General features: G+C 37.7%; 4 protein-coding genes across 4 annotated transcripts; all 4 read right to left on the minus strand.

Annotated features, from left to right (window-relative positions):
- Positions 1-2766: 2766 nt before the first annotated feature.
- LOC106547807 (vomeronasal type-2 receptor 26-like) lies at positions 2767-28816 on the minus strand. Its single transcript, XM_087714805.1, has 6 exons — positions 28626-28816; positions 27512-27689; positions 18520-19386; positions 7960-8187; positions 6329-6455; positions 2767-3674 (listed from the first exon to the last, which is right to left on the minus strand). Exons 1-6 carry the CDS (start codon positions 28814-28816, stop codon positions 2767-2769), a joined length of 2499 nt encoding a protein of 832 aa, XP_087570931.1.
- Positions 28817-32969: 4153 nt separating this feature from the next.
- Positions 32970-45026, minus strand: LOC148046519 (vomeronasal type-2 receptor 26-like). The gene is made up of 5 exons (XM_087714806.1): positions 44842-45026; positions 41240-41978; positions 38174-38401; positions 35181-35307; positions 32970-33865 (listed from the first exon to the last, which is right to left on the minus strand). Exons 1-5 carry the CDS (start codon positions 45024-45026, stop codon positions 32970-32972), a joined length of 2175 nt encoding a protein of 724 aa, XP_087570932.1.
- A 2743-nt stretch (positions 45027-47769) lies between these two features.
- On the minus strand, positions 47770-57004 carry LOC148046520 (vomeronasal type-2 receptor 26-like). Its single transcript, XM_087714807.1, has 6 exons — positions 56982-57004; positions 55779-56064; positions 53764-54615; positions 49415-49642; positions 48752-48878; positions 47770-48668 (listed from the first exon to the last, which is right to left on the minus strand). Exons 1-6 carry the CDS (start codon positions 57002-57004, stop codon positions 47770-47772), a joined length of 2415 nt encoding a protein of 804 aa, XP_087570933.1.
- A 4356-nt stretch (positions 57005-61360) lies between these two features.
- LOC148046521 (vomeronasal type-2 receptor 26-like) lies at positions 61361-71600 on the minus strand. The gene is made up of 6 exons (XM_087714808.1): positions 71428-71600; positions 70544-70829; positions 65388-66239; positions 62658-62885; positions 62343-62469; positions 61361-62259 (listed from the first exon to the last, which is right to left on the minus strand). Exons 1-6 carry the CDS (start codon positions 71598-71600, stop codon positions 61361-61363), a joined length of 2565 nt encoding a protein of 854 aa, XP_087570934.1.
- Between the last annotated feature and the right edge of the window lie 489 nt (positions 71601-72089).

A 72089-nucleotide genomic window follows, 5' to 3' on the forward strand; every position in this document is an offset into this window, starting at 1 on the left:
ATTCATGTTAGGAATCTCTGAAACTGCCCTAAACAACAGCATTAAGAGCAATATAGAGAGTTTCATTAATTTGCATGATAGAATTCCTTCTTTGCAGTCTTTCATTTGTTGTGTTTTTTCTTGTAATAGATTCTTGGCTGAATAGCACAGCCTAACTTGAATGACTACTCAATTGGTTTACAGCACCTTGTAATGCATTAAAGGACAACACATAGATATATACCGCCTACACCTGCTTCTTTACATTATAGAGCAAATAATGCTTATGCCTCTGCCTTTACTTTTTCTGGTGGTTAATGAAATTCCCTTGGGACTTGGGGATGAAGGCATAGCAATTGGAGTTAATTTGATAATTGCCAGAAAAATAACTACCTATTCAACATCACAAGTTCTATGAGATATCACAGGAATGTATTCATCATCTTTCATCAAAAGTCATCTCCATCCATGCTCCATGGAGGAGGAAAAGACCCAAAGGTCCTTAGAAATAAATAAATAAAAATGCAAGGTATTCCTTAGTGTTGGGAATTTTCATTTTCTTTTCAATGGGATTGGAGTGAAACATGAATTGAGAAATCACCTGGAATTAAGGAGACCATTCCTAACAGTGAGGACAATCAACCAGTGCAACAGCTTGCCTCCAGAAATTGTGGGCACTTCATCACTGGGGCTTTTTAAGAAGAGACTAGACCCATGATGGCGAACCTATGACATACATACCACATGTGGCATACAGAACCATTTGTTAGGGCACGTGAGACATTGCCCTGTCATCTCCAGTGCATGCCTTCTTTTGAAGCTGTTTTTCACCCTCTGGAGGCTGCCTATGGAGCATGAAAAATCAGTGCTATGTGCAAACCAGAAGTTTAAGAACAGACTGCCGGTTTGCTGGTAGGACCGTTTTTCGCCCCCTGGAGCCTTCAGGAGCCTTCAGGAGGCTCCGGAGGGCGAAAACCGGCCCTATGAGCAAACTGGAAGTCCATTCCTAAACCTCCGGTTTGCCCGTAGAGCTGGTTTTTCACGTTCCGGATGCTTCAGGGAAGTTCCTGAAGCCTCCGGAGAACATCCAGGGAGGCGAAGGAGGCTGTTTTCGCCCTCCTCAAGCTCCTAGAAAGCGTCTAGAGGCTGGGAAGAGCAAAAAAGGTGCACCAAAAGTGGGGGGAGTGCTGGTCGCATGTGCATCTGCACAGGAACACGGGCATATGTTCTTGGGTCATGCGCAATGTGCTTGGGTGTGGCACGCCCACACATGACCCCCCTGCACTCCTCCCGCTTTTGGCACAAAAGGTTAACCCTCACTGGACTAGACAGTCACTTGTCTGAGATGGTCTAGGTTTCAAGGTTCCAAGTAACACCCCCAACAAAAGAAGACCCCAAGGCTTGAAGTTTCCTCAAACTTCCATTTTCTTAGATATGCCATGTTGGCACATGTGGGAAAACCCGAATCTGAAAGTTTCCAGGTTTTCCCCACTCAAGTGAAAGTTCAAGTCCCTGCCCAGCACCCTCATGTCCATCATATGATCCAATCAGGCACTGTCTAAAACTGGAGATGCCTCCCAGTCACACCATCGTAGCTGCAGGGGAAGGTGTTTTTGACTCTCTGATAAAGGAATGTTTAATTATATATCACCCGTACTGCATATAATCCCCCCTCCCATTTTCCCACAACAGAAAATGTGGCAGTCCTGAAGGCCCAATTTAAAAGATGGCTTCCAGGTCTGACAAAAGTTTTTTTTTTCCTGTTTGACCGGGGGGCTGGACTAGAAGACCTTCAAGCTTTATTCCAGGTCTATTCTATTCTAATTCTAAATATTTGCCATAATATTATAAACTAATCAGTTAGAGATGAATACCTCAAATCATTTTTCCATTAAAATAAAACTGTTTTGAAAATGTATTTCATTATTTGTTTATGTTAATATCATCTTTGGAAATAAGAATGGGGGGAATCGTCTTCTAAGATTACCTCAAATTTCTTCACTATACGTGTAGAGCTGAAGAATTTGATTTATTTTGACGACTCATAAATCCTACTGTAAAATCAGACTCACCCCTGACTTTTCCTTCCTTGAATTTCTCTAATGAACATTATTTTGTATCCTGACCCCGTCCTCTGTCCAGTAACGAAAGCCGAGACAAGCTTAACTAGAATGTACTTTAATTGCAAAACCAAAATCCCGGTGGCTGAAAGCCAAGCAAACAAACAGATAAGGACCTTGGCAGCAACTCAGACAAACCTTGGTAGCAACTCAGACAAACCTATTTGCATCCTTTTAGAGAGTCATTGAGGCCACCTGGAGGTTTACCTGTGTCATCAGGATCACCTGAATGGTGCAAATTGTGTGGAGCCTTCTTGGAATTATTGAAAGGATTCTTTTTTTTCCTGCTGAGAGTGGACTGTTCAATTTCAACATAGATGGCCTCTTTAACTTCTCTGATTTGAAGAAAAAGCTTCTTGGATGAGGTCAGATGTCTTTAAAGAAAAACCAGAAAGTCCAGTTACCTCTTGAAAAAAAAAGGATCTTTGGGACAACCATGGCGTGAATAACTGAGAATCTCTATAGATAGGTTGTATATTAAGTTTTTATTTTTTGTAAGCCTTCCAGATTCATGGAGAGTGAGTGGCGGCCATACAAAATTTCTAAATAAATAAATTAGCTTTTACTTTTTTACTTTAAAAAAAAATCCACTTTAACAATGACAAGTTATTTGCAAATTGTATCCCTTCATTACACACTGTTTGTTCATCACAAAATCAGAAACTTTTCATTGCCTCATTGTTATTCTTCTTAGCTGTTCCTTACTGTTCAGTTCTGGTTTTCTTATCATAATATAACATTTGGGGAAGAAAATACAAGCCAATAGTCCACCACTGGAGGACAAAATAGAAAAAATCTCCACGGCCACCGTATATTTCCCCTTTGCGCTCAAGTATGTGGGAACAAAGGTGAGCCAAACACTACTAAACACCAGCATGCTGAAAGTGATGAATTTGGCTTCATTAAAGGTGTCAGGTAACTTCCTGACCAGGAAAGCCACTATGAAGCTGAAAGTTGCCAAGAAACCCATAAAACCAAGGACACAGTAGAACATGATGGTTGAGCCTTCATTACACATCAGTACAATTTCTTTTGGCATAGAATGCATGTCGACATCTAGGAATGGGGGTGAGATTGATAGCCATACTGTACAAATAATCGTTTGAATAAAAGCACAAAAAAGAACAATAGAAACAGCCAGTCGCTTCCCCATCCATTTTTTAATTCTGGACCCTGGCTTGGTAGCCATGAAAGCAAGAATTACAATGATAGTCTTTGCCAAAATGCTAGAAACTGCCACGGAGAAGATGATGCCAAAAGTAACTTGCCGAAGAAGGCATGTCCACTGACGAGGTTGGCCAATGAATAGCAAAGCACAGAGAAAGGAGAGCAGGAGGGAGACGAGAAGAATGTACGTGAGGGTCTCATTATTGGCTTTCACAATAGGGGTGTCATTGTGTTTAATGAAGAGCCAGAGCATCAAAAGGGTAATGAGAGAAAAGGAAATAATAAAACTGGTGAAGACGATCCCCAAAGTTTCTTCATAGGACAAAAATGTTACATATTTTGGAATACATAAATTTTGCTCCTCATTGGGATAATGATCTTGTGGACACTGAAAACAATTGTCCATGTCTGGAAGAAAAAAAACCACCCAGATTTAGAATATTGTATTAAGGCAATCAAATTCATATTTTTACAGAACCTTGAAGAATATCATTTACCTTGAAAATGGAGCCAAATAAAGAAACTTATCCTCCTTCTACTTTTCTGAGTAAGTTATTTGTATATTTATTTCTTTGTCTCTTTGTTTCATATCATTTACAAACTTCCACAGTCAGACCAAATGAATGTCCATTTTAAATAAGTAAAAGAAGGTCAAATGGCTTTACTTAGATTGGGAAATTATCCAGTGCATAATCTAGAAATTTTCGTCCCCTTTCCTTTTCCATTTTAGTAACTTATCTCTAAAATCTTCATCTCATGATCCATAGTGCTTGTTCTGATCTAGACTTCCCAAAACATGAAGCCAACTCCTCATCAAGATAAAATCTTTTCATTTACTTTAAAGTGAATTCTTCTTCAGCAAAGTCCCAGCCAACAGTGTTTCAAGAGATTTCACATCTACAGACCTTTATCAGGCTTGGAGAGAAGCCAGGCTGATTTCTTCCAAACACCACTCTGTAGCAGACAATACTTGGCAAGAAGTCAGGAACAGATCTTCATCCTAATGAATTGAACTAATTATCTCCTGCAAACTCCCCCCCCCTTGTTCCTCTCTATTCCCTATGGGAGGGGCCACTAACCCTCCATCTATGGCTTTACTCCCAAGTCGGCCCTTGTTCCTTAGCCATTCCCTTTTTGTAGCAGCTCTATGCATGTGCAGGGAACATGCATGTTTTCTGCACATGCTGTTCTTCTGCCCCACTGATGTTTGACTCTGAAGGCAACTGTTAACTGGTATACAGCTCTGGCCCCCTCTCTGCCTCAAATGCAGAGCACCTGTCAGAGCCTTCCCCAGACTCCAAGACTGGCCCATGTTCCTCCCCAACCTCCTCACTGTTTGAATATGCTGTCAGATCCACTGGCTGCAGGCAGGTCACAACAATGCTTTTCAAAAATCACCTGGTCTTTCTTGGTGAGAGGACCAGTTGTCTTTTGAAAAGCATCTTTGGGACAACAATAACTTGGATGATGGAAAATCTCCATACATTTCTTCTCCTGAGATATTTGAATATAAATTCAGATCAGTGGTGGGTTTCAAAATTTATTAGAAACTACTCTGTAGCTGTGGCCTGTTCTGTGGGAGTGGTTCAGCAGTCATGTGACTGGGTGGATGTGGCTTGGCAGTTTTGTGACTGGGTAGGCATGGTCAACTTGGAAGATTTTGGGCTCAATTGTGATCATAAGTTCTCTTTCTCTTTCTTTCTTTCTTTCTTTCTTTCTTTCTTTCTTTCTTTCTTTCTTTCTTTCCTTCCTTCCTTCCTTCCTTCCTTCCTTCCTTCCTTTTCAATTCACAGAGCTCCCAATTCAGGCTCTTATCGCTCTGGGGTTAATCGAATATGTTTAGTTGTCCTGCTATCTCTTGGCCTTGGTTCCTGACTTTTTAGCAGAGCATCAGAGAGGGCTGATTTGAAATGGCTTTTTTTCCTTTTGCCGAAGACAGATTTCTCTGCCACTCAGCAAGTGACCTGGTGGGTGTCCGAAGGTGTTGGGCATTCCACAGAAGGCATGCATGTCATGCACACACACACACACACAGAGACACACACACACACACACAGACTGTGCTTGCAGCAATGCAAGGTGCATGTTTAAGGGGGACTGGATCAGCTGGGAGGATGGCAAAAAAGAAGCCTCTATTTCTCCACTGCCAAGGCTCACAGATAAAGGAAGCTCACTGGCTGCAGCCCTACATGCCCTGCTTAGCTGGGTGGCTGGCCAGGAAAGCAGTAAGGAGGTGAGCACCGGCCATCATCCCTGCCACCTTTGTCTGTGAGCCACGGCAGCGGAGAAACAGTGGCTTCTTTTTTGCCAGCCTCCCAGCAGATCCAGTCCTCCTTACATATGCAGTGTGTGTGTGAGACAGCCACCTAATTTCCAATGGGGGGATCTATGCAGAGGGAGGAAAAATGCATGGATTCCCCCCCCCCATTGGAAACAAGGCAGCTGTCAAAGAGAAGGGAGCAGTGCGTACCACGTGGGCTTGGCCAAAAGCCGAATCCTTGCCTCCCGTTCCTTCTTCAGTTGTTGGACAAGCCCACATGGCGTGTGCTGCTCTCTTCTCTTTGACAGCCATCTCTTTCCAATGGGGGGAATCAATGCAGAAGGAGGAAAAATGCATGGATCCCCCCCATTGGAAACCAGACAACTGTCAAAGAGAAGGGAGCAGTGCGCACCACATGGGCTTCTCCTAATCTTCCATTCTGACAAAGGAAGTGGGTGGGTGGAGCAAGCCTGGTGCAGACAGGTGGGACAAGCGAGCAGTGACTAGGCAGGTGGGAGGGAGAAGTGAGTGGGAGGGGCAGGCCAGGGGAGAGAGCATTCCAGTACGGTGCCTCCAGAGGATCAGGTACAGGAAGGCATGCTAAATTTCACCAACCAGTATGCCTATACAGGTGCATACCAGCTGAAACCTAACCCTGATTCAGATTCTTTTACATCTCTAAAAATTGTGCAAGTTTCAAAGATTAGCTAAGTATATATCCACAATCTTAGTCTACAAAGTTCAAATTGATTTTTGCCTGGAGCACAGACTGGAAGTCATTGCTGTCCATGATATTGCTTACCCTTGTGGTTCGAAATCTTCCCTTCGGGGCAAGGTGTACAATGATAACAGCAAAATGACTTTCCTTCTTGCTTGACCTTGCTATAGCCTGAATGGCAACTGGGATTGCAAAGAGAAGGGGGCTGTGTCTATTCAGAAAACACACAAAAACATTTTTCATCTGTGATAAATGTGTATGTCAAGAGTATCTTTACTTCTCATTGTTTGTAGTTTCTTAGAAGGAAATTATTTAGGATTTCTAATTTCACATATCAAATTTAAAGTCTTTGAGAATAAAATTGCATGTTTTGTTATAAGTAATATAATATAAACAATATTTTGTGTAAATATAGGTCCTATTGATACACAAAATTAAAATCCTTCAAGTGTTTCTGGAGAGTTTAATGAGTCAATGTGAAATCACACAGGTAGGATTTTACCAATTATATAACTAATTTTTTCCAAATCAGAAAAATTCTAATCCCCTAGAAGGAATGAATTTGTATTATATAAATTGTCTATGACTGTAATCAGAATCACTTTTGCTAGAACATCTATCTTTTTCCAAGTCAGAGTAAATATAGAATGTGTGAGCACTATATTTATTTGTTTGTTAAATTTAGTTTGTCAAACATGTATGAGATAATAGATATAAGTATACACATGGCAAATTAATACAAATAAATGGGGATAATAGGACAGGGACTGTAGGGATGCTCGTGTGCTTATGCACATCCCCTTACAGACCTTTTAGGAAAGGCGTGAGGTTCACGCTAGACAGTTAAAGGTTAAAGTTATGGGGGTTTGAGGATGTAACAACAGAGTCAGGTAGAACATTTCAGGCATTGACCACTCTGTTGCTGAAGTCATATTTTCTGCAATTGAGTTTGGAGCGGTTTACCTTGAGTTTGTATCTGTTGTTTGCCTGTGTTATTGCGGTTGAAGCTGAAGTAGTCATTGACAGGTAGGACACTGTAGCAGACAATTTTGTGTACTACGCTTAGGTTACACATTAGTCGGTGTAGTTCTAGGGTGTCCAAGCCCAAAATTTCAAATCTAGTGCCATAAATTATTCTATTGTGAGCAAAGGAGTGGAGTACTCTTCTTGTAAAATACTTTTGGACTTGCTCAATTGTATTAATGTCCGATATTCAGTGTGGATTCCAGACAGGCTATTCATATTAATATACCATATTTTTGGAGTATAAGACACACTTTTTTCCCTCAGTAAAGAGGCTGAAAATCTGGGTGCATCTTATACACTGAATGCAGCATTTTCTGCCTCCCAAAACCCCACCTCTTTACAAAAATGGCTGTGCATAGCCTTTAGGAGGCTTTCAGAGTGTTCCTGGGTGCTGGGGAGGGCAGAAATGAGCAAAAAACAGACTGTTTTTTGCTCAATTTTGCCTCACCAGCCCCCAGGAGCACTCTTTAAGCCTCCTAAAGGCTATGCATGCCCTTTTTTAACCAAAACTTTTTGGGAGGTCTGCAGAGTGTAAAAACCTTTTTTTTTTATTTGCCTCTTCAAAATCTTGGTGCATCTTATACTCCGATGCGTCTTATACTCCAAAAATATGGTACTTTCCTCCCAAATTAAAAACAGGTAGAAGGCACATTGCCATGCATATGAGGAAGAGGGCACTATGAGCCTACCTGATTAAACCTGTGTGTCCACATTATGGTTTTCTCTGAAATAGTAAACATTTCTTCATCAGAAGACAGGGGTCGTAGCTCTCCAACTTTGACTCTAAAGAAGGATTGGTTGGGGAATATAACCCAATTGATAATATCAAATCCAGTTTCCAGTTTCCCATTTGGAGTGAAGTAAAGTGTTTCCCCAACACTATTATTAAAGAAGACATGTCTCACAAAATAGTTGAGCTGAAGAAGGGAAAAAAGAACGGAAGGGAAGGGAAAGAAAGGGAAGAGAAGAGAGCACGTCATCAGTATATAATAAAGGGCTTTAATCTTTCCCCATTTGAATTTGATCTCCCTAAAGAAGATCTATTCCATGTTAAACAGAGGAAGAAAGAGGAAATGATCATGAAACATGAATTAAAAACATTTTTGCAGAAATACCAGACCTGACCCCTGGAATAGACATTATAAAATTTGGACACTCTAGGGTGATTCTCCATGACTTATATCCATTTCTTTATAATGGGCAGTAGGAATATCCTGAAAAAGTAGAAGGAAAAGCCAAAAACAAGACATCTTATATTTTAAAAAGGTACTTGGTTGATACCTAGGACCCTGGCAGCAAACCAGCAGAGATCCGGACCCTTCCCACCCTCGTGGCCCTCCAAAAAGCCACTAAGACCTGGCTGTTCCGACAGGCCTGGGGTTGCTGATTTCCAAATCAGGTGCAACCCCCAGTTAACCGAATGTATGTTGTGTTTTTTAAATTGTTTGTATTGTTTGTATTCTCCCCCTGTGTGTTATTTACTTCATTTTGTATTTGTAAGCTGCCCGGAGTCCTCCGGGATTGGGCGGCATATAAACCCATTAAAATTGCAAAATTGTGAAAATTGCGAACCATTAGCACCAGTCACTGCTATTTGTAAAGCATTTTTGAATGTTCAGTTGGCTGAGTTTCATGTTTAATGAATAAAGTGAACAACAATAATAATAATAATAATAATAATAATAATAATAATAATAATAATAATAATAATAATAATAATAATAATAATCAGATGGTCAAGATCTTGTGGGATTTCCGTATACAAACTCCGCCGTTGCCGGTCCCAAGCCCGGATGAGAAAGGAGGAAGGTTGGGATCAGGTTGGCATCTGGTCCCGTAAAAAAACCCCTGCCAACCCATACAATATGGTGAAAAAAACGAATAAGAATTCCATACCGCATCGGTCGTCGCGCGGGTTAACAAGGGCCGCGGCGGATGTTGGGGTCCCTGGACATCCGTCGACAAGTGGGCTACAAGTGGACCAGCCAACAAAACGACAAAAATATAGTGCAGATGAAAACCGTGCCATAATGGCCTGTTACTACAACTCAGAGCCAGAAAAAAGAGGATATTTAAAGCGAATGTATGAATTATGGAAACAACAATATCCAGATTCAAATGTTACTGAACAACGACTAGCAGATCAAAGGCGATTTATTATACGGAATAAAGTGTTTAGTGAAGTTGAACATGAGGAAATTCAGGCAAATTGCAAAACCCAAAAAACAATATCACAAGCGGAAATAACTGATATTCAAGACACAACTAAAGACACTATAGTAGAACTCCCAGAAGAAGCTCTCGGGGAGGAAATAACATCACCACCACTAGAACCAGTTATCATTGAACCAACTGATGAACTAACTCAAAAACAAAAAGAATTGAAGGATAAGATCATGGAACATTTTCTGCTTAATGAGGAAAGGCAACATTTACCATCACTAAAAACTGTGCCTAAGAAAATTTTGGCCCCTATCATGAAAATGGTTAATGCAGTGTTTTCAACAATTGAACCGGGATCCATCTTGGAAACAAACCAGTTAATGTACAGTGCAGCTGTAATAGTCACTAACGAACTAGGCATTAAAATTAAAGTACCTAGTCACACAACAGAAAAAGCATCAAAGCCAAAGTGGAAAATCCGTCTAGAACAAAAAATCAAAAAATTAAGGGCAGATGCTAGTAACTTAAAGAACATGCATGAGCAACGGCTTAAAAACAACAAAATCATAGATCGGCTAATCAGAAGATATAGATTGGATACAAGAAACATCAATGAAGCTGTAGAGATTGTAAAACAGCAGATAACAGCAACAGCTAGAAAAATTGAAAGATATGAGGCACGAATCATCCAATATAAACAAAATCAGGAATTTCGATCAGACCAACGGCGTTTTTATCAAAGTCTTAATGTGAATGGTGACACCAAAAGTGAAAAACCAGAAAAGCAGGCCACAGTTGAATTCTGGAAAGAATTGTGGGAAAATGCAAAGGACTACAACAAGGAAGCAAAGTGGATACATGACTTTGAGAAAAGCATTGGCAACAAACAAATGCAAGTATTAGAAATAACAACTGAGATGATCAAAAATCGAGTTAAAAAGGTAAAGAATTGGACATCACCTGGAAAGGACCAATTACATGGTTTCTGGCTCAAATATCTGACCAGTTTACATGCAATATTGGCCAGGCAACTGAATGAAATTTTACAAAAGGGCCAAATTGATGAATGGTTGACAACTGGAAAAACATACTTGATTCAGAAAGATCCAACTAAAGGAACAACACCTGAAAACTATAGACCAATAACATGCTTACCAACAACCTTCAAATTACTCACAGGCATTATTGCAGATAACATGATGGATTATTTGGAAACAAACAACATCTTGCCAGTAGAGCAAAAAGGCAACAAAAGAAGGAGCAGGGGCACAAAAGATCAGCTTCTAATTGATAAAATGATATTAGAAAATTGTAAGAACAGAAAAACGAACTTGAATATGGTCTGGATTGATTACAAAAAGGCATTTGACTCACTGCCACATAGTTGGATCATAAAATGCTTAGAAACAACTGGCATTAGCAAAAATATTACATCCTTTACTGAAAAGGCAATGAAACAATGGAGAACTGAGTTGGCAGTAGGGAATGAGAGCTACGGAATGGTTAATATCAAGCGAGGAATTTTCCAGGGTGATTCACTTTCACCTCTTCTCTTCATCATCGCAATGATCCCACTATCAGTAATCTTAAAAAAAATGAAATTAGGCTACCAAACAGCCAAAAAAGCTGAAAAAAATTCGCATTTACTATATATGGATGATTTGAAACTCTATGGAAAGTCAGAAATAGAAATCCAATCATTGACAAATACAGTCCGAGTATTCAGCACCGATATTTCAATGCAGTTTGGCATGGAAAAATGCGCCACTGTATCCATAAAAAGGGGCAAAATCACTGCATCTGAGGGAATTGAAATGCCCAATGGCCAACTAATTAAATGCAAAGAAAATGAAGCCTACAAATACTTAGGCATTCTGCAGTTGGATAACATCAAGCATGGAGAAGTAAAAACTATTGTCAGGCGAGAGTACACCAACAGAGTTAGGAAAATTTTGAAATCTAAATTGAATGGTGGAAATACAATCAAGGCCATAAATACCTGGGCAATACCAGTTATAAGATACACAGCTGGCATAGTTAACTGGACACAAGCTGATTTGGACCTTTTGGACCGAAAAACCAGGAAACTAATGACAATGCACTACAGTTTACATCCACGTGGTGATACTGATAGACTATATCTGCCCCGAAAATCAGGTGGCAGAGGATTATTACAAGTGAAGCAAACAGTTGAAGAAGAAAAACATGCACTGGCTGATTATTTAAAAGACACTCAAGAACATCTATTAATCGAAGTAAAGAACAAAAATCTACTGAAGGCCCAACAGACAAAACAAGAATACAGAAAAGATGTGATAAAATCAAGAATGGAGAGTTGGCAGAACAAAGCACTGCATGGTCAATTTCTGGAAAAAATAAAAGATAAAGTGGACAGTGAACAAACTTGGTTATGGTTAAAAACAGGTACATTAAAGAAAGAAACAGAGTCACTAATCCTGGCTGCGCAAGAACAAGCTATCCGCACAAATGCTATTAAGGCCAAAATCGAAAAATCCTCTGATGATGCCAAATGCAGACTTTGCAAAGAAGCTGATGAAACTGTTGATCACATACTCAGCTGCTGTAAAAAAATCACGCAGACTGATTATAAATTGCGGCACAATTCAGTAGCACAAATGATCCATTGGAATTTGTGCAAAAATTATAATATTAAAACAGCAACAAACTGGTGGGAACATCAGCCTGAAAAAGTCACCGAAAATCAGATGGTCAAGATCTTGTGGGATTTCCGTATACAAACCGACAAAATACTGGCGCATAATACACCAGACATCACACTGGTTGAGAAAAATAAGGTCACAATCATAGACATCGCAATACCAGGTGATAGCAGGGTCGCCGAGAAGGAGCATGAAAAAATCGCAAGATACCAGGACTTAAAAATCGAAATTCAACGACTATGGCACAAACCAGCAGTGGTAATTCCAGTGGTAATTGGCACACTGGGTGCTATTCCAAAAGCACTGGAATTACATTTAAAACAGTTAAAAATTGACAAAATCACCATCAGTCAAATGCAAAAAGCCGCACTGCTTGGATCTGCACGCATATTACGAAAATACGTTACGACGTCCTAGGCCCCTGGGTGGGGCCCGACTAGTAACCAATGCCAAATCCGGCGAAACAACTGGCCGCTGTGATACAATTGTATAATAATAATAATAATAATAATAATCAGATGGTCAAGATCTTGTGGGATTTCCGTATACAAACTGACAAAATACTGGCGCATAATACACCAGACATCACACTGGTTGAGAAAAATTAGGTCACAATCATAGACATCGCAATACCAGGTGATAGCAGGGTCGCCGAGAAGGAACATGAAAAAATCGCAAGATACCAGGACTTAAAAATCGAAATTCAACGACTATGGCACAAACCAGCAGCGATAATTCCAGTGGTAATTGGCACACTGGGTGCTATTCCAAAAGCACTGAAATTATATTTAAAACAGTTAAAAAATGACAAAATCACCATCAGTCAAATGCAAAAAGCCGCACTGCTTGGATCTGCACGCATATTACGAAAATATGTTACGACGTCCTTGGCCCCTGGGTGGGGCCCGACTAGAGGGTTGTGACCAGAGGTTCTACTGTATTCATGCCTTTACATTCATGCCTTTACATACTGCCTTTACATATCACATGTACATGTTACATACTGCCTTTACATATCACCTCAAAATGTTGCACAGCCTTCATAAGTTTCTAATACAGATAAAATTAAATACAACATCAAAACCATAAAAAAGTAAAATTAACCTGGCTGGAAAATCCTATGCCTGTCTTGCTATTATTACTGACACACTTGCTGCAATATTTGATGACTAAAAGAAAAAAAAAAACATTGTTAAAGTGTGTATTATGTTCACTCCCATGTCTTGTCTGCTGTGTTGATTTTGAATTCATTAAAAGAGCTTATTTTACATCAAATCCCTCTCATATTATTCTCCTATGTTCAATAAACCCTAAGAGACAGCATACTATACATGAAATTCCTGTAACTGTATATTTAGTAAATTGTGGAGTTGGGTTTATCCAATTAACTCAGTTTTTGGACTTGAGTAATCACATACAATAAAGGAAATAAAACTATTTAGAATGAAGTGTAGTTGGCTATTTCTGATTAAGGGTGTCATGCAGAAACAATTATAGTTTTGGTCAGGAAAATACCCTAAAAAAACCCTTTTGTTCTTTCAGGTTTTTTTTTAATGATTTTTCCATGGCACATCACATATTGTTTTGAATAAAAAAACAGTAGCTGCACATTTTTAAAAACCTACATTATTTTAAAATGCATTAAAAAATAAAAGAAAAAAACCCAGCACACTTACCAGAAAGTTTCTTTTTCCACCATTTTGAGCAGTCCTCCAATCTCTGTGCCCCTCCCCTCCGGAAAATCCAGGAAGTAACACTGGCGACCCCTCTAGCCATTTCCTGCAGCTCTATGGTACTAGGATCATTTTTTTTCTTATAAAATGAGGTAAACGCGATCGGCGTGGCGGGAGGGGAGATATCCGTTTTGTTGCTTTAACGTTTTAATATCTTCAGTGAAAGTACTGAGACAGAGAGAGAGGTTAGACAGGGTGTCTTTTGTCTTGCCCCGGTTAGGATTTCTTAAGCAAATCCATTGGGCTTTCAACATGAAGCCAGAAAAAAAATCGGGACTTTTTTAAAAGGCAGAGGGACGTGGGAAAAATTGTTAAAAATCGGGACTGTCCCGCTGAAATCGGGTCATCTGGTCACCCTATATATGGATGATTTGAAACTCTATGGAAAGTCAGAAATAGAAATCCAATCATTGACAAACACAGTCCAAGTATTCAGCACCGATATTTCAATGCAGTTTGGCATGGAAAAATGTGCCACTGTATCCATAAAAAGGGGCAAAATCACTGCATGTGAGGGAATTGAAATGCCCAATGGCCAATTAATTAAATGCAAAGAAAATGAAGCCTACAAATACTTAGGCATTCTGCAGTTGGATAACATCAAGCATGGAGAAGTAAAAACTATTGTCAGACGAGAGTACACCAACAGAGTTAGGAAAATTTTGAAATCTAAATTGAATGGTGGAAATACAATCAAGGCCATAAATACCTGGGCAATACCAGTTATAAGATACACAGCTGGTGTAGTTAACTGGACACAAGCTGATTTGGACCTTTTGGACCGAAAAACCAGGAAACTAATGACAATGCACTACAGTTTACATCCACGTGGTGATACTGATAGACTATACCTGCCACGAAAATCAGGTGGCAGAGGATTATTACAAGTGAAGCAAACAGTTGAAGAAGAAAAACATGCACTGTCTGATTATTTAAAAGAAAGTCAAGAACATCTATTAATCAAAGTAAAGAACAAAAATCTACTGAAGGCCCAACAGACGAAACAAGAATACAGAAAAGATGTGATAAAATCAAGAATGGAGAGTTGGCAGAACAAAGCACTGCATGGCCAATTTCTGGAAAAAATGAAAGATAAAGTGGACAGTGAACAAACTTGGTTATGGTTAACAACAGGTACATTAAAGAAAGAAACAGAGTCGCTAATCCTGGCTGCGCAAGAACAAGCTATCCGCACAAATGCCATTAAGGCCAAAATCAAAAAATACTCTGATGATGCCAAATGCAGACTTTGCAAAGAAGCTGATGAAACTGTTGATCACATACTCAGCTGTTGTAAAAAAATTGTGCAGACTGATTATAAATTGCGGCACAATTCAGTAGCACAAATGATCCATTGGAATTTGTGCAAAAATTATAATATTAAAACAGCAACAAACTGGTGGGAACATCAGCCTGAAAAAGTCACCGAAAATCAGATGGTCAAGATCTTGTGGGATTTCCGTATACAAACCGACAAAATACTGGCGCATAATACACCAGACATCACACTGGTTGAGAAAAATAAGATCACAATCATAGACATTGCAATACCAGGTGATAGCAGGGTCGCCGAGAAGGAACATGAAAAAATCGCAAGATACCAGGACTTAAAAATCGAAATTCAACGACTATGGCACAAACCAGCAGTGATAATTCCAGTGGTAATTGGCACAATGGGTGCTATTCCAAAAACACTGGAATTACATTTAAAACAGTTAAAAATTGACAAAATCACCATCAGTCAAAAGCAAAAAGCCGCACTGCTTGGATCTGCACGCATATTACGAAAATACGTTACGACGTCCTAGGCCCCTGGGTGGGGCCCGACTAGTAACCAATGCCAAATCCAGCGAAACAACTGGCCACTGTGATACAATTGTATAACAACAACAACAACAACAACAACAACAACAACAACAACAACAACAACAAGCTCCTTACTGGTATCATTGCAAACTAAATTTATGGATACTTGGAAAGAAATAACTTGCTTCGTGTAGAACAGAAAGGATGCTGCAAAAATTCAAGAAGAACAAAAGGACCAGCTGCTGATTAACCCTAATCCTAAAGAATTCAAAGAAAAGAAGAACCAACCTGTTCATGGCTTGGATAGACTATAAGAAATCATTTGAGTGAGTTCCTCATAGCTGGTTCAAGAAATGCCTGAAAATCTTTGGCATCAGCAGCAACATACAAAAATTCATGGAAACTTCAATGAACCTCTGGAAAATGAAACTTATAGCTAATGAAGAAATAGTGGGTGAAATTAAACAAGGCATTTTCCAGGGTGATTCCCTTTCACCCCTACTTTTTATACTCTCAATGCTACCACTGACATTCGAAAAATTTGCAAGATATTAAAGTCCAAACTGAGTGGAGGAAACATCATAAAAGCCATAAGTACCTGGGCTATACCTGTGATTCGATACTCTGCAGGAATAATTGACTGGACCAGATGGAGTTGGACAATTTGGACAGAAAAACAAGGAAGCTTATGACAACGAACCATGCTTTGCACCCTAAAGGTGATGTTGACCGATTATATCTACCAAGAGCAGAGGGTGGCCAAGGACTACAAGTAAAACAGACTGTGGAAGAAGAAAAACACAGCTTGAATGATTATATCCAGAAAAGTGAGGAACCAATGATTAAGGAAGTAAATAAAGGAGGCCTTTTAAAGACAACTAAGTCAAAAGCTGAATATAAGGAAGAAGTAATTGAGAAGCGAGCTGAAAATTGGAAAAGCAAAGCTATGCATAGCCAATACTTGAAATATATTGTAGGCAAAGCTGACCAAAAGCTAACTTGGAACTTGTTAAGATCAGGAGCATTGAAAAAAGAAACAGAAGGCTTTATTTTGGCAGCTCAAGAACAAGCCTTAGCCACAAACTGCATGAAGGCAAAAATTCAACATGTTACCACCAACAGCAAATGTCACCTCTGTAATGAGAAAGATGAGACAGTGGACCACTTGATCAGTGGATGCAGCAAAATTTCATAAACTGACTAGCTACAATACCATGACCACATTGCTAAGATCATTCACTGGAAATTGTGCCAAAAGTTTGGATTTGAGTACAGCAAAAACCACTCAGAACATCAGGTTCAGAAAGTTTTAGAGAATGAGAAAGTCAAGATCTTGTGGGACTTCAGAATCCAAACTGACAGGCATTTGGCCCACAACACACCTGACGTAACAATAGTTGAAAAGAAAAAAAGTATGGTTCATTGACATTGTAATACCTGGAGATGCACGGATTGAAGATAAACAGCAAGAAAAAAATCACAAAGTACCTGGAGTTGCAAATTGAAGTTGAGCGACTGTGGAAAAAGAAATTGTATGTTGTCCTGATTGTAATTGGAGCCCTTAGATCAATACACAAAGGGCTACTCACTATTTTGAAATTTTAAATTTATCAGACTTGAACATTCTAATTCTACAAAAAAACACCCTACTTGGAACAGTTTATATCCTTCGACGTTACCTTAACAGTTCCTAGGTCCTTGGTTAGGACTCGAGCTGTTGAGCTACCAACCAGCCCCAAAGGCTGTGAATCTCACCAAAGATTAACCATGTAACAACAACAGCAGCAGCAACAACAACAACAACAACAACAACAACAACAACAATGTCATGACTCTGGCTCTCTCAAAGATAAATACAGTGAGCATGGGAAGAAATGCATGGAGGCAAATAGACATGTCTCAGGATATTCCAATCTGGGTCAGTCACCAGGACCAGAGGATTAGTCTTCCGAGTTTTCAGACTCATGCTAGAGCCCATCTTCAGGGAACTTCTCTCTAGAAGAGAGTATGTTTTGTGCTGTTCTATGTGTGGCATTTATATGGTTCCTGTTGTATGTGGCTTTTAGATGCTGATTGAGATGTTGATGGCTGGTTATTAAGTCATTGGTTGCTATTTGCCTATGCTGCCAAGCCCTTGACTCCTAAATACTTGATAAGCTGGTGGTAAATCAGCATTCCTGTTGACTGATGAGGTTTCCAAGGCTTCAATCACTTTCCTGGCTGGTTTTGTGCCTGCTCGTCCAACATTCTTAGTAATTGCAAAATTGAATGTATGTCCTTTTTCATTACAGTGTGAGGCTTCCAATGAGTTGGATCTCCTCATCTGACTGATCACTTGTGTTTTTGCAATCTTGTGGTTAAGTTCCTCCTTGTCTGCCCTACATAGTCACAGGGGCAAGCTATGCAGTGGAAGACACATACTCAGACTTGCAAGCTTCTGTTGTTAGAACATTTAAATAAAATTATTAGATTTATAACTCTAAACCAGGATTAGGGTTAGGATTCTACCAGTTTGGTCGGGTTTGGGTGAACTGGTAGTGCTGAAGATCAGAACTGATTTACCCTGACTTTCAGGTGGGCGTATGCCCCCCGGGCTATATTCACCTATATTTCCATGTTTTTTAGCCCAGCTAATAGGTGCTGCAGAGTGGATTGCTGCACCTCAGCTGTTTTCCTGTGGTGAAGTAAGCACGTGCTCAGAGAACCTGTTGTTAAACTGGTAGGATCCCACCCCTGCCCTAACCCTAATCTGATCCCTCCCAAAAGGGTGAAAGAAAGATTTATCACCACATAATGACATGCCAAAAAGAAAAGAGTACCGCTCCTCAAGAGGATTTCCTTCATATCAACATGCACCAACTATTACCTTCCAGACAAGTTGATTGAGAAGGATCTGTCTTCCTTTATGGACCTTTGCTTGCCTCTTGACCCCCAAGGAAAGCATAGTGTATAAAGCATGTGCCACAACATAGACTGAATTATAGATGCTGTAGCTATGGGCAGTCATGCTGGTCTCAAAAACAGATGAAAGAAGTGTCTCCAGCTTCTCCACACCTGTGCAGGTCACTTTTGCTTGGCTGTCCAATGTGGATCCAGGAAACAAACATTCAAATGCCTCTTCCCAGAAGGGCCGAATAAATCCATTTCTGTCCTCCTTTTCCAAGTTAGGTTTTCTCATGTGAAGAAACTCCTGGAATCCTAATATCTGCCTTGAATGGATTGCAAAGCTCAGAGCACCATGGAGGAAGTCTATATTCTCATGCTTTTGAAAGGGAAGAGACGTGAACTCAACCTGAGCTGACATAACCCAAACTTTACATACCACTATTTCTGCGATATTCTCATATTTTGATATGGTGGGAAACACTCTTAGAAATACCATGGTCTTAATATCGCCATAAATAACAGAAACATTAGCAGTGCTTTCCGTTACAACACGGTATGTTTGAAATCCTTCTGTCACCATCTTATCGATGTTATCAACAAAAGTAATTATTGGGAATCTTTCAATGAAATCAAAGCAGATTCCTTTCTGAGAAAACATGGGAACGACATTCTGGACAAACCTCTCTCCGTTGTCATCATTGTCATATAATACCCCAATCCACCTCCACTGGAAATGTAAGAGTAACTGAAGAATTCCTCTATATTGTCTGTTCACATTTGGGAACATCTGGTGGTACAAAGCAGTCTGAGTTTTCCGACTTAACTCAGCAGCAGAACCATAGGTGAACTAAAATAGGAAGGAAGGAGGGAGAGAGGGAAGGAGGGAAGGAAGGAAAGAAGGAAGGAAGGAAGGAAGGAAGGAAGGAAGGAAGGAAGGAAGGAAGGAAGGAAGGAAGGAAGGAAAGAAAGAGGGCATGGGACAGAGATCTGAACATTTATTAAATATTTCAATTTCAATTGGATTCAGTAAATATGGATGTATCAGGGCTACTAGCTATACCATTTGGTAATGAAGATCGTTATTCAATTTGGAATCACTGTAAATTATTGAAATATCCTAGATCAGGGGTCAGCAACCACAATGTGGTTCATTCATCCCTGTCACTGGTCAGCTTCACAATTGATAAGGTTTTTGGTTAGGACAGGTAGAGGAAAAAGGATGTTACTCTAGGAGGAGACTCTATGGTGGGGGAACCGGACTTTGGATTGGCTCCAGAATTGAAAGGGGAGATTCCTTTTGAGATCTTTGTGGCTCTTTGAGTATTTAAGGTTGCCAACCCCTGTCCTAGATAATCAGTTTGGTGTTGTGGTAAAGGAACCATGCTATAAATCAGAAGGCCAAGAGTTGTAGTCTTGCCTTAGGCACAAAGTATCTGATTGACCATGGGCCAGTTGTTTTTTCTCAACCCTAGAAAAAGCATAATGATAACTACTTTGAAAAGCCTTGCCAAGGAAGCTGTATGGAGTTGTCCAGAAAATTGCCACCAGTCGAGAATCAATTGGAATCAATCAATCAATAATCAGTGTATAGGTGAGAGGGAGGAGCCAATTTTATGATGAGATGGTTGTGTGGTCTCAATGCTCTGAGACCACATCCAACACCTTTGCCACTGGGTGGTCCAAACGGACCTAAACCATCCCGAAGAGACAGTGAACAGGAAGAATACGTCTTGCTGATCTCGGGGATATAGCAAAATCCTTGAAAGAAGCAAGATAAGTTCTTCAAGCCGGTAACAAAAAATCCAGCCAAGGCTGACAAAGTCAGGGCAGCTCCAAAACAGAAGGATATGGAAAGAAAAGTGTTTCCAGCTGGTGAGGAATTTTTATTGTTTTAAAAAAGAGACTGCCTATAAAAACTCAAAAACCAATTTAAATTAAAGAATAGAAGACTCAAGCGGCTGAATTAATTTTGGAATGGTTTTGGATAGTGGTTATCTTACTTTTTAAATGTTATGTACATGGATCGAATCTATGCAAACCTTTTGAAATGGATGGATTAAGTTTTCTTCTTCTACCTTCTCTTTGTGACTCTCTGTAATTTACAAACTAAAGTTTTCCCCTTTTATTGCTGTGGGTATTTTTCTAATTCATTTAAAGTTTGGACCTCTTTTTCTAATTTGAAATACAAAAAAGATACAAAAAGAAACTCTTTAACAGTGTCTCCGCTCCGCTGGGAGGTTTTGTTGATTGGAGTTTTGTGTATTCAAAATGGAACATTTTTTCTTTCTTTCAGGGATTGCTTTGACTAGGCACCACAAGATTTTACTGTTTGGCTACAAGCTGATAAGAGCACATAGATGTCCCTTTGAAGTATATTTTCAACCAGAGAAAAGTGAAAATAACGTTCTTTGTTAATCTATGCTTTAATTTTATTAATTGTTCAAGCTAGAGCAGCTGTGTTTGTCAGAATTACACAATCTCAAGAAAAAATACAGGTCTTAACTTTACAAAATATATTTTCAGAATAACAGAAAATATAGTAGAGAAAAAATTGGAATACCTAGAGCACATAACAAGAAAATATGGTGAAAAAATTGAAAATGTTCATCAAATGCAAAATGGGGTGATTGAAACTCAGAACACCGAAGTGGAAAATGAATATAAAAAGACTAAACCTGCTGATATCTATGGTAATTGGTTTGTTCCTGAAAATGGAAAGAATGGAATACAGAAAGAGGAATGAAATGGAGAGGAAATCTATTTCAAAGGTAAAGATATAGAAGATAAAATTAAAGAACCTATGGACTTAAAGAAAGAAATTCCACTAGCAAAAGTTTCGATAACACTGCTGACAATCAAAGACAAACTGAATAAGGAAACAGAAAGAGGGCATCAAGATTATATGAGAGATCTTATAAGCAAGGAGTTGCTAAGAGAAGTCCATACAAAGCTGATCAAGAAAATGACTAGAGGATTGGTACCACAAATGGCAGAAGATATGAGATTGTTTTGTTATTGGAAAGATACAGGTTGATAGATGGAAGAATATAACTTAAAACAGTGAAATTTAGTGATAATAGCTATAGTTAAAGAAATAATCAATAATGATAATGTATACAAAGTGTAGTGTTATGATAAGTAATAATTGGATATGAATATTGAATGGTACCCATAAAAGGAAGATTAGAAATCCTTTTGGATTATATACAAAGGTTAATAAAAAAGAACTAAGTTAGATACAATTAAGTTTTGATTATTAGGGGGAAAATGTTATGATACAGGATATAGTCAAATAAAGGAGGGATAATGATGACAACATATATATATATATATATATATATATATATATATATATATATATATATATGTGTGTGTGTGTGTGTGTGTGTGTGTGTGTGTGTGTGTGTGTGTGTGTGTGTGTGTGTTTGTGTGTGTGTGTGTGTGTTGTGTGTGTGTGTGTGTGTGTGTGTGTGTGTGTTTTGTATTTGTGCACAAATACAACACAAATGTAACAAAAAGGCAACAGTAAAAATATTGTGTTTCTGTCTGGATGGTCTCTTGTGATGAGCCGATGGGCATATTTGGGCATACCTGAGGTTGTAACTATATATATAGTGTTCTTGATTAAAATTTTTGCTGCCTGGAGCTGAGGTGAAGCTGCCAAAGCTCCCGCCCATGGCAGCAGCGGTGCTTCCTCCCCCTCCACTCGGAGCACCTGAGCTGGGCAACACGTTACCCCTGCCCTGCCCCCTCCTCCTCCGCTGTGCTTTTGAGGAGCAATCGGGCCTTTTTTCCTGCTCCCGCCCCTCCGCCGCCTTCCTACTGGCTCCCATGGCCTCAAGGCTCCTCAAAAGCACAGCAGGAGCTTTGGCGGCTTCACCTCAGCCACAGCACCGGGCAGCAAATCCGGCAGTGCTGTTAGAGGAGGAGGAGGCAGTAGCAGTTAGTCCGGTGGTGGCGGGGGCTTACCATCAGTCCAGTTGCCCCGTGCTCATCACAACAAATCACTGCGGCTGCGCGGGAGTTAAAAAGTGCTGCGCGGTGTTTTCTTGCCTTGGGAACAGTGGTCCCGCGGGGGAGTCTCCGGCCGCTGTGCTCGCCTCGCCCGCCGGCCCCCGAAGTGTGCGAGGGATGCTTTGGGGAAAGGCTCTGCTTCCAGACCCCGCCGAGGGCCACAGACACAGGTGGCTGTTTTCGGAGAGGCGGAGGCTTTCCCATGGCTTGTCTGGGTGGAAGTGGGGCTGGAAAGGCGAGCCGCTCCCCCACCAATCTGCCCGCTCACTCGCTATACCCCGCCCATGTAAGTGGTGGCGGATGGGTGGGGGAACAAATGAGCGGCTCACTCACTCCACGCCCATCCGCTCGCTCACTTGCTACAGTACCCAGCCCATGCGAGCGGCAGCGGATGGGCGGGGGAACGAATGAGTGGCTCACTCGCTCCCTGCCCATCTGCCTGCTCACTTGATACACCCAGTCCATGCAAGCGGCAGCGGATGGGCGGATGGGCAGGGGAACGAATGAGCGGCTCACTCACTCCCCGCCCATCCGCTCGCTCACTCGCTACAATACCCCGCCCATGCGAGCGGCAGCGAATGGGCGGGGGAGCGAGCGAGAAGGCGCCAAAATTATATATATGTAGGTCTCTAGTTGTTCGGGTTTTCTCCTGCGTAGAATTGGAGATGTCTTGGCGACGTTTCGACGAAGTCTCATTCGTCATCTTCAGACTGCTTCAGACTACTTCAGGTTTGGTGTTTCCAGGAGTACTCACTGGAAACACAAAAACCTTTTGTAACCAACTGATACACTTTCTACAGTATGTAAAGAAGGAAGATTTTATGTGTTGTGCTTGTTTTGAAAATAAAAATAAATTCTATTTAAAAAAATAATCAGTGTATGGGTTACAAAAATGTCAAACTGAAGATATTTAATTCAAAATACTTTGTTATGGATGGCAATAGTTCAAATAAAAAAAACATAAAAAATGAAATGACAAATAAAGGCATGTCAATCATGCCTGTCTGTATCACATAGCTCTCCCCAAAATAATTAAATTACATGCATTTTTCCTACAGAGAAATGCTAGAGATCAAGATAGTGTTATTTCTTTTTTTTAAGTTTTTTTAATTTTGATTTAAAACAAATACAACATCCTTCTTTACATGCTATAGAAAGTGTATCAGTTGGTTACAAATAGACTTTTACGCATCTCTTCCACAGTCAAGAAACATAGTTCATGTTAGCTCGAGCATTTTAACTCAAATATTCATACATGTCACCATCATCATATATCCATTTCCATTTGACTATAATTATTATTTTTTTAAAAAAGAGATAATGATAATAATAATTTTTGTTTCTTAAACAATACATGCCCACACCAGTGGGGAAAGAAAAAAATCGAAGAAGAAAAAAAAAACAAGAAACAAAAAAGACAAAAAAACAAAACAAAAGAAAAACAAAAGAAAAGCCAAAAAAAGAAAAAAAGGTGTGTGTATGTGTATATATATGTGTGTATATATATGTGTGTGTGTGTATGTATATATATATATATATATATATATATATATATATATATATATATATATATATATATATATATATATATATATATATATATATATATATATATATATATATATATATATATATAGTATATCAGCTGGTTACAACATGTTTTGGTGCATCTCTTCCATTAATTCATATTATAATTAATTCATATCATAATTCATATTAATTCAAATATCTTAACCCATATGTTTACCATTGTGACATCATTATACCTCCACTTTTAGTTGACTACAGTTATTTAAACATCCTTCATCCTTAACTATGCCAAAGATTTAGTCCATAACCACATGCTAGCATTTCATTTACTTGTTTGTAAAATCCTCTATTAACATCAAATCCTCATATCCTGTTTTAGCTGAACATCCATAATATTTAATACCAAAAAATCCATCTTTCATGCAATGTAGTTTATTATCATTCTCCCTTTTTTATGTAATTATATCTTATATCGTAACATTTTCCCCATATTAGTTGACATTTAACTGTATATATTTTATTTTATTTTTTAATAGTAACAATTATTGTGATTAATAACCTTTGTATATGGTCTAAAAATATTTCCAACCTTCCCTTCTCATATCCAATTATTATTTATCATATCAACTCCACATTATATACATTACTATCAATATCAATTATTATTCAGCTATATCTATTACAAATAAGAGTAATTAGATTTAGCTAGTTTCAAATTGTATTCTTCCATCTATCAGCCTATGTCTCTCCAATAACAAAACCTTCTCAGTCCTAATGGCATTCGTAGAACAGATTTACCAAATGTTTTTATAAGCAAGTCCAAACAGGGATATCTTCGCACCTTTTTACTCAAGATGCCTCTGATGAAATAATAACGTTGTCCCAGGCTTGTTAAACTTTTCAATTTGTTTTTAATTCTCAAGAGTGGAGTTAAAAATTCTGCCAATGATGTTTCATAAGGTGTAGATTGTTTAATGCTTGTCATTCCTTCTGCGCTCTGTCTTTTAAAATAAATCTTCTGTAAGACTGCATCTCTTTGTCCCTCCGAAATAACCCAGACGCCCTGCATGTCAGCAAGTTGAGAGGCTTCATTTCTCACCTTCTTCGTTTGTATTTCAGGAGCATTCAAACATTCAACATTCTCACTTTTTTCTTCAAATTTTAATATCAAATGGTCCAATTTCCCCCCAAATCTTTCATATGAATCAAACAGTTTTTGAAATGCAGAAAAAAACATCTGAAATGAACTTTTCGGAGTATGTATCAATGCCATGTTGTGACACAGTCTAAAATATTTGCAAGTAAAAACACGCTGGGAGCTGTGCGATCTTATCTGATCTTAGACCAACACAGTCAAGCAATAAAAGTGTCAGATCATAAAAGGCCAATTTATAGTAAGTTAATTTACAGCCCACTTAAAGAGAGTCAGAGAAAGTATTAAAGCAGATCTTTGAAACATCTAAGAAATAGGTTAACCACCGGCCATAAATCCATTAGAAAAAAACCAATTCGCCGCTAGATTCTTCTGTTCTTTGGTTTCAATTAGCTTAGATTTTAGTGCGGACCGTCTCTCTTTGAGTAATAAAATCAGCTTACCAGATGAAATCCCTTCTACCATTCTTAGGGGCTGCTTGCAGTTTCGGTTAGCATACAGCTAATCCAAAAAGGGTTGGCAAAAGGGGTTGAGTTCCGAGCCACCCCGAGACCTGCGAACGTCTCTGAGGTCACTGGATCTCCCCAAACCTTCACTGTCTCTACAGGACAGCTAGGATCGAAAACGACCCGTCCATTCCCTCCGGAATAGGGGAATTTCAGGAATGGCCTGAAACTCCATCTTCTCACTGCTAAGCCCCGCCTTCTTCCAAGATAGAGTTATTTCTGATTTTGTCATGTCAGTCAATATTAGGGACAAATCATACTTTGGTTAGACTGTAGGCTAAAACAGAAAAGCTGCAAGGTGTTTCTACTGAGGGACTCTTAGGTACCACATTTCATTCTGAATTCAATTCTATTTTGTTAATCAAGTTTGTTTGTTTGTTTGTTTGTTTAGTTAGTTAGTTAGTTAGTTTGTCAAACAGGTATGAGATAACAGGTATAAGTATAAATATGGACATGAACACAGGAAATGGGTACAAATAAATGGGGTAATAGGACAGGGATGGTAGACACTCTGGTAAGCTTATGCACACCCACTACAGACCTCTTAGGAAAGGCGTGAGGTACACACTAGACAGTTTAAGGTTAAAGTTATGGGTGTTTGAGGGCATAATAACAGAGTCAGGTGGAACATTCCAGGCATTGACCACTCTGTTGCTGAAGTCATGTTTTCTGCAATCAAGTTTTGAGTGGATTACCTTGAGTTTGTATCTAATATTTGCCCATGTATTATTGTGGTTGAAGCTAAAGTAGTCATTGACAGGTAGGACATTGTAGCAGACAATTTTGTTTACTATGCTTAGGTCATACCTTAGTTGGTGTAGTTCTAGATTGTCCAAGGCCAAAATTTCAAGCCTGGTGGCATAAGGTACATTATTATGAGCAGAGGAGTGGAGTACTCTTCTCGTGAAATACCTCTGGACTCGCTCGATTGCATTAATGTCCATTATACAGTTTGAATTCTAGGCAGGTGAGCTATATTTGAGAATTAGTCTGGCAAAAGTTTTGTATGCCCTAGTTTGCCATACAATGTTACCAGAGAAGAAGCTTTGCAAAATTAGGTTTACAACTCTTAATGCCTTTTTGGCAATGCTCTTACAGTGAGCTCTGGGGCTTAGTTGAGTACTCCTAGGTCTTTGACTGAGTGAGGGTCATCTACAAGGTCATAACTGCCCAGCTTGTATTTGGTTTTCTGATTTTTCTTGCCAATGTGTGAGACAAGGCATGGTGTTCATCTCTGTTTCTTAGCTGAGGGAGCCACTGTTGTCTGAAGGCATTTTCTGTGGTCATGTGGCTATATGCCAAGGGTGACTGGAATGCTGTAACCTTCCAATTGAGGTGGTGCCTATTAATCTACTTGCATTTGCATGCTATCAAACCACTAGGTGAGCAGGAGCTGGGGCAGGGATGGGAACTCAACCTGTTTCATGGCACTTGGGTCCTGAACCTAGGCTGTGAGCTTTCCAGCTGACAAGTTGAACATATTTAATGGCTAAGCCATCATGTTCCTAATCAAGTATATTCACTGACCCAAAACCCAAATAATTATTTATGATAGCACAGACAAATCCTACACTATGAATCACAAACTTCTTCAGAACTATTTTTTAATATGAAAATATTTTAATAAACCCTTCCTCATTGCTGAAAGATCAAGCTGTCATTATTTTAATTAGAGTGCTTATTCAGGCAACATCCTCATGCCAAAAAAGGATGGGTTTATGAATGATGGCATATGAAAATAAAATTGAAAAGAGAAGAAAATATCTTACTTGTGGAACCTTGTAAATTGACAGAATAGCTGCCATGTGGATAAAGATTTCTGAATTAGGTCCTCCAATGACTGATACTGGATTGTTTGCTGTATCACACTTGTAGTTAGGAATGAACTTGCCCTGTGTTGAGAAGAGTTCCATTGAGGCATGATAGGTCCAGCTTGCGATAAAATGACTGTTATAGATATGGAAGCCCAGAGTGAAATTGGGCAAAATATGAGGATTTTCATTTATCTCCTTTACAGCAAATGCCAAAGACAAAATGTGTTGGTAGAGCTGCGTCACCACTCTGAAATGAAATTTAAAGACTGATTTGCGGAGAATTTGATCAAAAGATGGCATATAGTACAAAGCAATAAGATTTCTGGCTAATAAATTCCATGTAGCAATAGCAACAGCACTTATATACTGCTTCATAGTGTTTTTACAGCCCTCTCTAAGCATTTTACAGAGTCAGCATATTCTCCCCAATAATCTGGGTCCTCATTTTACCCACCTCGGAAAGTTGGAAGGCTGGATCAACCTTGTGCCAGTGAGATTTTAACTGCCGAACTGCAGCTAGGAGTCAGCTGAAGTACCCTGCAGTACTGCACTCTAACCACTGTGCCACCTAGTATGTAGTCATTTTATCTAATTTTAGTAACCCTAAACAAATACTGATTCATATAACTTTTATTTATTTATTTATTTATTTATTTATTTATTTATTTATTTATTTATTTATTTATTTATTTATTTATTTATCAAATGTATTTGTGACTGATCTCATGGTTCAAAGTGACCCTGTCAATGTTCACCAACTGCATGCATATTAAACATTTTAAACCATACCATAGAATGAGCAGAGAAATTCACCATCCAAACCACAAATACCAAATTATAAATACCAATATGTATATGGTGAAACTGCACACAATTTTACATCCCAATGTTTGGTTGCATCTCATAAATCAAACATTCTTAAAACAATTGCAATATTTATGATTGCAAGTAACTTGCATAGTCAATCTGTGCCATAAAGAGGGAAAGTGGTTAGAAGAAAAGATTAGCAAAAGAAGGTTCAGGCAGAACAGAGCAAAACATTCACAAATACATTTTACACCTCTCTTACTCGGTTTCATAGAAAAGGTCAATAGAAGGTCGTTCCTCAAAGGTTATTGTGTTTGAAAATATGTAGATCTGAGATAAAATTCCACCAAGGATAATATCTCCTAACTGATAGTATTTATGGAGAATTGGAAGAGGATCACTGATGATGCAATTCATGTGAGGAATTTTGCACAGCACATCAGGCAAAGACATCATAACCATGATAGAAAACTTGCATGAGATCATTCCTTTTTTGTATCACTTTCTCTGACTTCACATGATCTCTTATTGAATTCTTTGCTAAATAGCATAGCATCACCTGAAATGTTATTCTGCTGGTTTAGGTGGCTTTTATAGTCAAATAAGCATTTTTAATTTTTTTAAAATGTTTCTTCAAATCCAGATCAGAATGGTACACCTTTGACTTTGATTACAATTTTGTTTGACATATCTCACTTGTCCAGGGACTCGTAAAGCAAGCAGAAATAATTGTGATTAATTTGATAATTACCTGAAAGGCAATTCATTTGTTTATAATTACAAGTTCTCTGAAATTTTACAGAAATGTTTATTGTATCTCTGTCTTCAAGCATATCTCAGAATTGCACACAGTTCAGTGTCGATTTGCAGTTTTGATGCTTATGGCAGCTCTCTTGAGATACAGAGAGAACTATGTTTGATGTTAATTTGATAATGACAAGGAACATCATGTTTGTCTTATGATTAACATAGGAGGCTTTGCAAAGAGGTATCAAAGGAAGCAAAATGTCATTTGTGTGTGTGTGCATGGACCAACAAAGAACAAGAATAAGAAATTTATTCCCATAGAAAGTAATCAAAACAATGTATGCTAAGTGAGAAGATTGCTTTCATGTTACATATTTTAAAGGGTACTAAAGTTGTATTTGTGTCATTTTAGAGGGTAGACAGGACCAGAATATTCCAAACTCTGAAATACAGTATGACAAAGATGATAGAGTAAGCACAAACAAATGATGTGGCAACTGGAGAGACAAGATAAAGCAATAGCTGTCTTCTATTTCATTCTTAGAAGTGAAGAATGCTAGCAAAGCAGCCTTAAAAAGATGCTCCCATTCAGCTTTTCTGAAAGTAAACCAGAGGTGGTATTCAGCAGGTTCTGACCAGTTCTGGAGAAGCAGTAGTGGAAATTTTGAGTAGTTCGGAGAACCGGTAAATGCCACCTGTGACTGGCCCTGCCCCATCTATTCTCTGCCTCCCGAGTCCCAGCTGATTGGGAGGAAATGGGGATTCAAGCCAAGCCACACCCACGGAACCGGTAGCAAAAATGTTTGAATCCCACCACTGAAGTAAACATGACCTCAATGATCTTTCAAAGAAATATTGGACAAAAATACATACATGGTTGAAGAAAATGTTAGAGCAACACATAGTATATAAGCCAGAAATATTTTTGCCAGGCATAATACCTGAAAAGTATGATAAAGGGAATCTATATTTAATATTACATGCATTGACATCAGCAACAATTGTTTATGCCCAGTATTGGAAAAATGAGGAAACGTCCGCAGAAGATGATGTAATTTAAAAAAAAAATAGATTGGGCAGAAATGGATAGATTGACATTAAAAGGAAAAAAAAGAAGACACGATATTTTTGAACATGGGACTTCTTATATAAATGGTTGCACAGTAGAGGTAGAAATTAGGAGTGGGAAAAGTATCATTGTATAAAAATAAATTGCCCCAGAAAATATGCCGTTCCCCAAGCACTTATGTATGTAAGGTGAAAAAATATAAACTGTTAAAAAAAAAGATCTCCATGATTCTCAGTTCTATCTAGCTGAATTGAAATCCAAAGAAAATAAAGAGGACTGTCAGCGTTCCAAATACCATGGAGAATTAAATCAGAGTCAAAGGCAAAACTATGCTTACAGTTCCAATTTAATAAAACAGGCATGTTGGCATAGTGCTGTGGGATTCCAACTCTGGAAGTTACATCAGAATCCCACCCAGGTAAAAGTTCATGATCTTGTCCCCACAGCCACAGTCCATCACATGGCCCAATCTCCTTCTTCCACGCTGGCGTCCATGCCCAGCTTCTTCTGGTCAGGTGTACTGGTACGGAGAACAAAGGATGACCTTGCTTCTAGTAAAGAATGAAAAACAATACATTCCACAATTCTACTCCTTCTATTCCCCCCTCCCATTGACTATACTTAAAGAAACAGCATAATGAAATAAGAGAAAGTATGGCAGGCCAAAATTCTAAAAGGAATATAAATGCAGGCCTTACAAGGACTGTGGCTAAATCTGTCAATGGGGATGAAGAGTTTCTCTTGGGTTACCATCAACCTAAAATTTCCTCAGGATATAAAAAAGAATCTTTCTCAATAGGACTATGAAGTTTCAGTTTCTTCCTTTGGTTTATTGCAACATTTTAATTTTCAGTATCTTCTTTTCATTAGTAGATGCTTCTTGTTTCCTTCATGTCCAAACACAATGATAAAATAGACTTGAGCAAAAAAGCCAAACACTGCAGAACAAAAGCATGTTGAGGATAGCGAATTTGGCTACATTGAAACTATCAGGTAATTTCCTGGCTAGAAAAGCTGACAAGAAGTCAACAATGGCCCAGAAACCCATGAATCCCAAAACACAATGAAACATGGTCACAAATCCTTCATTGCATTCCATTACAATTTCCTGAGACACTGAATGGTTATAAAAATGTGGGAATGATGTCAATATGAGGAACAAATGATGGCTTGAAAAGAGAGCAGTAAAATACAACGAACTTCATTTCTTGCATTCATTTCCTCATTTTATATCCAGACTTGTAGGGAGACTGTAGCCAATAATGTAGAGCAATAACAAAATTTGGGCAGTATATCACTACAGAGAAGTTAATGTATTATGTGAAGTTAATGTTTTATGAGAAGAAAGAAAATGTCTATCTACAAATGAAGCAGAGGCATACTGAAGCATTATGAAAATAACAAATTTCTAGGGATTTCAATCATTTTGAAGCATCTACAGTTTTGAAATGGATTAAGGACCAGCAGTATAATAGTATAATGATTTCATTTGAAAGATGCAGATTGACAATAAATTAGAATTATGTCCATTGCATATACAGTAGATAATGATTATTACTGATATGCCATGATGGTAGTTATAGCCATAACCTGGTATATCTAGAAGATAGAATGTGAAAAATGGGATGTAGGATTCCTTTCAAAATTATTCCTTGAAGCCTTCCCTTAAGGAGGAAATGCTGAGGACTTTTGAGAACATTTTTATATCTTGGATATTTCAATATCTCAAATGATAATTTACAAGGAAAGCAAGCATGTGTGCCTATGTGTAAACTTAAAAGGTTGTTTACAATATAGACATATGATTTCCAAATAATTAATTACTGAATTCTCAGAGTATACACAGAATTAAGTACTGAATTAGCCATTCTGGAGATTGAAACTACAAGAAAGGACAGATAAAATAGTGTTCTCTTTTCTACTTGTCCTCACTTCACTGCAATTTTTTGAGTTTTGCTCAATATCCAAAGAGCTGGACTAATGGAAACAGACTTTTAAACATCCTGACTTGCAATTGTAAACAGCTTTAATATAGGAAAAAGTCATATTACAAAGTTGATTTTCCCATTGTGGTGTACAAAAATCCAATGCTTCATATAAGCACAAGCTTTACAATTGGAATATAAATGAATTCCTCTGATACTTCTGAATTAGTGAAGACATAGACAATATCTTGATGCCTTCCAAAGATGCAATATCTATAGTGGCATGAGAATTATATCAGACTTTGAAAATGCCTTATTATCGTCATTATTTAGAATATTGAAAATAAATGTAAATATGTTTATAGCAGTCACATTGCAACTAATTCTCAATTTTCAACCATAATTGGGACTGAAACATCTATTCCTAAGTGAGGCAATTGTTAAGTGAGTCAGTCCCAATTTTACTCTCATTTTTGCCATGGCCTTAAATGAATCACCCCAGTTGTTAAATGAAGCATAAAGTTGTTAAATCAAGCCAAATTCCCCCATAGACTATGCTTGTCAGAAACCACTTAGAAAGATCTGTAATGCTATAACAATTGTAAATTTGAGGATCACTTGCAAGTCACTTTTTCCAGCACTGTCATAACATTGAATGGTCGCTAAACAAATGGTTCTAAGTCAAGGACTACCTGTATTCTACACCATAATAAATACAGTAGAGCTGATCACATTGCAATAAAAGTACTTTGATTGGTCTTAATGTGGTACAATGTGCTATGACGACAAGTAAAGTTGTTTGATCTCATCCCATTCCAACAGAATTTGCATTAGTTACTGGTAATATTTTCTCAAAACTTCAACTTTATCTCTTCATGAGCAAATGCTTGCTGTTTAGATCAGGTCTGAACAAGATGATAAAACACTTGGGGACAAAGATACAACCAAGTAAGCCAGCACTGGAAGATAGGATGGCAAAGATCTCCACAGCCAACATATATTTTCCTTTGGTACTCAAGTAGCTTGGAACAAAGGACAACCAAACACTGCAGAAGACAAACATGCTGAAGGTGATGAATTTGGCTTCATTGAAGCTGTCTGGTAATTTCCTGGCTAGAAAAGCTGCAGAGAAGCTAACAATGGCCAAAAAGCCCATAAAACCCAAAACACAGTAAAACATAGTCACCGATCCTTCATTGCATTCTAATACAATTTCCTGAGACACTGAATGTTTATCATAATCTGGGTATGGTGGGAATGTCATCAGCCATGAAGCACAAATGATGGCTTGAACAAGAGTGCAGGAAAGTACAATGGAGCTCACCATTTTCTTCCCCACCCAATTTCTCATTTTGGACCCAGGCTTGGTAGCCATGAATGCTAAGACAACCACAATGGTTTTGGCCAACAAACAAGAAACTGCCACTGAGAAGATAATGCCAAAAGCTGGTTGTCGAAGAAGACATACAAATTTATTTGGTCTCCCAATAAATAACAAGACACAAAGGAAAGAAAGTAGAAGGGAAATGAGGATAATGTAGGTGAGGTTCCTGTTGTTGGCTTTGACAATAGGAGTATCCCTGTATTGTATGAAGATCCTGAGCACATAAGATGTGATGAAAGCAAACAAAAGTGCACAAACAGCCAGACTAATCCCCAGTGAGTCTTCATATGATAAGAATGTTATGACTTTTGGAATGCAGGAATTTTTGTTGTGATTCGGGTATTGATCTTCTGGACATGGAGAACAGTCAGCTGTATCTAAAAATAACCATCAAAAATCAATTTACAATCTGTTACACTAAATATTATGTGTCCTGTATTGACGGAACATGGCCATTTGTAATGCATTGACCTTGAACTTGAGAACATTTATCTGTGCCCTAAGCTAACCACCCCAAATCTATTTAAAGCCTGCTGGGACCCATTCACAGAACACGACAGGCTGAGATGTGAAAATGAAAATCAGACCAAAGGAACAGATAAATGCCCCAAACAAAATCTGCTGGAAATAAAATGGGAAATAATCTCTTAGTCTCCCAATAAGCATGGTATCAATGGGAGAAATAAAAAAAAAATAGTCATGCTAATTTATCATTTTCTCCAAATTGTATGCAAACAGACACAGAATTTCATGTAAGTACAATTGGTACAGGATTTACATTACTAAAAAAAATATGATTTAAAAAACATTTTGGCCAGGGATGATTGAAAAAGACTATAATACTAGAAAGTTCTGATCCAAACACTTTACAGAGATGGTCAAATACAAGTTTATTCACTTAATATTATAGGGACCTTTGATTTGACATTCAATTTGCTGAAGTGCTTAAACATGGATTGTCTAGAAGTGGGGAAAATGTGAATTTCAGTCCTCCCTTTTGAGATGAAAAATAGTTTGGGGACATTGGGCCATTCACTGCCTCTCCACCCCAGAAAGAAGACACAGTCAAACCACTTCACAGATATTGCCAAATATCTATGCACCTATCCATGTAGTTAGCAGAAGTACAGATTAGTTAAAACAGCATTTTTCTTAGGAATTTACGCCATGCTGGTGAGGGAAGAACCCAGCCACTGAGATCTCAATAGGAAACTCAAAGCTCAAAGCTCTGGTGGTGCAGTGGTTAATATGCAGTATTGTAAATTAACTCTGCTCACTGCCAGGAGTTCAAGTCCTTTGATCCTGACTGGCTCAAGGTTGACTCAGCCTTCCACCCTTCTGAGGTTGATAAAATGGGGAACTAGATTGTGGGGGCAATATGCTGACACTGTAAATCACATAGAGAGGGCTATCAAGCACTATGAACCATATATAAATCTGAGTGCTATTACTATTGCTCCTATTGCTATCTATTTTATGCCCCATTCTCTCTTTGCATGTACTTCATAGTGAATTTCTGCATCTCCCCTGTGCTTATATCTGAAGTGTATCTTTATCAATCCATGCACTTTTTTACTACGAGTAATTTCACAACTTTGATTGCATACCTGTCTGGACAACTGCTAAGAAGCTGATTCACTTTAATTACTTTGTTTTATTTTAAAAGAACCCTCTTTACATGATATATCTTACCTTTTTCAGCAGAAATTTTCCCTTCTGGACATAGAAGGCAATCATAACAACAAAATGGCTTCCCTTCCTTCTTGGTCTTCCTATAGCCTCTCTGGCAATGATCATTACACAAAGAAATAGGGTGTGTCTATTCCCACAAAAATAAGAATAATATATTAGCATTCATATGGCTAGAAGGATAGACAGATTTGAGATTTACTTCATGCAGGAAAATCAACATTTTAAAACGGATAAATGACAAATGTTTACAAGACTTATTGGTTTAATAATCAAAGAGTTGACAAATGGCTGTTAGAACTTACAATAACAAGTTAACAATTGATGGAACATATCATGCGATCCCTACATAAAAATGTTATCACACAAAATGACAAGATTCCTTTGAAGGATTCCTAGGATTGGGCATGGCAATATTCAAAATTCAGTGTCTCATTATAGTGTAAAGTATAAAGCAGTGATGGCAAACTTTTTCAGCATCAAGTGCCCAAACCGGAACATTTGTGCTTGTGTGCTCATGTGCACATGTACATGCACACCGGAGCACTGGAAACCCAAATAGCAGCATGCCTGTTTTGGGCCAAAGGTTTTGGCTGTTCTCAGACTGTTTTTTGCCCCCCAAATGGCCTGAAAATGGCCCCTAAAATGGCCTGTGTTTTGGCTGTTTTGGGGGGCATTTTCAGGCTGTTTTTTTTGCCCCACAATGGGCCAAAACAGCCTGAAAATGGCCCAGAAATGGTCCAAAAATGTCCATTTTCCAGCATACCGGCACCCACGAAGACAAAGCATTTGCATGCCAGAAACCAGAAGAGCAGCTGGCGACAGTGTGTGTGCCCACAGAGAGCGCTCTTCATGCCACTCCTGGCATGTGTGCCATAGGTTTGCCATCATGGGTATATAGTATAAAGATCCAACAGAGAGGGCATGCTACAGGTTCCATCTGTAGCAAAAGGAGTACGGAATGTCAACCTCCCACTAAACTCCTACATATTTATTGTCAGGGTTCCAAGTTACAATCATAAAGTCCAAATTTATTAGGCACATCATATTGGCACATCTGATGAAGACCCCACTCTGAAGGTCCCTGGGTTTTCCTCACCCAAATTAATTTCCTCCAGTCCATATGACCATCACATGTTCCAACCAGGTCACAGTCTCCACTCCAGTTAGGTTCAGCCCATGGTGGGAACGTCCTTGGTTCTCAGGAGAATTTTTTTAAAAAAAATTGGCTACAAGTCCCCAGCTATCTCTACTCTCCCTTGTGTTGTCACAGCTCCAACCAGCCTTGCTGTGGCAGCCCTGAAGATGCTCCAAAATGGCTTCAGGGTTGATATTTATCTACTTGCATTTGCATGCTTTCAAACTGCTAGGTGGGCAGGAGCTGGGGCAGAAACAAATGCTCATTCATTACACAGTGCTTGGGTCTTGAACCCAGGCAGTCTCCAAGTGACAAGCTCAGCATCTTTAACCACTGAGCCATCAACCCCCCTTTTAGATTGTAGTTTTACTTAATTGTGCTATACTACCAAGAGTAAGTTCTGATGAGATGGTCAGCTATATGAAATGAATGATGAATGAATGAATGAATGAATGAATGAATGAATGAATGAATGAATGAATGAATGAATGAATGATAAAGTTGGTATTTCAGATAATTTAAAATCTATAATAAACTTTTATATCCATCAACCCATGTGATGTAAACATCAATATCTGGCCATCATGGTTGGGGCAATATGGGAGCTATAACTGCAGTCTAACACCATTGAAGTAAAGCATAGGAAAAAACAAGGACATAAGATTTTTATACTTTATTCCAAAATCATGGCTAGAATGCCCTTATATGACTTGCAGCTTACAGTTTAGATCAGGAATTTTACATTTAATTAAAATATGTGAGGTGTGATGATACACAGCATTCACATTCACAAAATCAGATTGACTGATTGATCAATATTTGAAATATTTCAGCAACAATCCAATTAAACATAAGAGATGGATGGCATATATATATATATATATATATATATATATATATATATATATGTGTGTGTGTGTGTGTGTGTGTGTGTGTGTGTGTGTGTGTGTGTGTGTGTGTGTGTGTGTGTGTGTGTGTGTGTGTGTCCAAATTTAGACCACAGATTTTTAGAACAATTCATCCCAATTTGGCACTTTTCCTAGTAATTTTAGTAAAGTTGGCCTGCTAATACTGTTGTCTTCCTTAAGAGACAATTACTGAATTAGAATTCTAAAAATGATATGAGTGGGATGATAACAATATTCATAAATCTGTCTTTCAATCCATCCAAGCATGCAGTTAGGCCAGGGCAACCTTAAACACTCAAAGAGCCATAAAGGTCCTAACCGGAAGCCCCTTGTTCAATTCTGACCAGTTTCCCCACCATAGAGTTTCTTCCTAGCACAGCATCCTTTTTCTCTACCAGTCCTAACTGAAAGCCCTATCAATTGTGGACCCGACCAGCGACAGGGAGCCGCAGAAGAGGGATGAAAGAGTTACAGGCGGCTCTAGAGCCACAGGTTGCTGTCTCCTGAGTTAGGCAATTCTGAAGAGGAATGTTAATAAACCTCCATTGCCAGAATATGGATAGTAAAATATTGTTGTAAGGATGAATGCTGTCTTCTATGGAGTGAAATAAATGTCATGGGAATCATTAGGGATAGAAAAAGAGCTACTGAGAGACAACTATTGGTTTAGCATAGAACTTTGCTCATGTTCTACCAAAATTCAAATCAAGAATTAGCAGGTAAATCTATAGAGTTGGTTTCAAGCCCGAGAACTTCTGAGCATTGAATGAGAGATCACAGCAAATCATATCCAAGACTGTGGTTCTTACAAGAAGAAACAAATGCACCAGGAAGTTGAGTGTGACCCAATGATTAAGCTAAGAAAAAGCTTTTAACAAAGGCTGAGGATTTTGATTTAGTTTGTTTTAAATTTGCTGAAATGATTTAGGGCAGATGATCCTATCTCTTACCTGATTAAAATTTTCTGGCCACGTGATGAACTCCAGATGGATATTAAAAATTTTGTCTGGAGGAGCAAAAGGATCTATTTTCCCCACTTTTACCTTAGAAAATGACCTATTTGGAAAGGTGATCCAATTTATAATATCAAGTCCTCCAATAAATTCTCCATATCTATCAAAAGAGATCTTTTCACCCATATTATTGTTGAAGGAGACACTTCTCAGAAAAGGACGAAGCTAGATTGGAGAGAAACAGAAATATCATGAAGGGAGAGTAAATTTACTTCATTTCTGCTAAATCTCAAGTTTATAGCACTTATATACCACTTTATAGTGCTTTTACAGCCCTCTCTAAGCAGTTTACAGAGTCAGCCTATTGCTCCCAACAAACTGGATTTTCATTTTACCCACCTCGGAAGGATGGAAGGCTGGGTCAACCTTGAGCCAATGAGATTTTAATTGCCGAACTGCAGCTAGCAGTCAGCTGAAGTAGTCTGCAGCACTGCACTCTAACCACTGAACCACCGTGGCTCATAGCAATAGCACTTAGATTTGTATACCATTTCACTGTGCTTTACAGCCCTCTCTAAGCAGTTTACAGAGTCAGCACATTTTCCCCAACAATCTGGGTCCTTATCATAAACTGCAGCTAGAAATCAGCTGAAGAAGCCTCCACTACTGACTTCTAACCATTGTGCCACCTCAATGTAGGAACTGAAATGGGTGTTTCATCCTATTGCTATTGCTGAAACAGTAACTACACAATTCACATTTCAGCTGGTTTAAGTCGTGGTTCGTCAGACATGACAAAATAAGAACATGTATTTTTGTATAGGTGGAAATTGAATCTTCTTGTTGCTCTTTCAAGGAGGCTTTTTCTTCATGGATAATTTTCAGTCCTTTTTCAGGACATCTCACAATAGAATAGAATAAAATAGAAAATAAAAGAATAGAATAGAATAGAACAGAACAGAAAAGAACATTGGGGATCTTCTAGCCAATCCCCCTGTTCAAGCAGGAGAACCTATACTATTTCAGATAGGTTACTGTCTAGTCTCTTCTTAAAAACCTCCACTGATGGAGTTCCCATGATTTCTGAAGGCAAGCTCTTCCACTGGTTAATTGTCCTCACTGTTAGGAAGTTTCTCCTTGATTCCAGGTTGCTTCTCTCTTTGATTAGTTCCCAACCATTGTTTCTTGTCCTGCCCTCTGGTGCTTTGGAGAATAATTTGACTCCCTCTTTTTTGTGGCAGCCCCTCAAGTACTGGAATACTGCTACCATATCACCCCTAATTCTTCTTTTCTTTAGACTAGCCAAACCCAAATCCTGCAGCTGTTCTTCATATGTTTTAATCTCCAGGGCCTTGGTCATTTTAGCTGCTCTTCTCTGAACCTTTTTTTCAAAGTCTCAACATCTTTTTTGTAGTATGGTGACCAAAATTTGTTGTAGTATTCCAGGAGTGGTCTTACTAGAGTTTTATAAAGCTTTACTAATATTTCATGTGATCTTAATTCTATGCCTGTGTTTATACAAGCCAGGATTGCATTAGCTTTTTTTTGGCTGCTGCTGCTACTGGCTCATATTCAAGTGATCATCCACTAGGACTCCAAGGTCCCTTTCACAGTTCCTATTTTTGAGCCAGGTCTTGCCTAATCTGTACTTATACCTTTGATTTTTCCTGCCTAAAGGTAAAACTTTGCTTTTTTCCAACATTAAATTCATTTTGTTGGAGAGAGCCCATTATTCAAGTTTGTCAAGATCTTTTTGGATCCTGAGTTTGTCTTCTGGGGTGTTGGCTATTACTGACAGTTTAGTGCCCCCCATTTTTTGTTCAGAAGTTTTAAAAGTGTGCTTGTGAGAAATGTGTTGTGAATCATTGATTGTAGGGATCCTGGAAAACCATCAATAGCAATCTTTTACTGGTTGTGCTATTCAATCATTTGAGACTTTCAGAAAGAGATTGGACTGCCATTTGTCAGAAATGGTGTAAGGTCTCCTGCTTGAGTGGGGTTTGGACTAGATGACATATAAGTGCCTTCCAACTCTGTTAATCTGTTAATGGAATGAGAAGATTGCACCAAATTGTTTGTGCTGTTTGTAAGGACACTCATTGTCCAGAATGTGTTGGAGTTTATTTCCCAGTTGATGGCACATGGCATATCTTTTTCATCTTGGATTGTTCTTCAGATCTTCTTCAGATATTATGTGTCTATTCTCCAGTTGCATAGTTTGTTTAAGTGTGTTGTTTTATGCACATATGGATAATTATAAAAACATTTGGTAAATTATCTGATTGGCATGCTAAATTGAACATACCAGAGTGGAAACTGTGAAATAAACTCTATTCTGCACAGAAGAAGAACACAGAGAAATCTCTCAATCTCGATGTGTCTCCTAATATCCACTGGCAGGTTTTATATAGTATTCATCTTATATTACAGAATGTTTAAAATCACAAGGTCACTATTTCTTGAGTATAGACATACTGTTTGCATATATGAGTGTATTTAGATTTATTTGTATTGATATGCATATAGTAATTTATTGTATCTTTTTAGGATTGTATTCAGTGGTGGGATTCAGCCAGTTTGCACCTATTTGGGAGAAACAGTTGTTAACTTTCTAAGCAGTTTGGGGAACCGGTTGCTGGAAGAAATCTCATTTTTTCCCACTTTACGTAAGGAAGGAAGGAAAACAACATTCTGATGTTGTTTTTAGCCTAATCTTTATTGCCCTGCTTACAAAAACTGCCTCTCTGGTTAACCCTTTTTACATTGCAACAGCAAAGACGAAGTGCCCATCAACATGATTGACATTGAGTTGGCCACACCTACCCAGTCACATAACCACTGAGCCATGATTACCCAGCTGGTCATTAGGGCAGAGAACCGGTTGTTAAATTATTTGAATTCCACCACTGATTGTATTGTGAATATCAAGTGTCTTTTGCAGATTTCTCTTTAAAGAAAAAGACCAAGTAGATTTTGTTATGGAGAATTTTTTAAGATTCAAGTCCAAAGTTAGAAAGTTATAAATACTATATGTTGTTCTGATGTTCTCTGCTGTAGACTTACCTGCCATGGTTGTAGATCCTGAAACTTCTGCTTCTCCAATTTCACCCAATTTTGTTGCTTGTATTTAGAAGAATGCATAGACTGCAGAGCATGTACCACGACATAGACAGCATTGTACATATTGTAGCTTTGGCCACTCATGTTAAGTTCAAAAGTAGAAGTAGGAAGAGTCTGCAATGTCTCTTCTCCAGTACAGATGTTCTCAGGGTTTTTAGTTCTTTTTTTAGAGTTGGGAAATGAGCAATCAAACACCTGCTCCCAAAAGTCTCTAATAAAGCCGTCATGTGGTTCTGTGGTTGGATTTCTGCTCCGAAGAAATTCCTGGAATCCAAACACTTCACTTGAACTAGAGGAGAGGGACAAAGCACCATGGATGAAACTTATATCCCAGTTTCTGTTAAAGGATACTGATGCAAAATCCATTTGTGCTGGCATAACCCAGATTTTTTCTCTTAGTCCTAAATCTTCTACTTCTGAAAAACGGAGAAGTGTTCTTAAAATTAACATAGTCCGAAGTTCACCAAAAATAATTATCACATTGGTTGTGCTTTTCATGAGAACTTCATATAATTCAAGTCCTTTCTCCATTACTTCCATAAAATCACTGTAAAAAGCTACATTTGGGAACCATTCCATAACATCAAAGCAGATTCCATGCTGAGAGAACTTGGGGACTACATCCTGTACAAACTTCTCTCCTGCTTCATCTTTCACGGAAAGAAGACCAATCCATGTCCACCTGAAATACAACAGCAACAGAAGGATTCCTTGGTGTTGTAAGGCCTCATTGGGAAACATCTGTTGTAAAAATACATCTTGGGTTTCTTTATTCATTACTGGAGCAGAGCCATAGGTAAGCTAGAGAATTTTGTAAAAGAAACCAAACCAAACCAAAAGTTGTGTTAATGTTTCCTTTTCTTGGTCTGAATAAAAGTATATTTTCTAAATTTTATTGCGGCTTTCTAAACATCAAGAAAGCTCAAACCCAGGTTTCCATTCAGAGCTTGTGTGAATGTGGTACAGTACAAAGATTTTGGGCAAGAGGCTTCAACATTCCATGTGAGCCCAATAAGGGTGACCCAGATAGCAATCTAGGACAATTGGTACCTAGATGCTTGACATATATTGTAAGTTAGAGGAATATTCTTGAAATTTTCCACTAGCATTTCCACTACTGTTCTCTTTAATATCCTCAGACTCTGTCCTGTTAAGAAACCTTCAAATTTGGTAACAATATCTACAACTTAAAGTGGAAGACTCACTGAAGAAGAGCCTAATGCTGGGAAAGATTGAGGGCAAAAGAAGAAAGGGACGATAGAGAATGAGATGAATGTAGTCACCAAAGCAGTAGCTGTGAGCCTAAATGGACTCCAGAGGATGGTAGAGGAAGGCCTGGAGGAACATTGTCCATGGGGTTGGGTGGGTCGGACATGACTTCACAACTAACAACAACAGAAGTGGAAGAACAACTAACTAATATAAGTTTCCAGAGGACTCCCAAATGTGGTCATTATATCAAACATGCAAAGTATGGAATAAGGGAGCTAGCCATCCTTTTATGGTCCCCAGAAGTCCTCTGAGAAGCTAAGAGTAATGGTTTGGAGACTTTTTTTTTTGCAAAATGTATATAGGGGGAATTAAGGATGAAAAATGATCATTCCAAATGATTAAGATCATTTCACTCCAATGAACACCTTAACCATCTTTCCCAAATGGGAGGGGTCTCTCTGTCACACCTAGGCAGACACAGTTATTGAGTAAGGATGTGTACTTTACCATGATTTATATTAATAAAAATAACATGTAGTATCCATTTCTCTAAATGAATGTCAACCTTAAATTGTTAAAAAGAAACTGAAGATATTTCAAGATGCTCTATCCATATTTAAAAATGCAATTATTTGGAATGTATACTTCTTCTTTCGAATAGATACTTTGCAAATACTGTTCATGGAAAAAGATGCAGCGGTTTTAATGATTCATAAAGAGAGACTTTGCCCATTCTATTACACATCATGAATAATTTCTTTTAATGAATTCATTGAACCTCTAAAGCCTAACCTCATACTGAACTATTTCCCTTGTTCCAAACATAGTGCTTCTAAAGAATTGCAACTAGCTGTAATGGGAACTGAGAGAAATTTATATAATCCTGGAAATACCTGTGGAATTTTGTAGAGAGACAGAAGGTTCAACATGTGAAGACAGATGTCAGGTCCTCCAATTACTGCAATGGGAATGTTTCCCAGGTCACACTTATAGTTTGGGATGAATGTGATGTGCATGGAGAGAAGTCTCATTGAGGCAAGGAAGGTCCAGCTTGGACTAAAATTGCTGTTATAAATGTTGAACCCAAGGGTGACATTGGTCAAGATCTGGAGATGTTCACTAATCTGCTTTACAGCAAAAACCAGGGCCAGAACATATTGGTAACTCTGAAATACCACCCTATCATAAAAATTAAGTCCTTTGTTAAAGATTGCAACACATGTTATGTTTCAGTTCTATATCACATTACTTCATAAAGTGTGATAAGCATATAATGCAGCTTATCACTGAAAAGTAAAATGGAAAAATAAAAATTACAAATCTGCATTCCTCAACAACAGTATTTAGCTTTTGGAAATTCTTTAGGATACAGCTGGGTTCATGCTCCCCAAATAAACCTGAAGCAGTGAATTTCAATCAACAGAGATGCTTGAGGTACTTTGAACTCAGTGCAAAAATGGACTTCTGGCTATGGATCTTTAGATTTCAGTGAGAACCAAGCCTAACTAATTAAATATTAAGCCATATAAAACTATTCCAGGAAGTTTTGCTTAGGAACAACACCTAAGAATTGTTAGAAATAGATCTTGCCCTTGTTTATTCATGGATTGTTAGCATAACTCTTAGAATGTTGACTTTTGGGAGAGAATCCTATTGGAACAATCGTTGAAATTGAATAACAAAATTAGGAATGATACTCTGCTCGCAAAAGAATATGTTATGCCACCAGACTTGAAATTTTGGACTTAGACAATTTTAGAACTATGCCACCTTCGGTCTGTTCTGAGTGTAATACATAAAATTATCTGCTACAATGTCCTACTTCAACTTCAACCACAACAATACACAAGCACACAATAGAGACAAACTTCAGGTAAACCACCCCAAACTCAATTGCAGAAAATATGACTTCAGCAAAAGAATGGTCAATGCTTGGAATGCACTACCTGACTCTGTGGTTTCTTCCTCAAAACCCCAAAACTTTAACCTTAGACATTCTACTGTCAACCTCACCCCATTCTTAAGGGGTCTGTAAGGGGCATGTATAAGCACACCAACGTGCCTATCATCCCTGTCCTAATGTTTCTTTTTATATGTATCCATTTCATGTATTCAAAATCATGTTTATATTTATATATGTTATCTAATACATGCTTAATGAAATAAATAAATAAAATAAACAAATAAACAAAAATAAACTATCCTTTTTATGAAGTTGAAGACACAGTATATGTGAATACAGTGTATTCTAACTATTCAAAGTAAATTGTCCTTTGTGTCATGTGAATTAATGGTGGTGTAGAAATCTTATGTGGGGAGAATAAACAACTTACATCACTTCATCCTGAAGTTCTCTGGAAGGGTGACGATCAAAGTGAATTGGACTGGAAAAAGTATAGACTTGAGAAATGATGCTAGCAATGGTCAAATCTCCAGACTGAGAGTACTTGTGAAGAATAGGAAGTGGATCATTAACATTGCAATTAATATCAGGAACTATGTGTGCTGCTTGAGGCATTGTTACTAGTAAGAGCGCCAAGACAACTATAGTTGATAATTCAACAGTTAAGTTGTTTGTCTGTTTGCTTCTTCTCATTAATCAGAAAAATGAATTGCAGTTTTACAAGACATTGCCTAAAAATCCTATAAATTCTTGTGAAATCAGAAAATCCAATTGTATGGATAAATAATTACAAAAGTAATCCTTCATTCAGAGGCATTATTACTAGTAACAACACCAAGAAAACAACTATAGTTGGTACCTCAATAATCAATCAACTTCTTTGTCTCTTTACTTCTTCTAATTCATCAAAATATTGAACTGCAATTTTACAAGACCTTGCCTAAAAATCCTATAAATTTCCCGTGAAATGCAGAATATCCAGTTGTGTGGATAAATAATTAAGGAACTAATCCTTCATTCAGAGTGTGAGCATGCATGGATACAGTATCCTCCTAATGTCATTCAACTCCATCAAGGAAGGTTTTCATTCTCCATTTATCAGTGATCAACTGACAAATAACTTGGATTGCCATTAGAATGGTAATCAAATTTTACAACGTGGGTTTGTGGTCCAGTGGGATTTGAAACAGGTGCATAGATAATCATAGCTAATTTTATAATTATAGAGGAGATAACTATATGTCCAACTTTTTCAACTTTGCAACTTAAAAAATATTCAGTATAATTGTTACAAAAACTTCTCAGATCAAGAAGCAATGATGCACATCAACCTACTGTGTTTTCCCAAAAATACGACAGGGTCTTATATTTTTTTGACCCACAAAATATGGCCTTGGGCTTATTAAAGGGGAGGGCTTATTGTTTTTGGGTTGCCCTGCAGAACCAGGGCATCTCTGCCGCTTGTTTTTTTTTTCCGGCTTTCAAAGCATGGAGGATAGATGTCTCTCTGGAATTACACTGTATGGTAGTGTACAACCATAGAGCATACTCCCTAAGTGGTATCCTACCTCTGTGCATTGGAAGCCGCAATGGAGGATGGATGCCACTCTGGGAGTACGCTTTATGGTTGTACGCTCGGAAGCCCATAACCAAAGAGCATACTCCAAGAGCAGCATCCATCCTCTGTGCTTTGAAAGCCGAAAAAAACCCCCAAAGCTGCGGGTGGAGCCAGCAGTGCTGATGCCCTGGCTCTGCAGAGTTACCCAAGGAAATTGTGAGCCTGCGAGTCATGCCAGCGGGGAGCAGAAAAGCCGCTCACACAACCCCCCTATCCAGCCATGCAGAGCCCCATTCACTCACTAGGGGCATTCCGAAGGCACCAAGCCATGGGAGCTGGAGGGCGGCAAACATGCGTTCACGTTGCTTGGTGCCTTCCAGGTACCACTAGATTCAGTGATGCTGTGCCCGGCTGGAAAGGGGGGTTGCCGGGCAGCTGCTCACAAGCGTGGCCACCTCATGGCTGCTGTGTTGCTGCTGCGACAGTGCAACACAGCCATTCGACCCTGAGGCTGTGCCCCACTCTTTGGGAGCCTGCTCGCAAGAGAGAAGCTGCCCAGGAACCCCCCTCTTCAACTGGGCACAGAGCCTCTGACCGATCTAATGGTACCCCGAAAGCACTAAGCAATGCGAGCGCCTTTGCGTGGCTCATTCCCGTGGCTTGGCGCCTTTGGGATACCACTAGGTTTGTGAGCGGTGCTCTGCCTGGGCAGGGGGGGGGGATTGTCCAGGGGGCTTATTTTTGCGGGTGGGCTTATATTTTTGCCCACGCGAAAAATGTGGCAAGGCTTTAGTTTCAGGACAGGTTGTATTTTTGGGAAACATGGTAATATAAAAAAATATTAAAAAATAGTTAAACATGAATCTCAAGAGAACCTTTTGAGACACCTTGAAAAATTTTACAACGTGTGAACTAAACAGCATGAGATGGAAAATTAGAAAACATATATTCTAGTGGTGGGATTCAATTTTTTTTTATTACCGGTACTGTGGGCATGGTTTGGTGGGTGTGGCTTGGTGATCATGTGACTGGGTAGACATGGGTTGGTGGTCATGTGACTGGGTGGGCATGGCCCGGGGTGAAATTCAGCAGGTTCTGAAAGGTTTGAGTAGTATGGAAAACCGGCAAATACCACTTCTGGCTGGCCCCAGGAGTGGGGAGGGAATGGGGAATTTGCAGTATCCTTCCTCTGCCATGCCCACCAAGCCACACATGCAGAAGCAGTAGTAAAAAAAATTGAATTTCACCACTGGCATGGACAACTTGTCTTCTCTCGTGTCAAGGCTTGGCCTCTCCTCATCTCAAGGGCCTCAACGAGATACAATTTCGCTGTCTATTTATTTACTATTACTGAAATACACTATTTAATCCAAAATACACGATTTAATCCTATGTATATATGCCATATGTGTACATACATATTACATAGTATAGAGTATGTATAGGCATATAAAAAGATATCTACTATATACAAATAGAATGTATAGATTATATGGGAAATATGTGATACTGATGACATTTCTGTTTTCTCAGCAGTAGTTGACAGATGTGAATTAGGATTTTTTGTATATTTTGCTGACTACATATTTTGGTTTGCTCCTAAAATAAAGACTCATGTGCATGTGTGTGTGCACGCACATGCACACAAACACACACACCAGTTTTGGAAAAGAGAGAACAGAGAGACTGCTGTATATTTAATCAGTTCTACCTAAGAAAAATTCTCCCAAAAGAAATATTTCCAAGCACAATCAAAATATATCGGTACATATACAAAATCAGAGGTAAACAGATAAATGTTTACAACTTTCTTTTCATAAGTTGATGTTTATTGTTTAATTCGGGTCTCATCAGAATGATAAAACACTTGGGGAAAAAGATACACACCAGTAAGCCAGCACTGGAAGAGATCATAGAAAAGATCTCCACAGCCAACACAGATTTTCCCCTTCTACTTAGATAGGTTGGAATAAAGCACAGCCAAACACTGCAGAAGACCAACATGCTGAAGGTGATGAATTTGGCTTCATTGAAACTGTCAGGTAACTTCCTAGCTAGGAAAGCAGCGGAGAAGCTAACCAGAGCAAGAAAACCCATAAAGCCCAAAACACAGCAAAACATGACCAAATCTTCATTGCACTCCAGGATGACTTCTTCAGACATGGAGTATGCATCAAAATCTGGATACGGTGGGCACATTATCAGCCAGGCAGCACAAAAGCTTAACTGAATAAGGGAGCAGGAAAGAATAATATAACTGACCATATTTCCACCCACCCATTTCCTCAATTTGGAATCAGGTTTGGTGGCCATGAATGCTAGAACCACAACAAAGGTTTTGGCCAATACACAAGAAACCGCCACAGAGAAGATGAGTCCAAAAGCAGATTGTCGAAGGAGACATACAATCTTACCAGGTCTCCCAATAAATAAAAACACACAAAGGAAAGTGAGGAGGAGAGAAACAAGGAGAATATAAGTGAGATTCCGGTTGTTGGCTTTGACAATGGGGGTGTTTTTATATTTAACAAAAATTATAAGCACCAAAGTTGTCTTCAATGAAAAGCAAAAGGAAAGAACAGTTAGACTGATCCCTATAGATTCTTCATAGGACAAAAAGCTGATCCGCTTTGGAATACACATATTTCGATGGAGGTTTGGATAATGAACATCTGGACATGGAGAGCAATCATCCTTGTCTGAAAAAGAACACAGGGGAATCAATATAGTGACTTATACCTAGTGTTGTACCCTAGTCCCTTTCTTCTTGGAAATTTCCTACCTTTCACCTTGGATATTTTCCCCTCTGGACACAGATGGCAATTATAGCAGCAAAAAGGCTGTCCTTCTTTCTTCACCTTGCTGTATCCTGTCTCACAAGGATCATTGCATAAAGATAGAGGTAATACCTATCAATAAATGAAGATAATATTTTAAGATGCACAGAGTAAAGGAAGTACTTGGAGAGATACTGTTACTGTAGAATCAACAGAATAAAAAATATATTGATAAGCAGAAGTAGCATGATGACACTATTTTGAGATGTATTTTTTCTCAAACAAATTCACTTAATATCTATCATGATTGGGATTGGTGGCTTTCCTATAACCATCACCCCCATTTGTTAAAAGGCAATTTCTATATTGATTAAATAAATTTTCTCATTTTTTTAAATGTTGATGTCACTAGATTGATGAAATCTGGTATACTGAATAGATCTTTTACATCAAAACCAGTGAATTGATTCTGTAATTAACAGGGAACAAAATAAAAGATGCAGCATTGTAAAACAGCCATTAGAAATTAAGCATTCTTGCATATATATTTTTTTCCTTCCCTAGGTTATACTTAGATTAGTTAAAACTGATGCTATGGAAATTTCATTGGTGAAGATATTTTATGCTACATAAATGAAGGCTGACCAATCTATATTCAAGCAGCTAACCTGATTAAAGCCTATTGGCCACATGATGGAATCTATGGAAATATTGAAGAACTTGTCTGGTGGAGCTGTGGGATCTACCACTCCAACTTTGACCCTAAGAAAGGACTGGTTTGGGAATGTGATCCAGTTGATAATATCAAATCCACCAATGAATTCTCCATTTTTATCAAGAGAGATCTTTTCACCAACACTGTTGTTGAATGTAATACCTTTCAGAAAAGAATGAAGCTGATAGAGATGTAAAGAGAGAGAAAGAGACAAATTAGAGGATGTTTCTTTAAACAATTTTTTTTTTTAAAAAGTCAAATAACTCCACAATCATTCCAAAGTTTCACATTACTGAAATAAAATTAAAATATGTACCGTAATTTCTAAGAAAAATATTACCCAAGTGAAAATTTTATAAAACTGCAATATATCATTGGACTGCTGCAATTAATTAAGCCAGATTGAAAATATATATATATATATATATATATATATATATATATATATATATATATATATATATATATATATATATATATATATATATATATATATATATATATATATATATATATATATATATATATTTGTATGTATAAGGCTATAGTTTGATATTATAGACTCTATTTTACTATTTCAAACAAATGGTTGTCCAGTCTCTTTTTAAAAATCTCCAGTGATGGAGCATCCACAACTTCTGGAGGGAAGCTGTTCCACTGGCTAATTGTTCTGTCAGGAAATTTCTCCTTAGTTCTAGGTTGCTTCTCTCCTTAGGAAATAATATATATATATATATATATATATATATATATATATATATATATATATATATATATATATATATATATATATATATATATATATATATATATATATATATATATATATATATATATATATATATATATATATATATATATATATATATATATATATGAACCAAACACCAAACCTGAAGTAGTCTGAAGCAGCCTGAAGATGACGAATGAGACTTCGTTGAAACGTCACCAAGACATCTCCAATTCTACGCGGGAGAAAACCCGAACAACTAGAGACCTACATACTAACACCCGCGAAAACCTCAGAAAACATACATACATACATACACACACACACACACACACACACACACACACACACACACACACACACACACACACACACACACACATATATATATATATATATATATATATATATATATATATATATATATATACTATGTAAATGTGTTTTATTTTCCATTTTCATTTTCGTACAGTCACACATATACTGTACAGAACCGGGGCCATATAACATTAAACAATAAACACAGCCATTCCACTTGTCAATAATACCCCCCAAAATAGAAACCCAATGTACCTCTTCGACCCTCCATACACCCTTTCTTTCGCCCCCCCTCCAACTTTCCATCTTCCCACCATCATTCCCCTCTACCCTACTTCCCCTCCCCCTCTACCACACCTCTCTCCCAATACACTCCCTCCCTTCCTTCTCACCCTCCCTCCAATCCTCTCTCCCACCCTCTCTCCCACTCTTTCTTCTATCCCTCTACTCCTCTCTTCGGTGTATTTCTACTATCTATTAATATATTCAGCTTGTCCTATTTTTACACTGGAATTAAAGAGCAACAGTATACAAGTGCAATCGTGTTACTTTAAAATCTAACACATACTATATATCCCCCCTCCCCCTAAGACCCACCTCCCTTCCCCCCCGACTTCCCAGAGCTCGTACATGGTGTAGATTTTTAACAAACACAATCTAAAATATATTAAGACAAAGGAAATAAAAAAAAGAAAGTCAATAACATCTCTGCGTTGAACTCAGCTTCTTCCTGTTGCACAAACTTTGAGCAGTTTAGATTATTCCTAATCTTAAGCATAGGCTATCTGGAATTTCTTAGTCCCGTATTTGTTTTGTGTATAGTCAATCCATTTTTTCCAGTCTATATCTCTCACTTGAGTGGTCTTTAAGATATGCTGATATTTTAGCCATCTCGGCTAGGTTTGTAACTTTCAATGTCCATTCTTGAGTTGTAGGCAAGTCTTCCTTCTTCCAGTATTGTGCCACCAACAGTCTTGCTGCCGTTATTAGGTGCAGAACCAAGTTTGTCTCTACCACTGTAAAGTCAGTACATATACCTAGTAAAAATAACTGAGGAGTAAACTTTATCCTTCTTTTAAAGATATTTTGCATGATCCACCACATTTTTATCCAAAATGCCTTAACCTTTTGGCAAGTCCACCATATATGAAAATATGTAGCATCGAGAGAACCACATCTCCAACATTTAGGCTGTACATTCGGATACATAGAAGCCAGCTTTTTAGGATCTAAATGCCATCTATAAAACATCTTATAAAAATTTTCTCTCAGGTTTTGTGCTTGTGTAAATTTCACATTTCTTAGGAAATAATTTTAGAAAACAATATTCTAACTAAGTCATGATATATAAGTAGATGTATTTAGCAGTAGGAATTGATGACAAAAGTACATTTCTTTCCTTGTTATTTTTTAGAAAAGGCAGAATCAACATCTGTTGATGGTGATGTAATTTGAAATTTTGCACTAAGCAGGGATCAGAACTGATGACCTAAATTAAATTTTGTAACCTATGATTCTTTCACTCCGTATGAGTACACCCCACATGAGTACATGAGTACAAGAAGTATGCCCACAATAACATCTGCCATGCTTCTCTTTTATTAAGACCCTGAGATAAAAAAATATCTTCACTCCCTCTCTTGTTTCTTCTAGAATAGAGATGTCAAGCTCAATTTCATTGAGGACCATGCCAGGGTTGTGTTTGAACTTGGGGAGCCGAGGTGGGCATGGCCAGGGTCGACATGGACAGCTTGACATCATTTATGTGGGGGCATCTGTGTCCCGAGTGCTGTGCCAGCAAAAACAGGCTCTTGAGCCCCATGTTCTCTGGGAGAGGCACCATGGCCCAATTCTTCACTGTTTCCAGAATGGTGCCCCACGGGCCAGAACTAAGCATCCCATAGGCCTACTCTGGCCCACGGACCTTGAGTTTGACACCCTGTTCTAGAACCTTGTTTCTGGAAGCATATAAACCTGTTCCATTTCTTTTCCATTCATTTGCTCTAAAAATATACATTGTTATATTATACACCGTTGTTATGAATATCTATTTGTAGAAATGCAGGTGAGTCTCAAATGGTCTATGAAACATTATCCATGATGGAAAAGGACCACTCCATTATCCTACTTTAAGTAAGAATGTCAAAATATTATCAGCCCTTCCTCCTCCACTTAGGGTTTGCTTGAGAAGATCCTCATCAAGAAATGCCTTAAAATGAGGGCGTGACTATACTTTCAACAATAGAAAGAACTGTGCTGACTCAATGCAAGCATTCAAAAACAAAACATTTAGGACAAAAGAATGATTCAGAGCACCAAAGGTATCAAACTGGTGGCCCGCCAGCTGGATGCATCACGTGCAGACCACACCCACCCCAGCTTCATGAAGGGGTAAAATGTCACGATATATCATGTGATGGAAACATGCTGCTGCAAGTTTGACACCCGTGATCTAGAGGTAGCATTTACTTACTTACTTAAAATCTCCATTTACTTACCATTTACTTGAAATGGCAGTTACTTTAATGGACAGAAGGGAATTCTAAGAGATGCATTTACAATTTTGTAGAATGCCTTTTTTGATTTCAATAAAAAGGTAAAGGTTCTCTTCGCACATATTAGCTAGTCATTCCCAACTCTAGGGGGCACTGCTCATTTCTGTTTCAAAGCTGAAGAACCAGCGCTGTCTGAAGACATCTCTGTGGCTGGCATGACTAAACATTGAAGGCTCATGGAACACTGTTACCTTCCCACCAAAGGTGGTTCCTATTTTTATACTTGCATTTTTACATGTTTTTGAACTGCTGGTTGGAAGAAGCTGGGACAAGTGATGGGAGCTCATTCCATTACATGGCACTAGGATTTGAACAGCAGAACTGCCGACCTTTCTGATTGACAAGCGTCTTAGTGGCTGAGCCACCATGTCCCTTGATTTCACTGTGATTTCAATATGATGATATAAATATTTCAGATGGTTAAGCCATTGTTTCATTTGACTTTTAGACCTACTTTTGATATGCTTACAGAATATTGACTATAGAGATTCTGCGTCATCCAGGTCATAGCTATTCCAAAAGGTGCTTTTTCAAAAGGAAACTGGAGTTTTTTTTCCTTAAAGACATTTTTTTCTCACCCAAGAGTTCTTCAGTTCTGATTGAATGGTGAAGAATGGAAGGATTTAAATTATAAAGTCCAGATAAGTGCAAGAATATAAATCCTTCCAAGTTTCTTCACTTCTCTGCTGAAAGTCTTACCTGCCACAACACTTGATTGTGAAATTGTTTTCTTCCTTCTTTCACTATTGTTCTGTGCCTGGACTTAGACAAATACAGAAATTGCAAAGCATGTGCCACAGCATAGACAGCATTGTATATGTTATAGCTCTGGCCACTCATGAGTGTTTCAAACACAGATGTAGGAAGGGTCTCAAGCCTCTCCCGGCCAGTACATTTTTTCTCTGACTTCTCTGCCACAGAATGGTAGAAGAAACAATTGAACGCTTGTTCCCAAAAATCTTTCCGAAAATGATCGTGCTCATTATTCCTTGGATTTATCCTTTCAATAAATTTCTGGAAGTCTTGGATCTTCTTTGTGTGAATTGCAAAGGATAAAGCACCTTGAAGGAAATGGATATCCCAAGTTGTGTGAAAGGAGACTGAGGTGAAATCTGTCGGAGCTGTTATGAACCAGATTTTTGTCTTCCTTGGAATATCCTCCACTTCTGAAAACTGGAGGAATGTTCTCAGGGTAGACATGGATCTACTTTCACCATACAGGATTATCACATTGGCTGTACTTTTCATCAGAACTCGGTATATTTGGATTCCTTCATCTACTGCATCAGTAAAATCACTATAAAAAGCTACATTGGTGAACTCTTGTATGAAATCAAAGCAGATGCCATGCTGGGAAAACATAGGAAACACCTCATGAACAAATTTCTCTCCATTGTCATCATTCACAGCAAGAACTCCAATCCAGATCCATCTAAAATAGAGCAATAGCTGGAGGAGACCCCTATGTTGGTGAGATTCATTTGGAAGCATTTGTTGGAAGAAAACTGCTTGAGTCTCTTTATCCATGACTGGAACAGAGCCATAGGTCAGCTAAGAAAAACGATTGGGAAGAATTTATAAAAGTTGGAATAAAATTGATGAAATGCTTTTTGTGTTGCTACATAGTTCATTAATATAATCTCTCTCTCTTGTAATTTTAACATACTCCCCTTTTTCTTTTGCACAATTTTACATTGGTTCAGGGACCTGTATTGCCTCAGTGAAAAGCTGACAACTCAAGGTTTGATACTTGAATGTTGCATGAATGGGGAACTCCTTTCCTTGCCCCAGATCTATATCATATATACTATGTCTAACATAAAGATTTTTAAAAGATAGATACAAAGCCATATTGTTCTCTGAAAACACCTTCATGCTGTCACCATAAGATGTTATAGATGAAAAATAATTGGCAAACACAAATGTCGAATTCATCATGAAGTACTAGAATTTTGTCAAGGAGAAAGTAAAATAAAAATCAAGGGAACAACTAGTGGAAGAAGGATTTAGATATCAATGGTGAAGCTCTATAAATAATATGTTACAATTATTTGAAATATTTAAAATATTTTTTAAAAAATATGTTATTTCACCTTTGGAAACTAGAATTCTCTATAAATGATAGGGATAGGCACAGTTCATAGTTCTCATGAAGTTAGGATGATGTTTGAGACCTGGTTGCTGCTGTGGGGTGCGTTGAACTCCTGTCATAGTGTAACTTCTAATCACTCAGCAGTTTGAAAGTGAGCTACTACAACTTGATACATGGGTACCACTTTGATGGGTAACTTAACAGGGATGGGAAATGAGCCCTCAAATTGGCATCCTCTGAGCAACCACAATGCCACTATCTAATCTTTTCTTTTAATACAAATGACAAGTAGGTATTTGCCAAAATGTATGAAAATGTATTGAAATTTGAAAGAGAAGTATAAATGAAAAAAAAAAATAGTCTGAACCATGCAAAAGGACTTTGCAGCAGGTTCAGAAGGATTCCCAAGAGCTGGGGTTCACATGTCTTACATCATTTTGATTACATAGGTTTATTTCATCAACAGGCTAAAATTGTTTCTATTATTTGGTGATATTTGAGCAACAAGCTAAAACTGATCATCTATCAAAAGGTTGTATAGAATTTGAGCCATGTACTTTATTATAAAGGCTAACAGTGTAGATTTCTTCAGGTAGTGCCATACATCTTCAACATATCTTACCTGAGGGACTTTGTAGATGCAAAGAAGAGTTGCCATATGGAGAGAGATGTCAGGTCCTCCAATGACTCCAGCCAAATGTTTTGGGACCCCACACTTGTAGTTAGGGATGAATCTGCCCTGAGTTAAGAGAAGCATCATTGAGGCAAGATAAGTCCAAGTTGGACTGAAATTGCTGTTATAAATCTGGAAGCCCAGAGTGACATTGGGTAGGATCTGGGAATTTTCATTGATCTCTTTGATAGCAAATGCTAAGGCAAGGATGTGCTGGTAATTCTGAAACAATATTCTGTAGCAAAAATTACATAATACATTAAAAAGGGTCTGTTTCACAATATCACAGGTTTAAACCTTTGGTAGTATAATAAGTTGAATTCTAAAAAATTCAGAACAATATACCCCTCTAGAATCTGGAGTTATTTTTTAATACAAGATGAGCACTGTCTTGAAATTATAAGAATTATTTTTAAATACATGAAAAAGGCCCAATATCAAATTCCATCTTCTAAAAACTGTTTATATCCACAATGAAATTGATGAATTTTGGCACTGTAAGTATGAAATGATTAAAGTTATCATGATAAATACATATAGCCTCCCCCCCAGTTGTAGTTATATATTTATATATTAATCTGCAGCAACATCTATGTTTATACATATTTAGAAGTGATTTATTATAATAAAGATTCGGCTTTCTTTGGGGTTTTTTCAACTTTACATGGGAATTGATAGAAAATATATTGAATGTGTTTGTTTCTGGAGTCTTTGTTATTACAAGAGAACATTTTGATCATCATATGGTTGAATAGCAAGGTTCAGAGCTTGAAAATAAATTGATGGTGTACTTACATAAGTCTATCATGAAATCCCTGAGAAGGATGTTGACTGAAATCAATGGGGTCAGAATATGTTGAGAATACAGAAATAATGCCAGCAATATTAACATTTCCAAGCTGATGATATGTGTGACGAATAGGAAGAGGCTCATCTAAGTCACAATGATGTATGGATTCCTTGCACACCATTTGAGGCATTAACAGAAACAATGATTGCAGAAATATGACCATCTTCCATGAATGGCTTCTTTCTGTATACAAATATCCCTGTCTGCAACATGATCCTTGAATGTCTCCAAATACGTCCAAGAGACCTGACTTTTTCTGTTTTTCAAATAGAAATAGGCAGTGCAACATTGAATAAACTCACAGAGCTTTGTGGCTTCCAACCATGGTTGGAATATCATGGGGAATAGTAATAATATCCCTCGTTTCTTCATTTGCCTTGCAATCCCATGGGTTTCAAAGAGAGAAACATGTAACCAATGTTTAATTATAATAACAACCCAGAATTCTGAGCTCTTCCACTCAGAAAAAGTGCATTGCATCTTAAATAGCAATAGCAGTAGACTTATATACCGCTTCATAGGCCTTTCAGGCCTCTCTAAGCGGTTTACAGAGAGTCAGCATATTGCCCCCAACAATCTGGGTCCTCATTTTACCCACCTCGGAAGGATGGAAGGCTGAGTCAACCCTGAGCCAGTGAGATTTGAACCGCTGACCTGCTAATCTAGCAGTAGCCTGCAGTGCTGCATTTAACCACTGCGCCACCTTGGCTCCTATCTTAAAAGAAAACATACCAGGTATCCCAGAAACAATATTCAGTGATTCTTATCAACAAACATTTATTAAAATTAGAAAAGTTGCCTAGATAGATAAAGATGCAAGATGAAAATACAGGAATAATCGGGGGGGAAAGGCGGGGCTTAGCAGTGAGAAGACGGAGTTTCAGGCTATTCCTGAAATTCCCCTATTCCGAAGGAATTTGGACGGGTCATCTTGGACCCTAGCTGTCCCGAAGAGACAGTGAAAGGTGAGGGGAGATCCAGTGACCTCAGAGACGTTCGCAGGTCTCTGGGGGAGCTTGGAATTCAACCCCTCCTGCCAACTCCTTCTGGATTAGCTGCATGCTAACTGAAACTGCAGGTTGCCCCTAAGAATGGTAAAAGTGAATTCAACTGGTAAGCTGATTTTATTACTCAAAGAGGAACGGTCTGCACTAAAATTTAAGCTAATTGAAACCAAAGAACAGAAGAATCTAGCGGCGAATTGGTTTTTCTTCAATGGATTTATGGCCGGTGGTTACCCTATTTCTTAAATGTTTTAAAGACTACCTCCTGACTCTTCTTAAGTGGGTTATAAACTAATTTACTACAAATTGGCCTTTTACGATTTGACACTTTTATTGCTTGGCTGTGTTGGTCTAGGATCAGATAAGATCGCACAGCTCCCAGCGTGTCTTTACTTGCAAATATTTTAGAGCATTTAACTGCGTCACAACATGGCGTCAAAAGGTTCATTTCAAATATTTTTTTCTGCATTTCAAAAGTTGTTTGATTCATATGAAAGATTTGGAAAAAATTGGACTATTTGATATTAAAATATGAAGAAAAAAGTGAGAACGTTGAATGTTTGAATGTTCCTGAAATACAAATGAAGAATGTGAGAAATGAAGTCTTTCAACTTGCTGACACGCAGGGCGTCTGTTTTATCTCGGAGGGAGAAAGAGAAAGGGGGGCAGCCATACAGAAGATTCATCTTAAAAGACAGAGTGCAGGAGGAATGAGAAGCACTAAAGAATCTACACTTTATGAAACATCACTTGCAGAATTTTTAATTCCACCCTTGAGAATTAAAAACAAATTGAAAAGTTTAACAAGCCTGGTACAACGTTATTATTTCATCAGAGACATTCTGAGCAAAAAGGTGCGAAGATATCCCTGTTTGGAGTTGCTTATAAAAACATTTGGTAAATCTATTCCACGAATGGCAATAGGATTAAGAAGGTTTTGTTATTGGAGAGACATAGGCTGATAGATGGAAGAATACAATTTAAAATTAGCTAAATCTAATTACTTTTATTTGTAATAGATATAGCTGAATAATAATTGATATTGATAGTAATGTATATAATGTGGAGTTGATATGATAAATAATAATTGGATATGAGAAGGGAAGGTTGGAAATATTTTTGGACCATATACAAAGGTTATTAATCACAATAATTGTCACTATTAAAAAATAAAATATATATAGTTAAATGTTAACTAATATGGGGAAAATGTTACGATATACGATACAATTACTTAAAGAAGGGAGAATGATAATAAACTACATTGCATGGAAGATGGAATTTTTGGTATTAAATATTATGGATGTTCAGCTAATATAGGATATGAGGATTTGATGTTAATAGAGGATTTTACAAACAAGTAAATGAAATGTCAGCATGTGGTTATGGATTAAATCTTTGGCATAGTTGAGGATGAAGGATGTTTAAATAACTGTAGTTAACTAAAAGTGGAGGTATAATGATGTCAATATGGTAAACATTTGAGTTAAGATATTTGAATTAATATGAATTAATGGAAGAGATGCACCAAAACATGTTGTAACCATGTTGTACTTTTTTAAATAATATATACCTGTGTTCTTTTTTCTTTTTTTCTTTTCCCTGCCTTGTCTTTTGTTCTTTTTGTCTTTTTTGTTTTTGTTTTTTGTTGTTGTTGGTTTTTTATTTTATTTTTTCTTTTCCCACTGGTGTGGGCATGTATTGTTTAAGATTATTATTATTATTATTATTATTATTATTATTATTATTATTATTATTATTATTATTATTATTATTATTATTAATAATAATTATAGTCAAATGAAAACAGATATATGATGATGGTGATATGTATGAATGTTTGAGTTAAAATGCTTGAGTTAACATGAATTATCTTTGTTGACTGTGGAAGAGATGCACGAAAGTTTATTTGTAACCAACTGATATACTTTCTATAGCATGTAAAGAAAGATGTTGTATTTGTTTTAAATTAAAAAATTTTAAAAACTTTTTAATAAAAAAGAAAAGAAAATACAGGAATAATCATTTATATAAAGTGTAGTTAACATTTACATGGTATGTTTAAAAATAGTAGTCAACCCTTTCAGTACTATTATAACTTTGAATAGTTGCAAAATGAACTGTTGTAAGTTGAGGCCTACTTGTATTCTTCTTTAACAGAGTTTCTTCTTGTTCTGGTGCTGCTCAGTCTGAGCTATACTCCTGGAAAGTCTGGTTGACTTCTGTCTAAATATTGACGAATCTCAATTATACCAAACTTTTCAAGACATAGCTTGATTATTTTGGTTATTTTAAATGTTACAAAACAAATGTAAAGACAAATTTCCTTCATGTTGGCATGGCTCTCTTCCACACCAGAGAAATTTTAGCTAAGTTTCTAGTCATAAGTTAGGGGACTTTGTATTTGTAAACTATGGTGAAAATAGTCATTTTATAGTAAAGAGAGCAAAAGGAGAAGGAAGAGAAGAGAAAATTATATAGAAAGGAGAAGCAGTAGGAGAAGAAAATAAGAAAAAGAGGAGGAGGAGGAGAAGGAGGAGGAGGAGGAGGAATGCATTCATTAAAACAGCAGCTGCTACATCTTGCAGATTTTTCCTTCTTACTGCAGGTGCCTTCTGAGTAAAGATCCAGGTCACTTACATTTCTCGGATGAAATAGCACAATTACTGTATTTTTTGGAGTATAAGATGCATTGGAGTATAAGACACACCAAGGTTTTAAAGAGGCAAATTTTTTAAAAAAGTTTTTGCACTCTGCAAACCTCCCAAAAATGATTCATTTTTCACAGAAACGGATCTGTTTTTTGTCTTTTGTTTTGTGTCAAAAAAAAGGACATGGATAGCCTTTAGGAAGCTTATAGAGTGTTCTTGGGGGGCTGGGGGGGGGGAATTTGAGCAAACAAATGGCCAATTTTTAACTCATTTCTGCTCTCCCCAGCCCCCAGGAGCACTCTGAAAGCCTCCTACAAGCTATGCATGGTCATCTTGGTGAAGAGGCGGGGTTTCAGGAGGCAAAAAATGCTGTATTCAGTGTATAAGACTCACCCTTTGAGGGAAAAAGGTGTGTCTTATATTCCAAAAAATAAGGTATGTGGAAGTTTGGATGACCTCTTTAGAAAAGTAGGATACAATCAGAAGGTCATTAAGAAACATTCTTTTCTAAAGTACATTCACATTTTCTTTATTCACCAATTGTGACAAATGGCATTCAGAAAATATTGTTTAGGTTAACACCAATTCTGTAATGTTGATCCTATACATCATAGAAGATAAAGCTTCAATGTGAAGGAATTTGGATTGCTCATCAAGGATGTGAACTAGAACATGTGAACCAAACAGCAAGAGATGGAAAAATTAGAAAATATAAATTCCAAAATAATTAGTTTGTAGTAGAGTATATGGAAATTATGAGGCACTGGTGATGTTTCAGTTCTATCAGTTGTTTTTGAATTTGCATTCACAGATGTGAATTAACATTTTTGTATATTTTGCTAGCTTCATATTTTGGTTTGATCCTAGAAAATACACACAAACACACCAGTTTTCAAAAACATAGTACAGACAGAATATTGCTTATTTAATCAATTCTACCTAAAACATTTCTCCCCCCAAAATATTTTCAAGCATGATTAAAACATGTGGGCAAATGTAAATAATCAGAGGCAAACAGACAAAGGTTTAAAACTTTCTCTTCATGATCTCATGTTTATTGTTCAGTTCAGGTCTCATCACAATGATAAAACACTTAGGAAGAAAGATGCACACCAATAATCCAGCACTGGAGGAGATCATGGAAAAGATCTCCACAGCCAACACAGATTTTCCCCTTGTGCTTAGATAGGTTGGGATAAAGCACAACCAAACACTGCAGAAGACCAACATGCTGAAGGTGATGAATTTGGCTTCATTGAAACTGTCAGGTAACTTCCTGGCTAGAAAAGCAGCAGAGAAGCTAACCAGTGCAAGGAAACCCATAAAGCCCAAAACACAGCAGAACATGACCGAATCTTCTTTGCACTCCAGGATGACTTCTTCAGACATTGAGTATGCATCAAAATCTGGGTATGGTGGGCACATTATTAACCATGCAACACAAAAGCTTAATTGAACAAGGGAGCAGGAAATAATAATGTAACTGATTATTCTTCCACCCACCCATTTTCTCAGTTTGGACCCAGGTTTGGTGGCCATGAAGGCTAGAACCACAACAAAGGTTTTGGCCAATACACAAGAAACTGCCACAGAGAAGATGAGTCCAAAAGCAGATTGTCGAAGGAGACATACAATCTTACCAGGTCTCCCGATAAATAAAAACACACAAAGGAAAGTGAGGAGGAGAGAAACAAGGAGAGTATAAGTGAGATTCCGGTTGTTGGCTTTGACAATGGGGGTGTCTTTATATTTAACAAAAATTGTAAGCACCAAAGTTGTCTTCAATGAAAAGCAAAGGGAAAGAACAGTTAGACTGATCCCCATAGATTCTTCATAGGACAAAAAGTTGATCCGCTTTGGAATACACATATTTCGATGGAGGTTTGAATAATAATCATCTGGACATGGAGAGCAATCATCTATGTCTAAAAAAGAGCACAGTAGAATTGATATAGTGGATTATGCACATTGTTATACCCTAGTCCCATTATACTTGGAAATTTCCTACCATTCCCTTCTGTTATTTTCCCCTCTGGACACAAATGGCAATTGTAGCAGCAAAAAGATTGCCCTTCTTTTTTGGACTTGCTGTATCCTGTCTCACAAGGATCATTACATAAAGATAGAGGTAATGCCTATCAATAAATGAAGAAGAATATTTTAAGATACGGAGGAGAATGGAAATGCTTGAAAAGATACTCTTACTTTAGAATCAACAAACTTTAATAGATTGATAAGCAGATGTAGCTATGAGAATTTCATTGGTGAAGATATTTTATGCTACATAAATGAAGGCTGACCAATCTAGGATCAAAAAACTAACCTGATTAAAGCCTACTGGCCACATGATGGAATCTATGGTGATATTGAAGAACTTGTCTGGTGGAACTGTGGGATCTACCATTCCAACTTTGACCCTACGAAAGGACTGGTTTGGGAATGTGATCCAGTTGATAATATCAAATCCACCAATGAATTCTCCATTTTTATCAAGGGAGATCTTTTCACCAACACTGTTATTGAATGTAATACCTTTCAGAAAAGAATGAAGCTGAAATATAGATAGAGAGAATGAGACAAATTATAGAAGATGTTTCTTTAAACAAAGAAAATTTTAAAACACCAAATAATTCCATAATCATTCCAAAATTTCATATTAATGAAATAAAATTTAAAATGTATTAATTTGATAGTATAGACCTTATATTGAGACTCTATATCATTTCAGACAAATGTTTGTCTAGTCTCTTTTTTAAAATCTACAATGATGTCCTACTGGATAATTATTCTGTTAGGAAAATTCTCCTTAGTTAGCAATAGCAATTCAATTCAATTTCAATTCAATTTATTAAATTTAACTGCAATAGCAGTTAGACTTATATACCGCTTCATAGGGCTTTCAGCCCTCTCTAAGCGGTTTACAGTCAGCATATTGCCCCCATAGTCTGGGTCCTCATTTCACCCACCTTGGAAGGATGGAAGGCTGAGTCAACCTTGAGCCGATGAGATTTGAACCGCTGAACTGCAGATAGCAGTCAGCTGAAGTGGCCTGCAGTACTGCACCCTAACCACTGCGCCACCTCGGCTCTTAGGTTAGTTCTAGGTTGCTTCTCTCATTAGAAAATAAGTTTAGAAAACAATATTCAAGTAATAAATGATATCTAAGTAGAAGACATTTAGCAGTATAAATTAATGACAAAAGGCCATTTCTTTTCTGATTTTTTTTTTAACGAAAAGGCAGAATCAATGTCTGTTGATTGTGATGAAATTTGAAATCATGCACTGAGTAGGGGTTGAATTTGATGACCTAAAGCCAATCTTGGAATCTATGATTCTTTCCCCAATTAGTAGTACCTATGTCTGGAAAGCAGTATATGCAAAATGACATCCTGCCTTGCTTCTCTTTTATTAAGACCCTGAGTTGTTAAAAATAATAGCTTCACTCCTTCCCTTGTCTCTTCTAGAACCTTGTTCCATTTCTTTTTCATTCATTAGCTCTAAAATTAGACATTGTTATGTTATACATTGTTGTTGTGAATATCTATGTGTAGAAATGCAAGTGAGTCTCAAATGGTCTATGAAACATTATCCCTGATGGAAAAGGACCACTCTAGTATCCTGCTTTAAGTAAGAATGTCAAAATATTATCAGCCCTTCCTCTTCTACTTAGGGTTTGCATGAGAAGATCCTCATCAGGAAATGCCTTAAAGTGAGGGCATAACTATACTTTCAGCAATGGAAAGAAAAGTGCTGACTAAATGCAAGCTTTCAAAAAATCCCATACATTTAGAACAAAACAATGAGTGCATCATCTAGAGCATGGGTATCAAAATTGCCATGTCACGCTGCCGTCATGTGAGGTTTTGCAACATTTTTCCCCTTCGCGGAAACTTGGAGGGGTGAGTCTTGCACATGATGTATCCGGCCCGTGGGCTGCCAGTTTGACACCCCTGATCTAGAGTTAGTAGATCACCTATTTCCTTTTACTTACAGACTGGACTGATGGCAGTTACGTACTTTCATGGACAAAAATATTCTGACCTAGGCTTCCTGAGACAGTAAAAAGCACACCATTAATCCCAAAAACCCTCTTTTTATTTCAATAGCTGTGAATTTAGTTCATTCACAGACCATAATGAATCGCAAATAGTTTGTAAAGAGTCTGACAGAAGTCTGCTACAGTCTTTCGGGATAAGGCTGATAAGCAGCCACATTTATCTCCCTTGAAATGCTGCTAAAGACCTAATTGCCAATTAGCTTTGCAAGGCCACATGGAGCACAGAGTCAAAATGGAGCTTCAGAGTTTAAACTGACCATAACAAACAAAATTGCTTCCTGCACAGGCTCACATACCTTTGCTCCTCTTTTATGTCTTATGGGAGGGGCCAATCATCTCCAAGACTTACTCCCAAGTCACTCCTTTTATCTTAAATGTTCTTGCCTTCTGGTAGCTTGCGCATGTGCACACTGGGAACAGGCTCCCTCTGTTTCTCTGCCTCGCTTATGTCTGACTGTACAGTCTGGAGGCAGCATATAATTCCCAGATGTCTCTGGCTCCCTCTCTGCCTCTGATGCAGACCCCTCATCTGAGCCTTCCCCTGACTCCAGGACTGGCCCATGTTCCTCCCCAACCTCCTCACTGTCTGACTCTGCTGCCAGTTACACAGGATGCCAGTGGACCACAGCAAAAAGCAAATTCTAAGAGATGTGTTTATAATTTTGTAGAATGCCTTTTGTGATTTCAATATGATGAAATAAATACTTCAGTTAGTTAAGCTATTGTTTAATTTAATCTTTACACCTAATTTTCATACCATCACAAAATATTGACTGTGGATACTGTCAGTCATCCAGGTCACAGTTGTCCCAAAGATTCTTTTTCAAAAGGCAATGGGACTTTGTTTTCTCTTGAAGACATTTTGCTTCTCATCCAAGAAATTTCTTCAGTTCAGACTGAATGGTGGAGGATGGAGGGATTTAAATTATAAAGACCAGATGCCTGCAAGAATATAAATCATTCCAAGTTTCTTCATTTCACTATTGAAAGTCTTACCTGCCACAACACATGATTGTGAAACTGTTTCCTTCCTTCTTTCACTATTGTTCTGTGCCTGGATTTGGATAAATACAGAGATTGCAAAGCATGTGCCACAGCACAGACAGCATTGTAAATGTTGTAGCTCTGGCCACTCATGAGTGTCTCAAAAACAGATGTAGGAAGGGTCTCAAGCCTCTCCTGGCCAGTACATTTTTTCTCTGACTTTTCTGCCACAGAATGGTAGAAGAAACAATTGAACGCTTGTTCCCAAAAATCTTTCCGAAAATGATCGTGCTGATTATTCCTTGGATTTATCCTTTCAAGAAATTTCTGGAAGTCTTGGATCTCCTTTATGTGAATTGCAAAGGATAAAGCACCTTGAAGGAAATGGATATCCCAAGATGTGTGAAAGGAAACTGAAGTGTAATCTGTTGGAGCTGTTATCAACCAGATTTTTGTCTTCCTTGGAATATCCTCCACTTCTGAAAACTGGAGGAATGTTCTCAGGGTAGGTATGGACCTACTTTCACCATATAGGATTATCACATTGGCTGTGCTTTTCATCAGAACTCGGTATATTTGAACTCCTTCATTTACTATATCAGTAAAATCACTATAAAAAGCTACATTGGTGAACTCTTGTATGAAATCAAAGCAGATGCCATGCTGGGAAAACATGGGAAACACCTCATGAACAAATTTCTCTCCACTGTCATCATTCACAGCAAGAACTCCAATCCAGATCCATCTAAAATAGAGCAATAACTGGAGGAGACCCCTATGTTGGTGAGATTCATTTGGAAGCATTTGGTGGAAGAAAACTGCTTGAGTCTCTTTATCCATGACTGGAACAGAGCCATAGGTCAGCTAAGGGAAGAATTTATGAAAATTGTAATAATATTAATGAAATACTTTTTTGTGTGCTTGCATAGTTCATTACAATACAATACAATAGCAGAGTTGGAAGGGACCTTAGTGGTCTTCTAGTCCAACCCCCTGTCTAGGCAGGAAATCCTATACCATTTCAGACAAATGGCTATCCAACATCTTCTTAAAGACTTCCAGTGTTGGGGCATTCACAAATTCTGGAGGCAAGCTGTTCCACTAATTAATTGTTCTAACTGTCAGGAAATTTCTCCTCAGTTCTAAGTTCTCTCCTTGATTAATTTCCACCCATTACTTCTTGTTCTGCCCTAGGGTTCTTTGGAGAATTGCTTGATTTCCTCTTCTTTGTGACAACCCCTGTGATATTGGAACACTGCTATCATGTCTCCCCTAGTCCTTCTTTTCATTAAACTAGACATACCCAGTTCCTCCAACCGTTCTTCATATGTTTCAGCCTCCAGTCCCCTAATCATCTTTGCTGCTCTTCTCTGCACTCTTTCTAGAGTCTCCACATCTTTTTTACATCGTGGCAACCAAAACTGAATACAGCATTCCAAGTGTGGCCTTTTCAAGGTATTATAAAGTGATATTAACACTTCACGTGATCTTGATTCTATCCCTCTGTTTATGTAGCCTAGATCTGTGTTGGCTTTTTTGGCAGCTGCTGCACAAGGCCGGCTCATATTTTAATGGTTGTCCACTAGGACTCCAAGATCTCTTTCACAGTTACTACTATTGAGCAAGGTACCACCTATACTGTACCTGTGCATTTTATTTTTCTTGCCTAAGTGGAGAACCTTACTTTTTTCACCATTGAATTTCATTTTGTTAGAGAGTGCCCAATGTTCTAGTTTGTCAAGATCCTTTTTTAGCTTAAGCCTATCTTCTGGGGTGTTGGCTATTACTGCCAGCTTGGTGTCATCTGCAAATTTGATGAGTTCCCCATTTATCCCCTCATCCAAATCATTGATGAAGATGTTGAAGAGTACTGGGCCTAAAACAGAGCCTTGGAGTACTCCACTGCATACTTCCCTCCATGTAGGTGCAGTTCCATTGAGGACTACATGTTGAGTGCAGTTTATCAGCCAGTTATGAATCCATCTGGCGGTGATGCTGTCTAACTCACATTTTTTGACTTTATCTAGTAGTAGGTTATGGTCTACTTTATCAAATGCCTTACTGAAGTCCAAGTAAATTATATCAATGGCATAAGATTAGTTTGTCATGATCTGTTTTTGACAAACCCACGTTGGCTTTTGGCTATTACTTTGTTTACTTCTAGGTGTTTGCTAATTCATTGTTTGATTAACTTTTCCAGAATCTTCCCTGGTATTGAGGTCAGACTGATAGGTCTATAGTTTCCTGGATCTATTTTTTTCCTTGTTTGAAGATTTGCTCTTTTCCAGTCCTCTGGCAGTTCCCCGGGACTCCAGGATCTCTGAAAGATATAGTTCAGTGGTTCTGAGATCTCGTCTGCCAGTCCCTTCAGAACCCTGGGGTGTAATCCATCTGGTCTTGGTGATTTGAACTCATCTAGGGTAGATACTTACCATTTTCTTCCCTATTTCAACTTGTGTTCCTAATCTGATTTTTGTGGTGCTGTTTTCAATAGGTTGGACTGTTGTTTTTTTCTTTGTGTAAAGACAGATGCAAAAAATGAGTTAAATAGTTCTACTTTCTCCCTGTTGCTTGTCACCTTCTTGCTACTTTGTCCCAGCAATGGACCAATTGTTTCTTTAACTTTTTTCTTGTTTTTAAATGCATTCAAGACCCAAATGTATTCAAGATAGTTTTCATCATTGTTGTGCTCTATTTCTGTAGAGATGTCGTTATTTCTTATATATAGTGCAACTCCACCTCCTTTTTTGTTTGGTCTATTTCTTTTGAATAATTTAAATTCTTCTAGCTGTATGTTCCATTTGTGGGTTTCATCCCACTAAGTTTCTGTAATGGCAACAATATCATATCTGCCCTTATTTACTTGAATTTCTAATTCACCCTGTTTATTCCTCCTACTCTGTGCATTGGTATATAGACATCTGAGTCCATTTTGATTGAACCTGTATTTACTGTCTACGTAACCTGACTATTTTCTTGCCACTTGTGTGATTCATACACATGGTATGGCACTCACTATTAAATGCTTGGTTTTGCTTGGCAGCAGGACTGAAAATCTTATCTGCACAAACATCTATGTTACATGCACTGATAACCCTATGGATTTTAGATTGTTGGGGACAGAAATATTCTGTATCAATTAATCAATTAATCAATTAATGTAATCTCTCCCTCTTGTAATTTAACATACTTCCCTTTTTCCTTTTCACAATTTTATGCTAATTTGGGGACCTGCAATGGCTCAGTCAAAAACTAACAGCTCAGGTTTGACACTCAAATGTTGCATGACTGGCTGATTTCCTTTCCTTGTCCCAGATCCCGTCCATCTAGCAGTTTCAAAGCATGCATATGTGAGTAGATAAATAGGTAGCACTTTGGTGTGAAGGTAACAATGTTCCATGTACCTTGGCAGATAGTCATACTGTACATACAGCCACAGAAATGTCTTCAGATCTGAAACCTGAATTATTTTTGTTGAGGATTTTACAGTAAAGAAAATGTATACTTGATATTTCATGTATTAACTGCCGCTAGGATTATATTTGCACAAAATTGAAAAAATGAAGATATCTCTATGGATGAGAATGTGATTAGGAAAATATTAGAATGTGCAGAAATGAATAGATTAACACTTTAAATTAAAGGGAAGGAACAATCTGATTATTATAACATATGAGAATTCTTTTATCAATGGTTAGAAAATAAATATGAAAAATGGAAAAAAGCAGAAGAGTGAAATAGAGAAAATGTTTTAACAAAGTTAAATAAATTAAGAAGAGGATTGTTATAGTATTAGGTATGGTATATAAGTAGTATTATTAAGTTAAGAATAGATAAAATAATAAATATGGCTGTAAATTGTAATTATTATTTTATAAAATATTTGCACAAAATATATGTACCCAGACAACACACTGTTAAATGTAAGATGATGCTTGAATTAAAATAAAATATTTTTTAAATAAATGTCTTCAGACAATGATGAGTCCCTGGGCTAAGAAAAAAAGATGAGAAGCATCCCTTTGTGATGGATATGACTGGACACGGGACCTTTACCTTTATGCTGGCTTAGTTAATAGTTCATGATTTTGTTGCTTTGCAATTTTCATTTTGATTTGCAGTAATTGTCAACACTGAGAAGTTCAGTAATAAAAATGAATGCCTTGCTTAAGAAGTTTTTTTGTTTCAATCAGTACCTGTGTTTGACAGCTGATGCACCATTTAAACAGTGGCAGAAGATGATACTTTAATTTCTGTACCAGAGGAAAAGACAGTGAGTTAAACAAAAGTTGTTACAAAATGCAAAGGAAAGGGAATATGGGGATTTCCAGGTTTGAAATTGCACCCTGCAGCTTGTCGCTTGATTTGAATCAAGATTTGGCAGGCTGAAAGATAGATGACTTTTGGAGTTAGAAAGATATGGCCTAAAATTTGGATGATCTGGATATTTTTTTTAGATTTAGATTTAGATTAATTTCACAGGTGGGTTGCTCCTGGTTTGGCCCAGATCAGGTGAACCAGTAGTAGCGTCACGCATGTGTGCAAGCTCAGAAGAGTGCACAAACTTACCGGTAGTAAAAAATTTGGAAGCCCAAAACTGATTAATTTATGTTTTAAAAATCATTATGTTAGACATAGTTGAGACTATGGAATAGATACAAAGCCATATTGTTGTCAGAAACACCTTTATGCCTGTCACCGCAAGATGTCATAGATGAGAAATAATAGGCAAAAACAAATGGCTAATTCATCATGAAGCACTAGAATTTGGTCAAGGAGAATGTAAAATAAAAATCAAGGGCAGAAGGATTTAAATATCAATGGGGAAGATCTATAAATAATATATTACAATTATTTGAAATACAGTATGTGCCAAATGCATTTAGTTCATCAACGACTATTAGTCACTTTTAAAGCTTCTTTATGGAGTATATATCAAAATGTTGTGCATAGTTTGAATGATACAAAGGAACTTTGCAGCAGGATGAGAAGTATTCCCGAGACCTGGAGTTCACCTATCTTACATTATTTCTATTATTTGGGTATATTTCACAAACAACATAAAACTGATCATCTATCAAAAGGTTGTATAGAATTTGCACTTTATTATAAAGGCTAACAGTCTAGATTTCTTCAGGTAGTGCCATACATCTTCAACTTATCTTTACCTGAGGGACTTTGTAGATGCACAGAAGAGTTGCCATATGGAGAGAGATGTCAGGTCCTCCAATGACTCCAGCCAAATGTTTTGGGACCCCACACTTGTAGTTAGGGGTAAATCTGCCCTGAGTTAAGAGAAGCATCATTGAGGCAAGATAAGTCCAAGTTGGACTGAAATTGCTGTTATAAATCTGGAAGCCCAGAGTGACATTGGGTAGGATCTGGGAATTTTCATTGATCTCTTTGATAGCAAATGCTAAGGTGAGAATGTGCTGGTAATTCTGAAACAATATTCTGTAGCAAAAATTACATAATACATTAAAAAGGGTCTGCTTCATAGGTGTAGTATAATAAGTTGATGTACTTTACTGCAAAATAGTTACTATTTTCCTAGAATCCTGGAAAATTCAGAACAAAACAGCTGTATACTCCTCCAATATCTGGAGTCCTTTTTTTTTTGTCATATGAGATGAACACTGTCTTGAAATTATATTATTTTTAAATACATGAAAAAGGCCCAATGTCAAATGCTATCTTCTAAAAACTGTTTATATGCACAAGGAAATTGATTAATTTTGGCACTGTAAGTATCAAATGATTAAAGTTATTTTGGGAAATATAGCCTCTCCCTAGTTTTAGTTACAGATTTATAAATTAATCTGCAGCAACATCTATGTTTATAAATATTTGGATGAGATTTATTATAATAGAGATATGACTTTCTTAATTTTTTTCTTTACATCAATTACATGGGAATTCACCAAAATTAATCAAGGCCCCCTATTTAGTGTGTTTGTTTTAGGAGTCTTTGTTATTACAAGAGAACATTTTGATCATCATATGATTGAACAGCAAGGCCCAGAGCTTGAAAAAAAAATGATGATGTACTTACATGAGTCTATCATGCAATCCCTCAGAAGGATGTTGACTGAAATCAATGGGGTCAGAATATGTTGAGAATACAGATATAATGCTAGCAATGTTAACATCTCCAACCTGATGATATGTGTGGCGAATAGGAAGAGGCTCATCCAAATCACATTGATGGATAGATTTCTTGCACATCACTTGAAGCATTAACAGAAACAGTGATTGCAAGAATATGACCATCTTCAATGAATGGCTTCTTTCTATATACAAATATCCCTGCCTGCAACATGATACTTGAATGTCTCCAAATAGTTCCAAGAGACCTGATTCCTTCTTCTGCTTTTCAGACAGAAATACGCAGTGCAACATACTATTGAATAAACTCGCAGAGCTTTGTGGCTTCCAACCATGGCTGGAATATCATGGGGAATAGTAATAATATCTTTTATTTCTTCATTTGCCTTGGAATCCCAAGGGTTTCAAAGAGAGAAACATGTAACCAATGTTTAATTGTAACCCAGAATTCTGAACTCTTCCACTCAGAAAAAGCATACTGCATCTCAAAAGAAAACATGCCAGGTACCCCAGAGACGATATGCAGTGAATCATATCAAGAAAAAAATTATTGAAATCATTCTGTGTCTGTGTATTTGGTTTTTCTTGCCTATACTGTATGCAGAACCC

The sequence above is a fragment of the Thamnophis sirtalis genome, unplaced genomic scaffold (genome assembly GCF_051295495.1).
Source record: "Thamnophis sirtalis isolate CommonGarterSnake01/CBP01778 unplaced genomic scaffold, rThaSir2_p1.2 scaffold_4, whole genome shotgun sequence".
Lineage (NCBI taxonomy): Eukaryota > Metazoa > Chordata > Lepidosauria > Squamata > Natricidae > Thamnophis > Thamnophis sirtalis.

Bases quoted from the DNA above. Each gene is read 5' to 3' on its own strand.
- LOC148046520 (XM_087714807.1), bottom strand. From the start codon at position 57,004: ATGGTTGGAAGCCACAAAGCTCT. The intron at 54,616-55,778 runs GTAAGATATGTT...CGTTTTTCTTAG, and splicing joins GCATCTACAAAGTCCCTCAG to CTGACCTATGGCTCTGTTCC. The intron at 48,879-49,414 runs GTTAGCTGCTTG...ATTTATTGATAG, and splicing joins GGCCAATAGGCTTTAATCAG to GTATTACCTCTATCTTTATG.
- LOC148046519 (XM_087714806.1), bottom strand. From the start codon at position 45,026: ATGCCTCAAGCAGCACACATAGTTCCTGATATTAATTGCAATGTTAAT. The intron at 35,308-38,173 runs GTAAGAGATAGG...TTGTGGGAATAG, and splicing joins GGCCAGAAAATTTTAATCAG to ACACACCCTATTTCTTTGTG. The intron at 33,866-35,180 runs GTAAGATATATC...GGTTATTTTTAG, and splicing joins GAAAATTTCTGCTGAAAAAG to ATACAGCTGACTGTTCTCCA.
- LOC106547807 (XM_087714805.1), bottom strand. From the start codon at position 28,816: ATGTCTTTGCCTGATGTGCTGTGCAAAATTCCTCACATGAATTGCATC. The intron at 27,690-28,625 runs GTAAGAGAGGTG...TATCTATAACAG, and splicing joins GACCTTTTCTATGAAACCGA to TCATTTTATCGCAAGCTGGA. The intron at 3,675-6,328 runs GTAAGCAATATC...TTTTTCTTCCAG, and splicing joins GAAGATTTCGAACCACAAGG to ACATGGACAATTGTTTTCAG.
- LOC148046521 (XM_087714808.1), bottom strand. From the start codon at position 71,600: ATGTGCAAGAAATCTATCCATCAATGTGATTTGGATGAGCCTCTTCCT. The intron at 62,886-65,387 runs GTAAGACTTTCA...TCTATATTTCAG, and splicing joins ACAATCATGTGTTGTGGCAG to CTTCATTCTTTTCTGAAAGG. The intron at 62,260-62,342 runs GTAGGAAATTTC...GCTCTTTTTTAG, and splicing joins GAAAATAACAGAAGGGAATG to ACATAGATGATTGCTCTCCA.